The sequence below is a fragment of the Heteronotia binoei genome, chromosome 9 (genome assembly GCF_032191835.1).
Source record: "Heteronotia binoei isolate CCM8104 ecotype False Entrance Well chromosome 9, APGP_CSIRO_Hbin_v1, whole genome shotgun sequence".
Taxonomy (NCBI): domain Eukaryota; kingdom Metazoa; phylum Chordata; class Lepidosauria; order Squamata; family Gekkonidae; genus Heteronotia; species Heteronotia binoei.
This window is the reverse complement of record NC_083231.1, coordinates 9,302,685-9,374,187: the sequence shown is the minus strand read 5'-3', so window position 1 is coordinate 9,374,187 and position 71,503 is coordinate 9,302,685. Positions and strand designations below refer to the sequence as shown.

Sequence of the window (71,503 nt, the reverse complement as noted above, 5' to 3'; positions counted from 1 at the left end):
TGTGCAACAGGAACATACAAGCAAGGAAAATTAGAATGGGGGAAAGCCCTTGGACATGATGCTTATTGGGTGACTGTGGGCCAGTCACTTTGCCTCAGCCCAGCCTACTTAACAAGAGAGCCAGTTTGGTGTAACGGTTAAGTGTGCAGACTCATATCTGGGAGAACTGGGTTTGATTCCCCACTCCTCCACTTGCAGCTGCTGGAATGACCTTGGGTCAGCCATAGCTCTCACAGAGTTGTCCTTAAAAGGGCAGCTGCTGTGAGAGCTCTCTCAGTCTTACCTACCTAACAGGCAGTGTTCCCTCTAAACTGAGTTAGTGTGAGCTACCTCACAGGGTTTTTTTAGCCTCCAGCTCACACATTGTTGCCTTAGTTCAGGAAAAATGGCCCCAGAAGAGAAGCTCACAGCTTTAATGCCAATAACTCATGACACTTCACAGCTTAGAGGAAGTATTGTTCACAGGGTGTCTGTTGTGGGGGAAGACGACAAACGAGATTGTAAACTGCTCTGAGACTCTACTTCAGAGAGAAGGGCAGGGTATAAATATACAGTCGTCTGCTTCTGCTTCTTCTTCTTCTTCAGAAAATAAGAACATAAGACCATGTTGGATCAGGCCAGTGGCCCATCCAGTTCCACACTCTGTGTCACACAGTGACCAAAAAACCCAGGTGCCATCAGGAGGCCCAGCAGTGGGGCTAGAAGCCTTCCCACTGTGCCCCTCCAAGCACCAAGAATACAGAGCATCACTGCCCCAGACAGAGAGTTCCAACAATACGCTGTGGCTAATAGTCACTGATGGACCTCTGCTCCATATTCTTATCCAATCCCCTCTTGAAGCTGTCTATGCTTGTAGCTGCCACTACTACTGCTACTTCTTCATCATCATCATCATCATCATGATACATTTTAACTTAACTTAGATATTTAACCCTGCTTTTCTCCCCAGTGCAGCTTACCACATGATTATCTCCTCCATCTTATCCTCACCACAACTCTGGTTTGCCTTTAGATCTAGTAAATGTGATGAGCATCTACACAGAAATATCACTGTGTGGTGGCAACCAGTGTTCCCTCTAAGCAGTTAGTGGGAGCTAGCTCACAGATTTTTAGCCTCCAGCTCACATATTTTTGTCTTTGCTCTGGAAGGATGACCCCAGACAGTGCCAGATTAAACCCTGTGGAGGCCCCTAGACAGTCAAAATCTTGGGGGGCCGCTTGCAAATTAACTCAGTCAGAGTACCCAAACTGCCACCCCCACTGCGGCTGCAAGCACTTTCCCAAAAGCCCCTTTGACAAAGCTATGGAGGAGAGGCAGAGAGAGGCAAACTTGGCAACAACACCACCAGCAGCTGCACTGGGCAAGTCGGGCAAACAGCGGCTCAGTTGCTGGCTGCGCATATAGGCTAGGAGGACTGCAAGCAGGGGGGAAATGGGGAGAGCCAGCTTGGGGCCCCTAAAGGTGTGGGGGCCCATAGGCCGGTGCCTACTTGGCCTAATTGTTAATCCAGCTAGGCTTCCCAACCCTCCCGCCCTGGCAGGGGACCCCTGAATTTTCAGCCTCCTCCCCCACTCTTAAAAAATCTGGGGGCGGGGGGAGAGAGAACATAACTGTAGGCATCATGTTGTTTTACAGCTTGGGATCTGTTTTTAAAATGTGTCCCTTTAAGGCTGCACAGGAAACAGGAACAGCCCCTCCCTTTCTTTTCCTGTGCAGCCTTGCTTTCGTTTTCACAGCGAGCAAATTCTGCTGGAAGACCAAATACGGTAAGTATTTGTGTGTGTGAGAGAGAGGGAGGGAGGGGGCAGGGAGGGGGGATTCCCTGGTATGGAGGCCCTCCCCCCCTTTAGAAAGCGTGTGTGTGTGGGGGGGAAATGTCTACTAGGCACTCTATTATTCCCTATGGAGAACGATTCCCATAGAGAATAATAGGGAATTGATCCATGGGTATTGGGGGCTCGGGGGGGCTATTTTTTGAGGTAGAGGCACCAGATTTTTAGTATAGCAGCTAGTGCCTCTCCCCAAAATACCCCCCAAGTTTCAAAAATATTGGACCAGAGGGTCCAATTCTATGAGCCCCCAAAGATGGTGCCCCTATCCTTAATTATTTCCTATGGAAGAAAGGCATTTAAAAAGGCGTGCTGTCCCTTTAAATGTGATGGCCAGAACTCCCTTGGAGTTCAATTATGCTTGTCACATCCTTGTTCCTGGCTCCACCCCCAATGTCTCCTGGCTCCACCCCCAAAGTCCCCAGATTTTTCTTTAATTGGACTTGGCAACCCTAAATCCAGCCCTGACCCCAGAGCACACTAATTTATGCAGCAGCTCACAACTGTAATACCAGTAGCTCACAAAGTAGAATTTTTCCTCGCAAGACTCTACAGCTTAGAGGGAACACCCACTAGGAGAAGCCAGGAACGAGGCAAGCGTAACACCCGCTTTCTGATTCTCTTCCGCGGGCCCCGAGAAGAATGAGGGAAGGCCAGGGCTGAGACAGAGCTATAAATGATTACCACAAAGTTGCTCACAGAGAAAAGTGTTTGTTCACAGAGTCAGAGTGTTTCAATATAAAGGGAGAAATAATTAGGGGTACCAGGTGTGGGAAGGAAAATACCTGGTGACTTTGGGGGTGGATCCAGAAGAGGGTGGGGTTTGGAGAGGGGAGGGGCCTAGAACCCACCCCTCTAAAGCCGCCATTTTCTCCAGGGGAATTCATCTTGGTCAGCTGGAGATCCGCTGTAATTCCAGGAGATCTCCAGGTGCTACCTGTAGGCTGTCAACCCTATCTTTGAAGGACACTGGGGGGGGCCCTTGTTTTAAAACCATATATCTCTGTTGACCCCTTTTCTGGGCTTTGCACTCCTCCTAGCTATTTCAGGATTTCTTAATTCTTTCTTCCAGACAGTAAATGATTGAAAGCAGGTACATGGAGACCAGCCAGCGAGTCGGTCGAGCGATGCCAGAAAACCCTGGAAGTCCTGTTCTTTCAATGAACAGGGACAGACACAACGGCGTTTTTCAGTGTGGCGTCCCTGCTTGGAATTCTGATGGGGCCATTGCAAGGGAGAAGCTTTTAAGATGTTCCCAAAATATTTTAATAGAACCACTCGGGGGGTGAGACTGGAAGTTTCGCCACACAAAACCAATCAGGAACATCTACAGCCCAACAGTAAATCGGATACAATTAAGCATGCTCTGCAAAAGAAAAAGCCTGCAAAATTTAGCATTGTTAATAGAAATTCTGCAAATTCGTTTTTGTCCAGTTCCCTCCTGAAATCCAACAAACCAATTTTTTTTGTCTCTGTTTAGTGATTTAGAGTCAGTTTCTATCCAATTCCCTTTTGATCAAATGAAACAGACACACCTCTTTTAAGAGAGAGGGAAGGGAGCACCAATCTGAATTATTCAAGAAGACTTTTCTGAGCAGGTAATAGGGTTACACGATTCACAGACTTCCTTGGATAAATTATTAGGGACTGTTATGTATAGCTTTTTGCAAATAGGTTCCTACTGATGTAATTTCTGCACCGCTTAATGTGTCACATAGGTACTTATAGTAGGCTTCAGTTCTTTCTGATGATTCCAGACTTCTAAAATCTGTATAGTCAAAGTGATGGTACTCCCAGTAGTAATGTATGGCTGTGAGAGTTGGACCATAAGGAAGGCCGAGCGCAGAAGAAGAGATGCTTTTCGAGCTGTGGTGCTGGAGAAGAATCTTGAGAGTCCCTAGGACTGCAAGATCCAATCAGTCAGTCCTAAGGGAAATCAACCCAGACTGTTCCCTGGAAGGTCAGATGCTGAAGCTGAAGCTCAAAGACTTTGGCCACCCAAAATGAGAAGGGAGTGCTCACTGGAGAAGACCCTGATGCTGGGAAAGGCAGAAGGCAAAAGAAGAAGGGGACGGCAAAAGATGTAACTAACATAAATTTGAGCAGACTTTGGATGATGTTGGAAGACAGGAGGGCCTGGTGTGACTTGGTCCATGGGGTCGCAGGGTCAGAATCGACTATGCGACTGAACAACAACAAAAAAATTCCTAATGCCTTGGTTATCAAAAGTCCCATTTTTGTGATTCTGCTGGCTCGCTCTGTGTAATCCACCTTGCGTCCCCATGAGAAAGGCAGACTTGAGTGGTGTCAAAGAAAAAAGCCATCGATTGGAAAAGGCGTTTCTTTTCTTGGGTGGGCAAAAATGGGCTTAGAAAAGGGAAAATCTTCTCACTGGAGTCCTTGAACGATCTTGAGTTGTCTTTGAGGTGTGAGCTGAGGAAGTGTGCATGCACCATGAAAGCTCGCACCTTGAAAACACGTTGGTTGTAAACGTGCCACTGGACTCAAAAATTGATTTCAACACAAATAGATTTTGGATCTCCTTCCTCATGCATAACAGCAACCTGTGTTTTAAACACGGTGTCCCATAAAGAGGGCAACTTAAGTATTCTCATTCCAACAAAATTGATCGTTTAAGCCACTCACTGTGCTCTTCATTTCAACAGGACTTAGACATCCCATTTTGCCTGGATTATGCACAGAGTCTCTCCTTATTGAAGCAGGAAGGAGAGTAATTTCATTTTTGTTCCTCTTTGCTACATCACATTTTGGGTCGCATGACTGGCATTTTAACCGCATTTTAATTTTATAGTTACCTCTTATTGCTTTCCCCAAGTGACTGGTAGTTTTGCGTGATACAGTAAAGTTTATCTTAAGATTGATGGAGCAGATGTAAAACTAGGGTTGTCAATCCCCAGATGGGGGCAGGGGATACCCCGGTTTGGAGGCCCTCCCCCTGCTTCAGGGTCATCCGAAAGCGGGGGGGTGGGAGGAAATGTCTGCTGGACACTCCATTATTCCCTATGAAGATGTGTGTGTGGTGGCAACCAGGTGAGGAGTACATCTTGCCTAGTGTATCTTGCCTACAGTCAAGCATGGTGGTGGGAATGTCATGGTCTGGTGCTGCATGAGTGCTGCCGGCACTGGGGAGCTACAGTTCATTGAGGGAACCATGAATGCCAACATGTACTGCGACATACTGAAGCAGAGCATGATCCCCTCCCTTTGGTGACTGGGCTGCAGGACAGCATTCCAACATGATGACGACCCCAAACACACCTCCAAAACGACCACTGCCTTGCTAAAGAAGTTGAAGGTAAAGTTGATGGACTGGCCAAGCATGTCTCCAGACCTAAACCCTATTGAGCATCTGTGGGGCATCCTGAAACGGAAGGTGGAGGTGCGCAAGGTCTCTAACATCCATCAGCTACGTGACGTCGTCATGGAGGAGTGGAAGAGGACTCCAGTGGCAACCTGTGAAGCTCTGGTGAACTCTTTGCCCAAGAGGGTTAAGGCTGTGCTGGAAAGTAATGGTGGCCACACAAAATATTGGCACTAATATGGACATTATCACTTAGGGGTGTACTCACTTTTGTTGCCAGCAGTTTAGACATTAATGGCTGTGTGTTGCATAATTCTGAGGGGACAGCACATTTACACTGTTGTACAAGCTGTAGACTCGCTACTTTACATTGTAGCCGAGTGTCATTTCTTAAGTGTTGTCACATGAAAAAATATATTTCAATATTTACAAAATGTGAGGGGGTGTACTCACTTCTGTGACATACTCTGAACTACATTTTTAAAACCAGCCAACTGAGACCTAGCCCAACTTTGTGAAGGGCCCAAGTCTATAAGCTGATTGGGATACACGGAAATCTATTGGAATAAGGAGCACCTTCTCAGACTGTCCTCAGGATTCTTCTGAAATAAATCTTGCAAACTCGGAGCATGACAGTTAAATAAAGATGCTTTTAAAGTCTGCTTTATTTCAAAGACTGCTTCTGATTGGATCATGCCCTAGATCGGGGTGGCCAAACTCTGGCTCGGGAGCTAAGTGTGGCTCTTTCAGACATATTGTGTGGCCCTTGAAGAAGACTGCAGATTTATACCCTGCCCTTCTCAGAATCAGAGCAGCTTACAATCTCCTATATCTTCTCCCCCCACAACAGACACCCAGTGAGGTGGGTGGGGCTGAGAGGGCTCTCACAGTAGCTGCCCTTTCAAGGACAACTCCTGCAATAGCTATGGCTAACCCAAGGCCATTCCAGCAGCTGTAAGTGGAGGAGTGGGGAATCAAACCCGGTTCTCCCAGTTAAGAGTCTGCACACGTAACCACACCAAACTGGCTCTCAGCCTCCACTGCCCCATCTGCCAGCTTGGAGAAGGCATTTGTCTCTTGAAATAACTTCTCCGAGTCAAGCCAGCCAGCAGATTGGAGAATGCATTTAAAGTTGCTTTCTTTCCACCTTTCTCTCCCTCCCCATTTATCTTCCTTCCTTGCAGCTCTCAGGCATCTGACATTCATATCTTGAAGCTCTCAAACATCTGTTTATTCTATGTGGCTCTTAAATCGAGCAGCTTTGCCCACCCCCTGCCCTAGAGCATTGTTCTTCTGTGTATTGGTAGACAGCATTTAAGAAAATAAAAGGACTCGGGCTCCATTTGGTTTCTTTCAAAAGATTCTGTTTTTTTATATTATTACCTAATGCAGTCATATCATAGGAACTATTTTCTTCACATATGACATTTCGTAACATAAGACATCGACAAATCATGCTTTTATTGCTGGGCATGCTACTCAGTTTCCATGATCAGGAAAAATGGAGTTAACCAGAGCGAAATGGAGTCGCGTCTTCTCTATGAGGGGGCTTTCCACGTTGCTTGTTGGAATCCTGCAGAAACGAAAGCTGCCTCAACCCATTAACTCATAACGGAGGGTGAAGAGAAGCTGGACGCAATCCAGAGATCGTGATGTAGACTAAATCCACTGAAATCAGCAATGGAGCGTGCTGCTCGTCTTGGATTTCAGTGGAATGTAACTTTCCCTGCAGAAATTGCAGTCTTCTTACGGCTCCATGGAAGCTAACTAAAGAGCAATAGCTTTTGCGGCTGCATCTAAGTGGACTCTGACCCACAACAGCTCATGCCAAATAAGTATGGCAGTCTTTATCGGTGGGATTCTTCATTGTTTTCTCTAGACCGCATGGCCATATTTACTGCATTGCTGTGCCATGTAATCTTTAAACCCAAACCCTTAGTGTGGTTGAGGACCTAAAGCTATTTAGATGGGAGAAAGGAGAAATTTCCCAATCGTCTGGTCAACTCTGTTTCTGGCCATGATTTTTTTCCCATTGAGACAGAGCAACAGATATTATTTCATAACTTGCATGGAAGAAGTGAATCCTGTTTGTCTGGGTGAGCACTCATCCATAAGACCATCAGAAGAGCCCCGGTAGATCAGACCAGTGGTCCATCTAGACCAGCAACCTGTCTCACACACAGGCCCGGCGCTCGGGATTCTGCTGCTCCTGACAGAGCCCCACGCCGTCCCCCCTCCCAAGCTCCCTTTTGAAAAAAGTTCCGCGCATACTGCACGCATGGCACATTGATGTCACTAAGTGATGTCATCGTGCAGAGTGTGGGGGGAGAGCGAAGGGTGGCACACAAGAGTGCTGCCACGCTGCCACTTTCCCCTGCACCGCTTGGCTGCTTTCAAGCCAAAAGCGGCCGCCACGCTCTTTGGAGGCTTCCTGGGTGTTTTAGCGGCGCCCAGCCACTTTTGGGTTGAAAGCGGCCGAGCGGCGCCTTCATAGGAAGGTGCTGTTTGGCTGCTTTCAACCCGAAAACGGCCGGGCACCACTACAACACCACGCTATTTGGGGGTTTCCAAAAAAACCTCCCAAGAGCACGGTGGCCGAGCAGCGGGAGTAAGGGGGTGCCTGGTGGTGCTCCCAGGTGGAATAGCGCCCTAGGCAGCCACCTACCCCGCCTACTCTCACATGCTGGCCCTGCACACACATTGGCTGGAAGGTCCAACAACTGGACATTGAGGCTGAAACCTTTCCCTGATGTGGCCTCTGGGCACTGGGATTCAAACATTGCCTCTGATTGGGGAGGTTCCCCTTAGTCTTCATGGCTAGTAGCCACTGATAGACCTCTCCTCCACTGAAAGACCTAGGGCACGGGTGTCAATCTCATTTGTTATGAGGGCCGGATCGGACATAAATGTGACCTTGTCAGAATGGGCCACGTGTGTCATAAAATGTCATGCCAGGTAGCGGAGATAAACTTTATAAAGGGCACAAACACAATTAAAGATTTCAAAAAAACTTAAAACATGCTTAGAACATTAGCACTCGTTGGTCTTAAAAGTGTTTTTTTTTTAGATCTCTCCCATGAGATCTGGGGAACTGGGCAAAGGAAGCTCCGGCTCTTTCCTTCCTTCCCCAGGGGATCGGCAGTGGGGGGACCTCAGCCAATAGAAGGAAGAGAGGCTTGGCTTAGTGGCTCTGCTGTGCGATCGAGAGAGCCTGGCAAAGCAAGCTCTCCCTCCTCGCCTTCCTCCCCAAGGGAGGGGCCTCGGCCAATGGAGAAGATAAGAGGCTTTGCTCTGTAGCTCCTGTGCAGTTGAGCAAGCCTGGCAAAGCAAGCTGAGATGCAGAAGGAAACGAGAGAGAGAGAAGGAAGCCGACAACAGCTTGGGGGCCTGATAGGGCCACATGTTTGACACTCCTGACCTAGGGGTCCAGGTGCTGCAGGTTTACTCTAGTTATGATGAATGACAGCCCTAACCTACAGTCCCTCCTTTGTAACATTTTTTTTTTAAGGCTGGTTGAGCAAACAGTTTTGATTCTTACAGCATCCACGGATGCTTTCCCATCTGCAGGGCTTAACGGCTGGATCACTGGGAGCGACCTGCCATTTAACACCACTGTAGAGAGCCCCTTGCTTCACTTGGCTAGAATTGAAGGGAGTCAGGGCGCAAATAGAATCTGGTTCCCACACGCCGCTGAAACTTCACACAAAGGGGAGGGCCTGGGAAGAATTTGAGTGGGAGGGGCAGGGCTTTTTTTATAGCAGGAACTCATTTGCAAATTAGGCCACTCCCCCCTGACGCAGCCAATCCTCCGAGAGCTTGCAGGGCTCTTCGTGCAGGGCCTACTGTAAGCTCTTGGAGGATTGTCTATATCGGGGTGTGTGTGTGACCTAATATGCAAAGGAGTTCCTGCTACATGAAAAGCCCCAGTTGGGGGTCATCTGCTGACAAGAACTCCCTCCCCTGCAGACAGCTGCTCAATCTCATGTTAATAAAACTTCACGTTTAAAATAGCAATTTGATTCCTATACAGATGCCGGACATCGTTGTTGTTGGGGTTGTAGAGAAGGAAGATTTGCAGGGGTCAAACTTTGCCATTAAGAATGCCTACACAGACTTTGCTTGCTACCATTGTGCTACGACCACCTTCTGCTCCTTCGCACATCTTAATTCCCATCCTATCCTCCTTTTCCGCTTGCTGCCTTACAACACGAGCAACCCACTCGCTTCGGTAGACGGGAGCAGGGACAAGAAAAAGACTGACGCCCTGTCCTCGCTGGAAAACAGAAAGCTGGAAGAACTTATCATTGAGGCTTTCCGATTTTTGAAAACGGACAAGGCTGCACTGCAAACTCAACCGAACGAGCTCTGCGCGGATGAATGCCCAGGATTCTCGCTCAAGATTTGCAAAAGAAAAACAAAACGCTGTGGAAGCTGAGCTTCCATTCCGAATTTTGAAGACATTGACAAGCAAGAATGGTCTTAACCGGAGAAGTGCAGAAGTACATTATATTATCGAGAACTAAGAAGATGATGATGATATTGGATTTATATCCCGCCCTCCACTCCAAAGAGTCTCAGAGCGGCTCACAATCTCCTTTCCCTTCCTCCCCCATAACAGACACCCTGTGAGGTGGGTGGCGCTGGAGAGGGCTCTCACAGCAGCTGCCCTTTCAAGGACAACTCCTGCAAGAACTATGGCTAACCCAAGGCCATGCCAGCAGGTGCAAGTGGAGGAGTGGGGAATCAAACCCGGTTCTCCCTGATAAGAGTCCACACACTTAAACCACTACACCAAACTGGATCTCCTGTTTAAGACATTTATTGTGGTAGAAGAAGATAGAAGAAGAAGATATTGGATTTATATCCCGCCCTCTACTCCGAAGAGTCTCAGAGCGGCTCACAATCTCCTTTACCTTCCTCCCCCACAACAAACACCCTGTGAGGTGGGTGGGGCTGGAGAGGGCTCTCAAAGCAGCTGCCCTTTCAAGGACAACCTCTGCCAGAGCTATGGCTGTCCCAAGGCCATGCTAGCAGGTGCAAGTGGAGGAGTGGGGAATCCAACCCGGTTCCCCCAGATAAGAGTCCGCACACTTAACCACTACACCAAACTGGCTCTCTCTCGTAATGCAGAAATGGAATCTTTCATATTTATAATGGGGGGGGGGGATGTTATTGCTTGTAAGCACAGCTTTTCTTGGAGGGGGGGGAATAAAAATCACGTTAAAAAAAATTCTGATTTTCCAATCGTGATGGGCCAATACAGCCGGCTACCTTTGCATTTCACTGCATTGCATCCTCTGCATTAAAGCCGACGGTGTCTTTTTTTGGAATTCAGGATTTCTAATCATTTGGACTGACTGCATGCAGTGATCTTTACCGCTCTTGCCTTCTTGCTGATGGAAATGGACACAGCTGACTGAGAAGCTCTGATCTTATGAGGACACTGTGAACAATACAGATGAACATGTTTAAATATGTTGTGAACAACACACACCGACAAAAGTTGAATATGCAAATAGCCCGTTCCATGACACAGGCTGAAACATGAGTTCTAAAGGCCAGCTATTGGGAAAAGGGTAAAGGTAGTCACCTGTGCAAACGCCAGTCGTTTCCAACTCTGGGGTGACGTCACATCATGTTTTCATGGCATACTTTCTACAGGGTAGTTTGCTATTGCCTTCCCCAGTCATCCACGCCCCCACCCCACCCCCTAGCAAGCTGGGTACTCATTTGACCGACCTCGGAAAGACGGAAGGCTGAGTCAGCCTTGAGCCTGCCACCTGAACCCAGCTTCTGCCGGGATTGTGAGCAGAGAGTTTGGACTGCAGTACTGCAGCTTTACCCACTCTGCGCCACGGGACTATTGGAAGGCCAGGTTAAAATGAACCAGGAAGCAAGTGAAAGAAACATGGCAGAATTAAAACACCATCCAGCCCTGCTTCTTTCAATGGGAGAATCTGTAAAATACAATGGTACTTCGAAGTCCTTCGATGTGCTTAACATTGGTTGGATCTTGGGTTGGTGGTTCGGGCAATCGACGAATTGCATGGGATCTCATCACCCCCTTTTACTAGCTGTGGTCCAAAAGATATATTTGGTGAGCCCTGGGCTGGAGTTTTCCGAACGGTTCTCTGTATTATCACTGTAGGTCAGAGCCAAGTGGACTGATGAATGCAGGGATACTGTTAGTTGGCCTTTGGGGGAAAAATATTTAGGGAATAGAGTGCACCTAAGTTACTTCCCTAAAGCAGACAAAACATTCCAAACCCACCTACCAAACCACTCACCCCAGTCTCCCTCTGCTTTTTCTAAATCAGGATTTAGCAGCGCGAGTCTGCCGTGAAAACGTTGTGAAAGCAACATCACCCCAGTCGCAAACAACTGGTGCTCGCACAGGGGACCTTTCCTTTTTCTTCCTAGGGATGCAGCCTCTACTCGCTCCTCCAAAGGACCAATAAGCAGAACTGTTTCCCCTTCCTGTTGGCAGGGCTTTATTTTGTAGCTGGAACTCCTCTGCATATTAGGCCACACACCCTGGATGTAGCCAATCCTCCAGGAGCCTACAGGGCTCTTAGTACAGGGCCTACTGTAAGCTCCAGGAGGATTGGCTACATCAGGGGTGTGTGGCCAAATATGCAAAGGAGCTCTTGGCTACAAAAAACCTCCCTGCTTGTTGGTATCTCTGGGCCGCTGATGAAAAGCAAAGATGATAGAACAAGCATTTCCTGCCCCATCTTGGTGTCGACTTTAACAAAGTTGTGGGATTGCTCTTTAAAGAGCTGAAGTGGCTGGTGGGAGTCTGCGGCCGGCGAGAGGAGCTTCTCGGTTGCCCTTCCTTGAAAGGGGGCAAAAAACCCTCCGTTATCTCGGCCGGGTCCGTCTGCAGCCATGGCGCAGTACAAAGGGGCTGCCAGCGAGGCTGGCCGGGCCCCCCAGCTGACAAAGAAGCGGGAGAGGCAGCGGAAGCAGACGCGGCAGCGCATTGCAGAGGAGAACATCACGAAGTCGAACATCAACAAGAAGTTCTCGGCGCACTACGACGCCGTGGAAGCGGAGCTGAAATCCAGCACTGTGGGTCTGGTAACCCTCAATGACATGAAGGCCAAGCAAGAGGCCCCGGGGAAGGAACGGGAGAAGCAGTTGGCCAAGAAGGAACAGTCGAAAGAACTGCAAGTGAAACTGGAGCGGATGCGCGAGCGAGAACGCAAACAGGAGCAGAAGCGCAAGATCTCCAGCTTGTCCTTCACCTTGGACGAGGAAGAGGAGGAGGACAGAGGAGGAGAGGAAGAGGAGGAGGAAGTGGAACTTGAGCGGGAAGAGGTGCCCACCAAGAAGAGGAAATTGGAGAAGAATCCAGATGTGGACACCAGCTTCCTGCCCGATCGGGACCGTGAGGAGGAAGAGAATCGCTTTCGAGAAGAGCTCCGCCAAGAGTGGGAAGCAAAGCAGGAGAAAATCAAGAGCGAAGAAATCGAAGTCACCTTCAGCTACTGGGATGGCTCCGGACACCGGCGGACAGTCAAGATGAAGAAGGGGAACACCATTCAGCAGTTCCTGCAGAAGGCCCTGGAGATCTTGCGCAAGGACTTCAGCGAACTCCGGTCTGCTGGTGTGGAGCAGCTGATGTACATCAAGGAGGACCTGATCATCCCATACCATCACAGCTTCTACGACTTCATCGTCACCAAAGCCCGGGGGAAAAGCGGGCCGCTCTTCAATTTTGACGTCCACGATGACGTTCGACTTCTGAGCGACGCGACGGTGGAGAAGGACGAGTCCCACGCCGGGAAGATGGTGCTGCGCAGCTGGTACGAGAAGAACAAGCACATTTTCCCCGCAAGCCGATGGGAGCCCTACGACCCCGAGAAGAAGTGGGACAAGTATACGATCCTCTGAGCAGCTATGGGCAGGGTGTTCCGTGTCGTTCCTGGCCACCTGATGCCCCCTCCAACCTCCCCCTGCCGCATCTTTTTAGTTGAATCCCACCCTACAACCTTCGCAGTTGAACCCCCCTCCCCGAAAGAAATGTATCAACCTTTGGTGAAATAAACTCCGCTTCACCCAAATGGTGGAACCAGCTGCCGGAAGAGGTGCGGGCCCTACGGGACCTTAGCCAATTCCGTAGGGCGTGTAAAACCGCCCGCTTCCGGCTAGCCTTTTAAGATGAAGCTTGAAATAAACATCACGCCATCATTAATATAAACAACTGAGATAGCAGTGAGTCGAGATTATTTTAGATTGTTTTAGATTATGTAAATTGTAAGTTATATTGTATAATTGTTTTATTGTTTAACATGGCTTTGCCATATTTTGTAAGCCGCCCTGAGCCTGCCTCGGCGGGGTATAAATAAAATTTTATTATTATTATTATTATAAATACTGGCACTGAAAAGGTCAGCTACATGGCCGTGTTTCCCCTCTCCTTTTGTTCAAGTGCAGTGACCCCTCCAGCCCTTTCTGCTTTCCCCGTCTCCTCCTTCAGTTCTTGCACTGATGTTTTAGATGCGTTAGAATTAATTCCGAAGCGCCGCATGCTTTCTGAGAGTAATTATAGCCTGCAAAGATGGGCGCCGGCATGCAGTTAACCAAGTTAATGCAATCAATCCCTGATTAAATAGGCAAACATCTAAAAAGTTCAGAAAACTCCTGACTAATGCTGCAAGGCGCGTCCTACCTTCCGGGAGTGAGCCATCGGTCCTTTCTCTGTCTCTGTGTGTTCTAAGTGAGAACTTGGTCGTACGTGAGTTTCCCCCGCCCCGCCCCACCCCTCCCTCCTCCCTCCCACGGCGCCTTCATAAACTCAGGTCCACAATGATGTGTTCAAATATTTGCGTGTGGCCTTTAAAACTGGAGGCAAATAAAAAATCTCTTCTGTCCGTGGACACGGCCGTGAAGGAGCGGGGGGCCTGCACGTAGATCTCCTTAAATATTTTAAAGAGCTTCTTTCCGTTGTCCCACTGGAAGATTTGGGAGAAGGTGTAGTCACTGCCTAAGGCCAGGTAGTGGTTATCCTTAAAGGAGAACGGCTGCAGGGTCATGGCGCCCCGAGACGGGAGAGCCTGGATCTCCGCAAACTGCTTGCCGTTCCACTTCATGACTCTCGAGTCGCCGATGAACCTGGTGAGCGAAAGGTAGAGGTCGTCTTGGATGCGGAAACTCTTCGCGGCCAGAACGTCCTCCATGTTGGGGATCTCGCTGTGCGGGAGGAACTTTTTGGAGTTTTTGTTCCACTGAAGGATGATGGGGATCTGCGAGCGGCTCGACAGGATCAGGTGAGATTTCCCATCGATGTCGACAAACTCGGCGTCCGTGTCCCGGAACCACTCGTGCAGGGACTGATAAGAGTAGAACCCTTTGTTGTTCCACTTGTAGATGGTGGTCAAACCAGCTTTCGAGCTGTCGGCGATGACGAAGAATGTCTCACTCTCTATCTGAAAGAGCTCAATGTCGTTGGGCTTTGAAATGCGGGAGACCTCGATGTCCTGGAATTTGACAAACCTGGTCCAGCTGTCGTCGTACTTATAAATGTGCGAGCCGCCGAAGAGCTGGGCCACCACCACGAAGACCTGGTCGTCGATCAAGATCGCTTTGCATCCCACTATGGACTGACCTGTTGGTTCAAGCAGAGCAGCGAGGTTAGAAGGCGACAATTTAGCTTTTAAAATATCAAAGAGGCTATCAATGTCTAATTGTCCTGAGTGTCTTGGTCTTATCCCCGTGGGGCTGTTTGCAGTAGAGAAAGGAGGTAATGATTCCACTGAGAATAAAGTAAAAAGTACAACTTTGGGAACGTTCCAATAGTTGTTACTGATGATCTAAATCAGGGGTGTCAAACTCATTCGTTACGAGGGCCGGATCTGACATAAATGAGACTTTGTCAAGCTGGACCAGGCCGTGTTGGGCCAGGCCATATGTGTACCTATTTAAGATTAGGCAAAAAAAGATACGTAGAAAAAGAGTGGAAAATAAAAGGACACTGGACAATTTTTGATAATGATTAAGTTTTAAAAGAAGAATATAACTTTTGGGTTTTTTAATAGTTAAGGGTACCTTTAATATTTGGTTTTTTTAAGTAAATAAAACTGGCGAGGGTCAAATAACGGGGGGAGGGGTGGGAGAAAAGTAAGATATGGGGTAGATAAATTTTTCTTTTTAAGTTATAAGATATTGATATAGATTTGCTACCATATGTTACTAATAAAATTGATTATATCTAAAAAAGATTAGGAAAAAAAAAGGTAAAGGTAGTCCCCTGTGCAAGCACCAGTCGTTTCCAACTCTGGGTTGACGTTGCTTTCACAATGTTTTCATGGCAGACTTTTTACGGGGTGGTTTGCCACGGCCTTCCCCAGTCATCTAAACTTTCCCCCCCAGCAAGCTGGGGACTCATTTTACCGACCCCAGAAGGATGGAAGGCTGAGTCAACCTGGAGCCGGCTACCTGAACCAGAGATATAAACATTTTAAAGAACAGAAACACAACTAAAGATTTTTTTTTTAAAAAAAAAACAACAACCTTAAAACATTAGCACTTGGTGGTCTTAAAGGTGCTTTCTTTGTATTTCTCCAATGGGATTCAGGGAACTGGGCAAAGGAAGCTCTGGCTCTTTCCCTCCCTCCCCAGGGGACCAAGAGGGGGAGGAGTCTCAACCAATGAAGAAATGCTCTGTTTCTCCTGTGCAATTGAGCAAGCCTCCTCAACCAATGCTCTGTTGCTCCTGTGCAATTGAGCAAGCCTGGCAAAGCAAGCTGAGATGCAGAAGGAAGCAAGAGAGAGGGAGAAAGAAGCAGACGACAGCCAGTTGCTTGGGGGCCTGATAGGAGCCCTCTGGGGGCCTGATTTGGCCCCTGGGCCACATGTGTGACACCCCTGGTCTAAATTGAACTACTATCATTGTTGAGAACTGCATGGATGTTGTTGTTAGAGCTGCCCTGAATCTGCAGGATGACATGGGACTTTTCCAGAATGTGATGGCTCCCCATATTCCAGGGGAAAACTGAGTTCTGTCATAAAGGACCAGGTCAGTTCAGACTATCAAGTCTGGTTTCAGAGTCCTGATTAAATTTTGTAAGTTTGTTCCCAGGACCAGCATATGGGAGTCGGTGAGGTAGGCGGTAGGGGTGTGCATTCCATAAACATTAGTTTGGAAAAAAAAAACCCCCAAAATATGCCCTTTTCGGCATTTTTAGGCTTTTAAAAAGTTGAATCAGATTCTCTGATCTGATTCAGCAACCGAATTAGAGAAATGTGGGGAAAAGCCTAAAAAGTTTGGCTTTTTTTCCCCAGGAATCAGAAGGATGGCAGTGGGAAGGGGAGAACATTACAATCTTAACAACAAACATCCTCTTCCTTTCATACTTCAGGGGAATCTTTTGTGTCTACAATTAGAATCCATTAAGAGGTCTGAATTTACTCTGAATGTGTTCCTTTTTCCTCAAGGCTTGAACAAAGACCAGTCTTCACTCAGCCATCACGTTAACAACTGTTTTATCAGTGTAGCAAAAGAAAGATTAACTCAATCAGGAGCGGGAGGGGTGAGGAATTGCGTTTGCAAGATTGATGCAAAAAATTTATTATTTGGCTGCAAATAAGAATAAATGCTCTAGATTGGTTAATATTTATAATTTCACACGTACTCAGGAATGGATAGGAAAGGAATGGACTTCTGGAATAAAGCAATAGCTAAAAACAAGACATGTATTGTATCATGCCTAACCTTCTTTGTGTTTTCTTAATTACATAGTATAGCTAAATCTGCTTTCCTTGTAAGGCTGTTGTAGCAGGTTGGGCTGCTAGTGGCCAGCAGATTGGGAGGGGGGCGGGGATGGGCAATCTGGCCAATGAGGCAACAGAAGTTCATGTCAGTCACAGGATTTTTCACATTTTGAAAATCTGTGTATGGACAGAGAGCATAAAAGCAATCTGAGTCAGATTCCATGCTGGTTTGCTCCGCTGCCTGCTGCCTGAGATTGTGTGGCAATGGAGCTTTCCCAGCCATTGGTTTCAATGGGGGGCGGGGGGAGGATGGGGCCCAAATCCACTCCAATCTTCTTTGGAACTTGGGGGTTCTTTTGGGAAAAAATGTGGTGCCTGTCCTTCATAATAATAATAATAAATTTATTCTTATATCCCGCCCTCCCCCGCCAAAGGCGGGCTCAGGGCGGCTCACAGGCATGGAATTCCATGGTTCAATAAAACAATACAGTACAAACAACAATTTCAAACCCCCTTTCCCCCAGCCCATGGGTTGCTCTCTGTGGTTTTGCCTTTTTTACACGTGAGAGTCAGATTCTCTGATTTGACATTTTCCCCATCATTGAAATTAATGGATTTCCCCCAGTCATTGATTTCAATGGGGAATAGGGGCACCCTCTTTGGGTGCCCATAGGATTGGACTCTCTGGTCCAATCTTTTTTAAACTTGGGGGATCTTTTGGGGAGAGGCTCCCGCAGGTACACAGCAAATTTGGTGCCTCTACCTCAAACCCCCTCCCCCCCTATGGGATTTTGCCACTGACTACAATGGCCCATAGAGTATAGCAGAGCCTAAAAAATTTGGGAATACCGATTTTTTTTGGTTTCTTTTCCTTTACCTAATATGAGATTCGGCTTTCCAAGGGAATAACGATTTTTTGTTTTGTTTAATCCACCCAAAACCGAAACTTAACGAATTTTTTTCCTCTGCACACCCCTAGTAGGCAGCCAACTGGGGTGCAACCGCATCGTGGGAGTGGGCACCCCCTCCCTGTCCCCTCTGACCCCTGCGGTGCCTGCCCAATTCCCTCTGAAGATTTTAAATTCGCTAATTTTTATCGATCCAGTGACTCCAAGTAAATTTTAGCAAGGATCATCGGGAGCAATCTATTCAACGCGAAGCCATTTTCCTTATATCCGCATTCAAATATGCTAAAGTGAAGGAAGAAGCAAAGGAACAAGAAGATGATGATTTATACCCCGCTCTTCTCTCTGAATCAGAGTCTCAGAGCGGCTCACAATCTCCTTTACCTTCCTCCTCCACAACAGACATTCTGTGAGGTGGGTGGGACTGAGAGAGCTCACACAGGAGCTGCCCTTTCAAGGACAGAGGCTCAGAACGGCCTACAATCTCCTTTATCTCCTTCCCGCACAAAAGACACCCTATGAGGTGGGTGGAGCTGAGAGAGCTCTCAAAGGAGCTGCCCTTTCAAGGACAGAGTCTCAGAGGGGCCTACAATCTCCTTTATCTCCTTCCCCCACAACAGACACCCTGTGAGGTAGGTGGGGCTGAGAGAGCTCTCACAGGAGCTGCCCTTTCAAGGACAGAGTCTCAGAGGGGCCTACTATCTCCTTTATCTCCTTCTCCCACAAAAGAAACCCTCTGAGGTGGGTGGGGCTGAGAGAGCTCTCACAGCAGCTGCCCTTTCAAGGACAGAGTCTCAGAGGAGCCTACTATCTCCTTTATCTTCTTCTCCCACAACAAACACCCTCTGAGGTGGGTGGGGCTGAGTGAGCTCTCACAGTAGCTGCCCTTTTAAGAACAGAGTCTCAGAGGGGACTGCTATCTCCTTTATCTCCTTCTCCCAGAACAGACACCCTCTGAGGTGGGTGGGGCTGAGAGAGCTCTCACAGGAGCTGCCCTTTCAAGAACAGTGTCTTAGAACGGCCTACAATCTCCTTTCCCCACAACAGACACCCTGTGAGATGGGTGGGGCTGAGAGAGTCTCACAGCAGCTGCCCTTTCAAGGACAACTCTGTGAGAGCTACGGCTGACCCAAGGCCATTCCAACAGCTGCAAGTGGAGGAGTGGGGAATCAAACCCGGTTCTCCCAGATAAGAGCCCGCAGACTTAACATAAGAGTTGACTTTTTCTTACCAGTAATGTTATCGTAGCTCCTGAAGTTCTTCTCAATGTGATCCCATTCTAGCACCATACAATTTTCCATGCTGGGCTGAGCGATGGCTACATAGACATCATTCTTTGAATGGAAGGCGTCCACTGAGACTGACTGGTAGGGTAAAACCTGATGAACTACAAAATCTGAAAACATACATTTAAGATTTCTTTTACAAACAATTCTGCGTTGAAAACATAAAAAAAACTCAAGAGGAGATATTGATATTGCAGGAAAACATGCTGATGTTTCTGAAAAGGCTCACTCAGACATGAAAGCTGTATTTAGTCAACCTGCTAAGCCATGATTTACTGTGATGGGTCGCAATGCAGTTTCTTTCTCACAAGAACATCAGAAGAACCCTGCAGGATCAGACCAGTGGCTCACCAAGTCCAGCCTCCTGTCTCACACAGTGGCCAGCCGGTTGCTCTGGAGGGCCAGCAACAGGTCAGAGAGGCCGAGGCCTTCCCCTGAGAAGAACCTCAGAAGAGCCCTGCTGGATCAGACCAGTGAGGGTCCATCTAGTCCAGCCTCCTGTCTCACACAGTGGCCAACCAGTTCCTCTGGAGGGCCAGCAACAAAGCAGAGAGATCGAGGCCTTCATAAGAATCTCAGAAGAGCCTGCTGGATCAGACCAAGGAGGGTCCATCCAGTCCAGCCTCCTGTCTCACACAGTGGCCAGCCAGTTCCTCTGGATGGTCAACAAGAGAGCATAGAAGCTGAGGCCTTCCCCTGATGTTGCCTCCTGGCTCTGGGATTCAGACAATTCGTGCCTCTAGTCACCATGACTAGTAGCCATTGATAAGACTTATCCTCCATGAATCTATCGAATCCCCTTTTTTAAAGCTGTTCATTCCTATCGCCATCACTAGCAGTGAATTCCACATTTTAATTGCTCCCTGGGCAAAGAAGTATTTCCTCTTCTCGATCCTCAACCTACTGTCCATCATCTTGACTGGATGCCCTTGGGTTCTATTCTTTTGGGGGAGAGAGAAAAAGGTCTTTCAGTCAGCTCTCTCCACCCTGGGCATCGCTTTATAAACTTCTATCCTGTACCCTCTTAGTACATAAGCAAAAAGTCCCCGATTCTTCAGCCTTTCACGATAGTGTGCTCAAACCTCCTAACCATGTTGGTTGCCCTCCCCGGTACTTTTTGCAGCTCAGCAATGTCCTTTGTTTATTTGTCTGTCTCCTTCTGTTGCTACCTTCCATCATCTGATAAAGACTGTTTTGCTTGGAAATTCCCAGAGTGATCCACTGTCCCTCCCGACCAATGTTTCAATTGATGTTTTTTATGCCTTTGTACGTATGTTGTTTTTGTTTTAATGATGTCTTGGGGGGGGGTAATTTTAATGGTTTTAAAGTCCGCAAGATTAAGAAATGGTAATGTACAAAAATGTCAAGAGGTTTGGGATCCTGTTTATAAATGGGTTAAAAGTAGAGGCTTTACATTGGAGTAATCATGTTTTTGCTTTTTCTTTGATATCTAAACCTCTCCACCTCCCAGTGGTATGGCTGGGTTTAGGTGTAAATGTTAGTTGTTTGTATGTAGATGTCTTGATGTGATCTGTTAGGAATGTATGATTCTCTTTTTTTCTTTTCTTTTCTTTTTGTTTTGTATGTTATGTCTTTTTATTTTCTTTTCTATGTATGCTTATTTTTCTTAATAAAAAATTCTTTCTCAAAAGAAAAATTTAATGGTTTTAAAATGTGATTTTTTAAATAAGATATGTTTAAATTGCCAGCTGCCTTAGTGGCCCTTGTGGAGACAGAAAGGTATACATTTTGTGAATATATAAAATAAACAAACTTCGCTTCATTTGTTCATGAAGCCTGAACTCAGCCTAAGACAAACAAGCAATATGTACTGCAAACAAAACGGTGTTCAAAAAATGGGCCGCAGATCTGAAAAGGCTAGGGTTGCCAAGTCTGTGCTGGAAAATACCTGGAGACTTTGGGGGTGGGTACAGGAAAGGGCGGGGTTTGAGGAAGGGAGGGGCCTCAGCAGGGTACGATGCCCTAGAGTCCCCCCCTTCCAAGCAGCCATTTTCTCCAGGGGAGCTGATCTCTGCCAGCCGGAGATCAGTTTTAAAAGCGGGAGATCTCCAGGCCCCACCTGGAGGCTGGCAACCCCAGAAAATGTTGATTTTGTTTCTCACACAGGAACAAGAAAAGCAGCCCAGAAGAATTTCCTTAACTCCCAGGAAACATGCAAAGCGACAAATGATTCCACTGTAACGTTAAGGGAGCGGCGTTTCCAACTTGTCCTCTTTCCCTCTCCTGCTAGCCTTCCTAAGGACAACATGCTTTAGAGTGACAAATTCTGAACAAAACATTGGTGTGAGAATATCGTCTACCCGGTACTTAGCGAAAGCCAAAGGGCAGAAGGTTAAACGATACACCCAGCTTGTTTCAACGCAACAGGAGTCAGTAGAAGGTGAAGGAACCTGAGCAATTTGCCTCACAGCATGGAGTCTCAAGAATTTCACCTCACGCCACTGTAATGCTTTTTTCAGAAGCATTTTATCTCCATCCTAGAGGCTGGCCACAAGACCGTTCCTTCCCTAACGGCATTGCGCTTGCTTCCCTCAGCATTTTTCTTCTCCTGCTGCTGTTTTGAAAGCGAGAGCATGTTTTGATGAATGTACCTATTGTGAATCGCCAACTTCTCGCTTTTTCTTTCCGCCTCACGGTTGTTCCACTCCAGCAGCTCTCTGGATAGCAGGGCCAGGAGGGAAAGGCGTTGGCCGCTATGCCCTTTTTGTTTGACTCTCCAGAACAACTGGTTGGCCACTGTGTGGGACAGGATGCTGGACTAGATGGACCACTGGCCTGATTCACCAAAAGAGGTGTAACGGGGGCAAGGCAAGTGAGGCGCTTGTCTTGGGCGCACAAAGCAGAGGGGCACAGAAAAAGTATACGGTGATGGCTACCGGGCTTTTTTTTGTAGCAGAAGCTCCTTTGCATATAAGGCCACACACCCCTGATGTAGCTAATCCTCCTGGAGCTTCCAGTAGGCCCTGTACGAAGAGCCTTGTAAGGAATTCTAGCAGGACCTCCTTTGCCTATTAGGCCACACCCCCTTGATGTAGCCAATCCTCCTGGAGTTCTCAGTAGGCCCTGTACGAAGAGCCCTGTAAGGAATTCTAGCAGGACCTCCTTTGCATATTAGGCCACACACCCCTGATGTAGCCAATCCTCCTGGAGCTTACAGCAGGCCCTGTACGAAGAACCCTGTAAGGAATTCTAGCAGGACCTCCTTTGCATATTAGGCCACACACCCCTGATGTAGCCAATCCTCCTGGAGCTTACAGCAGGCCCTGTACGAAGAACCCTGTAAGGAATTCTAGCAGGACCTCCTTTGCATATTAGGCCACATACCCCTGATGTAGCTAATCCTCCTGGAGCTTACAGCAGGCCCTGTACGAAGAGCCCTGTAAGGAATTCTAGCAGGACCTCCTTTGCATATTAGGCCACACACCCCTGATGTAGCTAATCCTCCTGGAGCTTACAGTAGGCCCTGTACGAAGAGCCCTGTAAGGAATTCTAGCAGGACCTCCTTTGCATATTAGGCCACACACCCCTGATGTAGCTAATCCTCCTGGAGCTTACAGTAGGCCCTGTACGGAAATCTAGCAGGACCTCCTTTGCATATTAGGCCACACACCCCTGATGTAGCTAATCCTCCTGGAGCTTACAGTAGGCCCCGTAAGGACAGCCCTCTAAGCCGGAGGTGTGAAACGCATATAGGGCTGGATCTGACATAAATGAGACCTTGTCAGGCCGCGCTTTGTCAGGCCAGGCCATGTGTGTTCCTATTTAAGATTAGGTAGCAGAGATATAAACTGACAGAGTGTGCTGAAGTTCGTTGTGTAGAGCACTCTGGTCAGCCCAGCCCCAGCGATAGTTCTATTGAAGACCAACTCAACAACAGCCAGTTCAATAAGCATATTAGGGTTCAGGCAATAAGCATAAGTCAAAGTCAGTCCAACGGTCAGGTCACTCACGTTCAGTCCAGTCAGTTCAGTGGTACAAATATCACAGTCCAGAAGAATAGTCATTTACCAGTCCATCAATCCAATACATTCAATCAGTCCAACAGAATAACACGCCACTCTCCAACTCCTCTCCAGGTCCCTCCTCCAATATTCACCCACAAGAGTTAGAAGTGTGGCCACTGTTGTTATACATCCATTACCCAATCCCTTTGCTCATTTAGCTAATGAGTTTCACATGTTGCTCACATGCTTCTGGTTACAGCTGTATAGTGGGAGTTACATAATCTTTACACAGCATTATGAAGCCTTAAAGCTACATATGCTGTCATAAACTTTATAAAGGACACAGACAAACATAACGAAAGATTTTTTTTAAAAAAAAGCAACCCTTAATACATGCTTAAAACATTAGCACTCGCCCCCAGGTACTTAAAGGTGCTTCCTTTGTATTTCTCCCATGGGATGCAGGGAACTGGGCAAAGGGGGCTCTGGCTCTTTCCTTCTTTCCCCAAGGGACCAGGAGAGGGAGGAGCCTCAGCCAACAGAAGGAAGAGAGGCTTGGCTCAGTAGCTCTGCTGTGCAATTGAGAGAGCCTAGCAAAGCAAGCTATTCCTCGCCCTCCTCCTCAAGGGAGGAGCCTCACCCAATGGAGAAAATAGTGGTTTTGCTCGGCAGCTCCTGTGCAGTTGAGCAAGCCTGGCAAAGCAAGCTGTGATGTAGAAGGAAGCAAGAGAGAGGGAGAAGGAAGCAGATGACAGCCAGTTGCTTGGGGGCCTGATAGGAGCCCTCCTGGGGCCTGATTTGGCCCCCGGACTGCATGCTTGACACCCCTGCCCTAAGCTCTTGGAGGATTGGCTACATCAGGGGTGTGTGGCCTAATATGCAAAGCAGTTCCTGCTACAAAAAAAGCCCTGATGATTACAATGAATGTTGTGTTATTATTGCTCTTTTTATTCATGTATTTGCTTTTTAACCAAAATAACTACTATGAAACTATAAGAGGCACAATTGTATTTTTCTAGCCTTGGGTGCAAAATGAGCTAGTTATGGCTGTGGTCATCAGAGCTCATCTTATGTTCTTCAAACAATGACTTTGTCTTCTTGCCATAACTTAAGAACAGAGCAAGGGTCGAAACTTTAAAAAACTATGACTGGGATCCAAAGCACAGACATTGAGGATTATGCCCAAAGGGGGTGTTCTCCCAATTTTTCTGCAGCAGTCTCTGCTGCCAGAGAGAAAAGCCATAGTTCAGTTCTAGACACGGCTTGTCTCTTCAGCAGCAGGAAAGCAAAATTTGGGCTTCCTTTACAGTGTGCTTATGCCCCTTTTCTCTGCATCCTGGCACGTGTGTTAAAACAGAGGACTTAGGGTAGGGATAAATGTTGCAAGAGACAACTGGCTGACCAAACTGGCATCTAAGTAGTTCTTCCCTGATCCCTCCAAGTGAAACTCATCACATAAACCTGATGTCATCACACACTTTCTCCATCTCCTCTCCACTCGTTGGCCACTCATAGCAAAGAGGCATGAAAATGTGCAATGTGGGGACATAGTGAAACAAGGCACGTGCTATTAGGGAACACAGGGAAGGAAGCATCTTGCATGTAACATTTAATTCTTTCCTTAGCCCTGGTTAAACATGATTTTGCTTTGTTCATGAGGTTCCAAGAGGATTGTTAAAGAAGCATAAGTGAAACAGAAGCTCAGAAAAGGAAACCGTATATATATTCTATTAGACAGACAGACAGACAGAGATAAAATCAGCCTTCCTAGCTAACTAGCTGCATAATGGCTTTTTGACCAGTGCCCTTGTAAAGAATAGTTTTAAAAGAGAAGCTTGCTGAAGTGTTAACACACCGAAGCCTGGAGAAAGACAGTATTAGATATTCCCCATCAATGAAATACCTGTAGTGGTACACTCATCATCAAAACTGGAGACATCATTTAACTTCTTGTCCTGAAATTCTGCCGGACCAACACACATGACATCGGAAACAGTGGAATTCGTCATCTTTAACCATAAAAACAACCATTTGGCCTTGCAGTCACATTCAAATTTATTTCCCCTTAAATCTCTAAAAAACAAACAAACACAGACACACAAAAAACAAACAGATTTGAAAAGGTTGATGTTGAATCAAAGTGAAAAGTTCATTAAACTTCCGTGTCATATTTAACTTTTTAAAAATTGTGCAGTTCAAAACGGATTCTGGTTAACCTGCGGAAAGACCTTGGCCCTACATGCAGTGCAATGAAATGAATAAAGGCTGTCTGGGCGTAGTACATGCTAACCCCCCCATGTCTGTTCACTTGGTTAAAGTAAATCCAAGTCTTCATGTGGCAAGGTAGCTGTGAAGGCTTGCTCTCAGACAACAAGAGGACCTTGTGAATAAAGGAGATGCACAATAGTTGCTGGAACAAGCCAACAGAAGATGAAGATGATGATATTGGATTTATACCCCACCCTTCACTCTGATTCTCAGAACAAAATAGGAGTCGATTGCACCTTTAAGACCAATTTAGTTTTATTCAGAATGTAAGCTTTCGTGTGCTCTCTAAGCACACTTCATCAGATGAGGAATCTGGCACCAGATTCCTCATCTGATGAAGTGTGCTTAGAGAGCACACGAAAGCTTACATTCTGAATAAAACTAAGTTGGTCTTAAAGGTGCAATCGACTCCTATTTTGTTCTACTACTTCAGACCAACACGCCTGCCTACTTGGATCTATCGGAATCTCAGAGCAGCCTTCAATCTCCTTTATTTTCTCCCCCCACAACAGACACCCTGTGAGGTGGGTGGGGCTGAAAGAGCTCTCCCAGAGGCTGCCCTTTCAAGGACAACTCCTGCGAGAGCTATGACTGACCCAAGGCCATCCCAGCAGCTGCAAGTGGAAGAGTGGGGAATCAAACCCGGTTCTCCCAGATAAGAGTCCATGCACTTAACCACTACACCAAACTGGCTCTCTTGGCAGTGGCCTGTTTGCCAGAAGTTATTTATGAAATCCAATAAAAACGACAGATTTCCATGCTTCATTAGACTGGGATCTGTAAGCAACTGGTGACAATTAACACGATACCAGAAGAACTCCAGATAGCTCATATGGACCCGCCCCCAATTTATCTGCGTAACAACCCTATGGTTTTGGGCTATGCTGAGAAGGGGATCCTCTTGACGGAGCAAGGATTTAAATCAGGTCTCTGTGAGTTGCCAGGCCCCAGGTGCCGTGGCAACCAGAGCGAGACTCACGGAAAGAAGTAGCAAGGAGAAAAAAAGCTGCGCTTCCATGTAACTTGTCTTTAACGCACTTTTAAAGCTATAGATATTCACAACAGACTATAAGCTTGGCAACATATTTCCTTTAACACATACTAGTATATATTTTTCGTACAAAACAGAGCAAATAAACATGAGGAGGACTAATCTCCTACAAAACTGTTCCAATCACCACCTTCAAGTCCATATAAGGATGGTGTGGAATTGTTTTCTGTGGTCCCAGAAGGTAGGACCAGAACCAACGGGTTGAAATTAAATCAAAAGGGTTTCCGACTCAACATTAGGAAGAACTTCCTGACCGTTAGAGCGGTTCCTCAGGGGAATAGGCTTCCTCGGGAGGCGCTGGGCTCTCCTTCCTTGGAGGTTTTTAAACAGAGGCTGGATGGCCATCTGACAGCGATGAAGATCCTGTGAATTTAGGGGGAGGTGTTTGTGAGTTTCCTGCATTGTGCAGGGGGTTGGACTAGATGACCCTGGAGGTCTCTTCCAACTCTATGATGCTATTATTCTAATCCTTAATGAACAGGTAAGTCCACTATATTTTCTTTTTTTATTTTTCTAGGAGAATGTTCAGAAGTCCCAAAATAGAAGAGTAGTAGAGACGGACTTTAGAACGCAGAGCTATTAGCACAGACTTCCATGCTAATGACAGAGGGGAGAGAAATGCCAGTTGGCAGTTGGGTGGGAAGGAGCCAAGGAAGCAGGAAAAGGGGAGAGGTTCTGGGGGCTTTCAGGAAAGGGAAAGAGGAAATAGTGTGGGAGCGGGAAGCGAGATGCCTCCTGGAAGTCTTGGAGGGTCCCTTCTTGTTCTGTTTATGTTCTTTAAAAAAGCAGCATTGCTCAATGTACGAATCTAGTCAAGTTGCTTTTGGTACAAGAGCTGCTCTTTGGCACGCCTTGCCAAGTCAAAAACTTAAACTAGGGCACTGCAGCTGCTGCACCAGCACAGAGTCAGAAAAAGCAGAGATTACTCAGCACCACATGCACACTTTGCAAGCTGCCTTCCAAACCAGAGCAGAAGGCTGCTCTGCACTTTACTTCAACAGTCAGGGGAGGAAGAGGAGGAGAAGAAGATGAAGAAGAAAGAGAGAGAGAGAAAGAAGAAGAAGAAAGAAGAACTGCAGATTTATATCCTGCCCTTCTCTCAGAAGCACAGTCTCAGAGCGGCTCACAATCTCCTTTACCTTCCTCCCCCACAACAAACACCCAGGGTGTTTTCGCACTTACGTTTTACTGGCGCGAAGACCCTCCTCACGCCGGCGGATCTGCAGTGATTTCGCACTAGAAGCGCCGGCGCAGCCCATTGCGCCGGCTACTTCCGTCGCTAAGCCAGCGCAAACGTTTTCCTGCTTCTTGGCGGTTTCCGTTTGCGCTGGCTTAGCGACGGAAGTAGCCGGCGCAATGGGCTGTGCCGGCGCTTCTAGTGCGAAATCACTGCAGATCCGCCGGCGTGAGGAGGGTCTTCGCGCCAGTAAAACGTAAGTGCGAAAACACCCCCAGTGAAGTAGAGGGGCTGAGAGAGCACTCACAGAACCTGTCCTTTTAAGGACAACTCTGCGAGAACTACAGCTGATTCAAGGCCATTCCAGCAGCTGCAAGTGGAGGAGTGGGGAATCAAACCTAGTTCTCGCAGATAAGAGTCCGCACACTTAACCACTACACAAAACTGGCTCTTGCCTCCGTCCCTCAATTTACATTGAGGAAATTATTTTGGCTTATTCTGAAAAGTTTTTTTTAAAAAAAAGATTGAATTTCTCTGTTCCTATCTGGATTTTCATTTCTTTCAAAAAGACCCTTATGTCTTGGGAGAGTGGAGTGATTTCGGATTCCAAATGATAATAGCACACATTGGTAATGAGACAGGAAAACTAGTTCTCAGTTCAGCCCTGGAGGATGCATTGTCTCGAGCTTCATTTTTCAGCAGTCTCACTTTCTAATCGCCCTTTGAAATTCCTTTATAAGAGCACTGCTACTCTGACCCTGCTTGGGGGAAGGGCATAGGCTTCCCAATCCCCAGGTCCCAGCGGGGGATCCCCCGGTTTTACAGGCTTCCCCCCTCCCCCAGCCAGCTGGCCGGCAGGGGAAGCCCCTCCCCCACAGCCATTATGCACCTCCATGAACAATTCCCATAGGGAATGATGGGGAATTGATCTGCGGGTATCAGGGGCTCGGGGCGGGGGGGATGGTGTTTTTTGAGGTAGAGGTGCCAAATTTTCAGTATAGCATCTAGTGCCTCTCCCCAAAATACCCCCCAAGTTTCAAAAGGATTGGACCAGGGGGTCCAATTCTACGAGCCCCAAAAGAAGGTGCCCCTATCCTTCATTATTTTCTTTGGAAGGAAGGCATTTTAAAAAGTGTGCTGTCCCTTTAAATGTGATGGCCAGAACTCCCTTGGAGTTCAATTCTGCTTATCACATCCTTGCTCCTAGCTCCGCCTCAATGTCTCCTGGCTCCACCCCCAAAGTCCCCAGATATTTCTTGAATTGGACTTGGCAACCCTAGAAGGGCGGGATATAAGCCAAATCAAATCAATCAATCAATCAATCAATAAATAGGCCAGCAACTGAATGTTGTGGTTTCTAAGTTCAGACCTATGTCCATTTATTCTTTGCACCCTCCTGGTCTGAATCCTCTTGGACCGAATTGAGACGGAGGTTTCCTATCTCATGACCAATGCTGGTATCTTCACACCTGCTACCCCTCTCCCTATCACACCTAATCCAATCAAGTTTGCGACTGTCATTCACCTATTGCCATTCGGCATCTGCAATCACCTTTCTAATCTCCATTTCCTCGTGATACATTTTACGGTCCGGCTTGACAAAGTGACATTTATGTCAGATTCAGCCCACGTAACGAATGAATTTCACACCTCTGCATGACAGGTTGATGGAGATGTTTGTCCCATCCCTTAATCTGCCCTGCCTTCAGAGCTACACTGCCTCTAAAGAAAATCCAGCTCTCCACAACTCAGGCCAGGGCTTTTTCTATCCTGGCCCCAACCTGGTGGAACTCTCCGCCAATTTCCATCCGGGCCCTGCAGAAATTGCTACTAGTCCCCAGGGCCTGTAAGGCAGTGACATTCCACCAGGTATTCGGTTGAGGACAGCTACGGTTTACATCTGGCACTCCCAATCTCACTTTAGGAACTGCGATGTTGTCTAATCCGATTTTATCTGTTTCTGAAATGTAAATCGCTGTGAACCACCCTGAGCCCCGCTATTGGGAAGGGCAGTCAAAAATTTAATAAAACAAACAAATAAATTCAATAAAACAATTCAATAAAACAAACAAACAAAATGGATGTTCCATATCAGAGAATCCAGGGGCGTTTTTTTTGTAGCCGGAACTCCTTTGCATATTAGGCCACACTCCGATAGCCAATCCTCCTGGAGCTTACAGTAGGCCCCGTACTAAGAGCCCTTGGAGGACTGACTACATCATGGGGGTGTGGCCTAATATGCAAAGGAGTTCCTGCTACAAAAAAAAAAAGCATTCACAGAGAACAATAAATATTGGTTGTGGGTAAGATCTTTATAGTTTAGTTTAGTTTATTCGATTTATATCCCACCCTCCCAGCCGAAGCAGGCTCAGGACGGCTCACAATACACAATAAAGTCCCAGGAAAGCAATTAAATTAAACAGTTAATTAAAACAGTTAAAACAATTTGGTGCCGATTTCCAATTAGTTACAGTCGGCATTCAGCGTTCTCAGACATCCGTTTAGATCTAATATCTCGACGGTTTCGGTTAAAAGCTAGCTAAAATAACATCGTCTTGCAGGTCTTGCGGAACTGGGCAAGGCCCCACAAGGCTCTGACTTCCTTAGGTCGTTGGTTCCAGTGACTGAGAAGGCTCTTTCTCTGGTTGTTTTCAGTCTTGCCTCCCTAGGCCCGGGGATCGATAGTAAGTTGTGCGTTCCAGATCTAAGTACCCTCTGGGGAACATGTGGCGAGAGACGGTCGCTAAAGTCGGCAGGCCCTCAGCCACATAGAACCACAAGGTGTTAAAACATTACAATAGGAATTTATTAGGCAAGAGAACAGAAGGCATGCCACAATCTTCGGTGCCCCTAAACCCACAGATTTCAGTAGGTGTTACTGAATGCTTAACACTGCTTAGATTCAGGCTGCAAGACAGTAAACACTGGCCAGTATGCTGACTTCTAGCACCAGTTCCAGGAACAATAATCTCATACACAAAATTCTGAATTCCAGGCTCTGGCTTTAAAACCCGCCGGGAAAAAAAAAATAGGCTTGCAGGGTTGGTTTGTTTTTTAAGGAAAGACAAAGCAGGCCTCTGTTTGGCTCTACTCACAGTTCAATCAGGGAATCTAAATCACCAAAGACGTCCCTTGGCAGCGCTTTAATCTGATTGTTGGCCAAAGAACTGGAAAAGGAAAGTTAGGTGTTAAAACGGCAGAAGGGATGATAATAACTAAACGCAGCAACACTTAAGCTAATGTTTACAATTGGATGCTGTCCAATTGCCAGCGCTGACAAGCAGTAATAGGATCACGAATGAAATTAATAAAACCTTTTTCAGTTTAAAGAAACCCAGAATACCCTGGCTGGCTTCATAAGAACACAGAGTCAGTCTGTTTTCGGTATTGAGGCAAGGGGAGGGGAAATGCACAAGTTAAGAAGATGATATTGGATTTATATCCCACCCTATACTCTGAATCTCAGAGCGGTCACAATCTCCTTTACCTTCCCCGCCCCCACAACAGACACCCTGTCTGAGGTAGGTGGGGCTGAGAGAGCTCTCACAGAAGTTGCCCTTTCAAGGACAACTCCTACGAGAGCTATGGCTTACCCAAGGCCATTCCAGCAGCTGCAAGTGGAGGAGTGGGGAATCAAACCCGGTTCTCCCAGATAAGAGTCCGTACACTTAACCACTACACCAAACTGGCTCTCTTAAGTCGCCAATGGATGGTATATATGGGCACATTTGTTACCTGGGTTTTGACACAGAGTATTAGACTGGACAGGCCATTGGCCTGATCCAATGTGGCTTCTCGCATGTTCTTATATGGAAGTATTGGAAAAGCAAATTTAATGCAAGACGCACAAACAAAAAATTCAAGTTAGCATTAAAGACTTACAGGTGGGTCAAATCTCGAAGGCCACGAAATGCATTTCTTGAAATGGTTTCTATTTTGTTTCCTTCAATAAATCTATACAGAAAGATTTGTTTTGAAAGGAAAATATACATTAGCATTGGGAAAAGTCCAGAAAATGGCAACTAGAATGATTAAAGGGTTGGAACACTTTCCCTGATGAAGAAAGGTTAAAGCGCTTGGGGCTCTTTAGCTTGGAGAAACGTAAACCGAGAAGTGACATGATAGAGGTTTACAAGATTATGCACAGGATAGAGAAGGTAGAGAAAGAAGGACTTTTCTCCCTTTCTCACAATATGAGAACTCATGGGCACTCGATTAAATTGATGAGCAGTCAGGTTAGAATGGATAAAAGGAAGTACTTCTTCACCCAAAGGGTGTTAACACATGGAATTCACTACCATAGGAGGTGGTGGTGGCTACAAGCATAGCCACCTTCAAGAGGGGATTGGATAACCATATGGAGCAGAGGTCCATCAGTGGCTATTAGCCATAGCGTATTGTTGGGACTCTCTGTCTGGGGCAAGTGAAGCTCTGTATTCTTGGTGCTTGGCAGGGGCCACAATGGGAGGGCTTCTGGTGTCCTGGCTTCACTGATGGACCTCCTGATGGCACCTGGGTTTTTTGGCCACTGTGTGACACAGAGTGTTGGACCGGATGGGCCATTGGCCTGATCCAACATGGCTTTTCTTATGTTCTTACGTCTGGGGCAGAGGTACTCTGTATTCTTGGTGCTTGAGGAGGGGCACAGTGGGAGGGCTTCTAGTGTCCTGGCCCCACTGGTGGACCTCCTGATGGCACCTGGGTTTTTTGGCCACTGTGTGACACAGAATGTTGGACTGGATGGGCCATTGGCCTGATCCAACATGGCTTCTCTTATGTTCCTACGTACATTAAGGACAGGCTTTTGTTGGGAACAGAGAGGTACGGGGGTTGTACAAAACTGTCTGACTCACTTTTATTATTTTAATTTCCATAGACAACATATCAGAACTTGAAAGTATCAGAACTACAGAAGCAGGGAACTGAAAAAAGTTAGGAGAGAGGAGCAACGCAAAACTGACACCAAATGTGGTATGGGGTTGCCAACTCCCACTTGGGAAATACCTGGAGATTTGGGGGCGGAGTCTAGGGAGGGCAGGGTTTAGGGGGAGGAGGGACCTCAGCAGGGTAGAATGCCACAGAGTCCACCCTCCAAAGCAGCCATTTTCCCCAGGGGAACTGATCTCTGTTGTCTGGAGATCGGTTGTAACCCCAGGAGACCTCTAGCCCCCACCCCCTGGAAGGCAGCAACTCCAGGGGAAATGGTCTCTGTAGTCTGGAGATAAGCAGATAAGAGTTACCACAGATAGTTTTATTTATTTATTTATTTGAGATTTATATCCCGCCCTTCCCACCAGGTGGCTCAGGGCGGCTTACGACATAAAAACTGACATAAAAATATAAAATTATGCATAAAAATTAGACATTCCATAATTTACATAATTAAAATCTAAACATTCACATAGTTATGTACTTAAAACATTCAAGACATACGGCGGTCTTGCAACTACACTCAGTTTCAAGTTTCAGTGTTTCAGTGCTGGTTAGTTGTAAGCCAGCCGGAAGAGGACTGTCTTACAGGCCCTGCGGAATTGAACAAGGTCCCGCAGGGCCCTTACCTCTTCCGGCAGCTGGTTCCACCAGGAAGGGGCCATTACTGAGAAGGCCCTATCCCTTGTAGTTTTCAAACGGGCTTCCTTTGGCCCGGGGACAATCAGGAGATTTTGAGTTCCCGATCTCAGTACTCTCCGGGGAACGTGTGGGGAGAGACAGTCCTTCAAGTAGGCAGGTCCTAGGCCATATAGGGTTTGAAAGGTGATGACCAGCACCTTGTACCGAACTCGGTAAAGTAGTTACCACCGAACTTATTCATAACCCTTGTGAAGGAACCGGCCCGATTCTGCCTTCAGACCCGGTCCCGTCAGCTCCCTATTGAGTCGCCAACTCCTGGAGGGAGCTATTTCTCCTCCTGCCCCTTGGGCTCGCTGCCACCACCTGCTCAGTCTAGGGGTTCAGATTGAGAGGAACAGGACTCCCAATCCCCCTCTCCAGCTACGAGGCCAGGCCTCAAGGTCCTCTGCCACCCTGTACTTGGGAATCACAGAGACCTCAGCACTTCTTTGGGGCACCCCTGGAGGATTGGCACCTTATCCAACTGCATGCCTTCCCCCTTCCTCGGGGCCCCCTTTATAAAGCACAGCACAGCACCCGCACAGCAAACAGCATGACAAAGAAAAGGTGTTATAAACGCATCCTACTGTCCCTGGTCTAAACTTGCCCCGCCTTGGGGATGACTTACTTGGTCTGACTGCCTGGGGACCTCATTTTCCTGAGCAGGCCTACCTCACCAGCAGGAGCCCACAGGCAGGCAACCTCTCTTCCTGAGCGCCAGCTGCAAACTGCCTTCTCTTCCTGCTAACGCCAATACCCAGAACAAAAGAACTTCCTGCCTCTCTAGGAGACTTTCCCCCTAGCGTTGTTGGTTTGGCTCTGGAAGGGAGGGGGGGGTTTGGAGGGAGGCTAGGCCAAAGCCTGCTTAGGAGTTTCATGTTTTCCCTCCCACCTAAGATGGCGTTTCTCCACAACCCTGAATATAAGTCAACTAGATTTCCTAGATTTCCAGCTTAGACTCTGTAAGCTGGTCCCCTGAAAGCCACAGGTCAGTCATGTACTGTATATCCTTATTTGTGCACTAACCCTAGGCAACATGAACTAATACACGTGAAGCCCTCAGACTTGAGGAGGCCTGGGGCTATTCGCTTCCCCTGGATCCCTACTCTCTCCTCCCTTTGCACGCACAGTTTCTAGAAGTTTTCCAGCTAGAGTTCCCAAGGCGCAGCCTGACAACCAGCAGGAAGTCTGGGAAGGAGAAGGGATGGCAGCCTCCAGGTGGGACCTGCGGATCTCCTGGAATTATAGCTTATCTCCAGACTACAGAGACCAGTTCCCCTGGAGAAAACCAATGCCTTAACAGATGGACTCTCTGGCACTGTACCTCACTGAGGTCCCTGTCTTCCCTAGGCTCTTTCCCCAAATCTCCAAGGGTTTCTCAACCAGGATCCGGCAACCCTACCCCCTGCCTCATCCCCTGCTGGTGGCTGAGGGCACCTGGCAAATCTAGATGGAGGTGACTGCCGGTGTGGCATCCCCAGAAGTAAGTGGTGACAGGACTCTAGGGCTCACTGGGAACTCTATGGTGCTTCCTAGAGAGGACTGACGTCCCGTCTAGGCTTTCTCCAGAAGTGGCATCATGCCGTCTTGGCAGCCATTTTTGAAAATTCTCCCACTGCCACTCTGAGCAGCGGTGAGAAAGAGAAGTTGGAGTCTGGGGGATCCCCTGCCCCAAGAGGGGGCTGGCAACCTTATTTCTGGCTTCCAGACAAACTCCAGTTGTCCATGACACGTGGCTGTTTGCTCACACCCCAAACTGGGAGTGAATCCAGCTAAAGCAGGGGAGGCCAAACTGCGGCTCGGGAGCCACATGTGGCTCTTTCACACATATTGTGTGGCTCTCGAAGCCCTCAACACCCCATCAGCTGGCTTGGAAAAGGCATCTCTCTCTTTAAATCACTTCTCCAAGTCAAGCCAGCTGGTGGCTTGGAAAATGCATGCAAAGTTAAAAGTTGCTTTCTTTCAATCTCTCCCATCTATTTCCTTCCTTCCTTCCTCCCTGTTCTCAAACATCTGACTTTCATGTCTCGCGGCTCTCAAACATCTGACATTTATTCTATGTGGCTCTTACTTTAAGCAAGTTTGGCCACCCTTGAGCTAGAGTTTCATTGCAACTTGGCACAACAGTTGAACGCAATCACTTAGGATTTACTGGCTTGATTTACTATATTAATTTGTCTGCATTTATATCCACGTTGTTCAGCATTCAGAGTAACCACAAGTTTTACAACGGTAGAATCCAACAATCCTACGTATTTCAATGGGAAAGCCAAAGTCCAATAATCCTACATATTTCAATGGGAGAGGTTTAAGCATGTGCTGAAATTCCTTATTGAACTCAGTTGGGGCATAAAAGTGCTGAATTTTGGCTGGACCGTGTGTTTTGTGCGGCTTTATGGAGTGCTAAGAACTGGGGCCAAGGGCGGCTTGCCTACTTTTTTCATTAATCACATTGTATGGAAGGAAAATGCATCTGTTGGAAGTCAACATAAGACATGGAAAAAAATTACTACAGTCAATTACTACAGTGAAGCTCCTTCACTTAACTGATTCTAATTCAGTTTTTCAAGATGATCAAGAGCCTGTTTCTATTGAATTCAGACGTCTTACGTCAGATCTGGAATGAGATCATTGATTGAAGCCCAACTTCTGATCATCAGCCCTTTGGCTTGGATCCAGGGAGCTACTTAAGTTCCCAGAAGGCTCACGCATGTCCAGCGAGATAGTCTTCTATTCTTGGCACCGCAGACTCACCCATTGTGTCACCATCTGCTTTTAAATATGCCTCCGTTTCAAAGCCAGCGTGAGGTATGGCAAAGGCGGCATTGGAGGAAATTGAGAAAGACAATTCAATACCGTCTTGGGATAGTGTGGACCATCTGGAAAGGCCTCTGGATCCCAGCCACTGTTTGTCAACATACGATAATCACAGAATGTCTAATAAGTTTGAGAAGTTTCAAGATTGTGCATGGGATAGAGAAGGTAGAGAAAGAAGTCCTTTTCTCCCTTTCTCACAATACGAGAACTCGTGGACATTCAATGAAATTGCTGAGCAGTTGGGTTAGAATGGATAAAAGGAAGTATTTCTTCACCCAAAGGGTGATTAACAAGTGGAAGTCACTGCCACAGGAGGTGGCTACAGGCATAGCCAGCTTCAAGAGGGGATTGGATCAACATATGGAGCAGAGGTCCATAAGTGGCTATTAGCCACAGCGTATTGTTGGAACTCTCTGTCTGGGGCAAGTGACGCTCTGTATCCTTGGTGCTTGGAGGGGGCAACAGTGTAAGGACTTCTAGTGTCTTGGCCCCACTGATGGACCTCCAGATGGCACCTGGGTTTTTTGGCCACTGTGTGACAGAGTGTTGGACTGGATGGGCCATTGTCCTGATCCAACATGCCTTCTCTTATGTTCTTAAGTTGCCATTTCTGCAATCTTGCAAGCAGGGCATTTTTTTGTAGCAGGAACTTCTTTGCATATTAGGCCACACACCACTGATGTAGCCAGCCCTCCAAGAGCTTACAGGGCTCTTAGTACAGGGCCTACTGTAAGCTCCAGGAGGACTGGCTACATCAGGGGTGTGTGATATCACTGCTTTCCAGTGCAAACAGTAGCCTGCAAACCAGGAAAGGAGTTCCTGCTACAAAAAAAGCCCTGCTTGGAAGAATCCATATGGCACATTGGGTACTGAAGGACACTTTGCAAGTTATACCCTGGAGAACGAAGCAGGAACGTGAGTGGACTTGGGCTTCAGATTCCCCTCGGACATTCCATCAACAGGGGAAAGCATGACGTTATACCAGGAGCCCTGGGACCTCCGTTTCACTGAATTGCACTGCTTCTTGGTTTGCAAGCTACTGTTTGCACGGGAAAGCAGCGATATCAGTCGCTCACGCATCTGCTTGCCCCTATAAATTATGATGTACAGTGACATCCAGATAAAGCGTCATGAACTGCTGAAAAGCAATCAGAGCCCCAAAGAGCACTGAGGTCAGCAGGGAAGAACAAGCTGACTGTCCCTGGGCCAAGGGAGGCAAAATTACAGAGCACACGGGCACGGGCTTTCTCCGTGGCAGCCCCCAGCCTGTGGAATCAACTCCCGGAGGAGGTGCGGGCCCTGCGGAACTTAGATCAGTTCCGCAGGGCCTGCAAGACCATCCTCTTTAGGCAGGCTTTCTCAGAATGCTGACAGAGGATGACTGAACGGAGGATCCAACAAAGTGATTCTTCAATGATTCTTGCCACTATTTAAATATGTAACAGCGCCCGGAACACCTCTGCTGTTGTTAAACTATAGATTATATATGTTATAGACTATATATGCTGGATTAGTGTTGTTTTAAAAAAAATTTATGCTGTTTTATAATTTGAATGTGCTTTATGTGTTTAATGTGTTTTAATTATTGTATTTATATTATGTCTTATTGAATGTTGTTAGCCGCCCTGAGCCTGCCCAGACGGGGAGGGTGGGATACAAATAAAAATTAATAATAATAATAATAATAATAGGACTGAGATAAATTTCTCACAGGAGGTGGCTACAGGCATAGCCAGCTTCAAGAGGGGATTGGATCAACATATGGAGCAGAGGTCCATCAGTGGCTATTGGCCCCTATAAATTACCATTAAAGCCATTCATTTAAAAGTCTTTGTTTAATACATTAAAACCATGGACTTACAAGTACTCTAGATGAAAAAGGCCTCCAAAGGCATCATCCCGGATTATGGCGAATGAGTTTGAATTCAGCAGTCTAAGAAAAAAAGGAATACAAACATTAAGGGGTGGGGAGCTATTAAAAGAACACGACACTCTACCATTTATAGTATTTTCTGTGCAGAATTAACCCTCAGGAAGTTCACTGAGATCGCAGAAGAATCAGGGCTGCTAAGCTCCTGGGTGGGGCGGGGGTTCTCCCACTTTGGGGGTCCCCAACCTGCCAGTCCACAGTGGGCTGGCAGGGGGGAGCCCCTTCCGACATTGCTGGTGCGATGACATCACTCGTAAGTGATATCGTCATGCCAGCAATGTCGCATGCCAGCCACTCTAGGAGCTTCCGGGGAAACTCTATGATTTTCCCGGACAGTCTAGCAATTTGGGAGGAAGCGGCCGCAGGGGTCTTGGCAACCCTAAGAAGAACCAAGCAAGGCTCATCTCGTGGGCGGGATATAAAACTAATGTAAATAATAATAGTAATAAATTGTTCTCCATTCAAGTGCATTAAGTGATATATGGCCCCTGTTTTCCTTTCCACCCCCACCTCCATTGATACTGCTACTGGAAAGAAGATATTGTATTTATATATTGGATTTATATCCCGCCCTCCACTGTGAATCTCAGTCTCAGAGTGGCTCACAATCTCCTTTATCTTCCTCCCCCACAACAAACACCCTGTAAGGTGGCTGGGGCTGAGAGGGCTCTCACAGCAGCTGCCCTTTAAAGGACAACTCTTGTGAGAGCTACGGCTGACCCAAGCTGCAAGTGGAGGAGTGGGGAATCAAACCCGGTTCTCCCAGATAAGAGAGCTGTGACTGACCCCAGGCCATTCCAGCAGCTGCAAGTGGAGGAGTGGGGAATCAAACCCGGTTCTCCCAGATAAGAGAGCTCTGGCTGACAAAAGGCCATTCCAGCAGCTGCAAGTGGAGGAGTGGGGAATCAAACCCGGTTCTCCCAGATAAGAGAGCTGTGGCTGACCAAAGGCCATTCCAGCAGCTGCAAGTGGAGGAGTGGGGAATCAAACCCGGTTCTCCCAGATAAGAGAGCTGTGGCTGACCTGAGGCCATTCCAGCAGCTGCAAGGGGAGGAGGGGGGAATCAAACCCGGTTCTCCCAGATAAGAGAGCTGTGGCTGACCCGAGGCCATTCCAGCAGCTGCAAGGGGAGGAGGGGGGAATCAAACCCGGTTCTCCCAGATAAGAGAGCTCTGGCTGACCCGAGGCCATTCCAGCAGCTGCAAGTGGAGGAGTGGGGAATCAAACCCGGCTCTCCCAGATAAGAGAGCTGTGGCTGACCCAAGGCCATTCCAGCAGCTGCAAGTGGAGGAGTGGGGAATCAAACCCGGTTCTCCCAGATAAGAGAGCTCTGGCTGACCCAAGGCCATTCCAGCAGGTGCAAGTGGAGGGGTGGGGAATCAAACCTGGTTCTCCCAGAGAAGAGAGCTGTGGCTGACCCGAGGCCATTCCAGCAGCTGCAAGGGGAGGAGGGGGGAATCAAACCCGGTTCTCCCAGATAAGAGAGCTGTGGCTGACCCAAGGCCATTCCAGCAGCTGCAAGTGGAGGAGTGGGGAATCAAACCCGGTTCTCCCAGATAAGAGAGCTGTGGCTGACCCGAGGCCATTCCAGCAGCTGCAAGGGGAGGAGGGGGGAATCAAACCCGGTTCTCCCAGATAAGAGAGCTGTGGCTGACCCGAGGCCATTCCAGCAGCTGCAAGTGGAGGAGTGGGGAATCAAACCCGGTTCTCCCAGATAAGAGAGCTGTGGCTGACCCAAGGCCATTCCAGCAGCTGCAAGTGGAGGAGTGGGGAATCAAACCCAGTTCTCCCAGATAAGAGAGCTCTGGGTGACCCAAGGGCATTCCAGCAGCTGCAAGTGGAGGGGTGGGGAATCAAACCTGGTTCTCCCAGAGAAGAGAGCTGTGGCTGACCCGAGGCCATTCCAGCAGCTGCAAGGGGAGGAGGGGGGAATCAAACCCGGTTCTCCCAGATAAGAGAGCTATGGCTGACCCAAGGCCATTCCAGCAGCTGCAAGTGGAGGAGTGGGGAATCAAACCCGGTTCTCCCAGATAATAGTCCGCACACTTAACCACTACACCAAACTGGCTCTCATGCGAGGATACCCCCTTTCCTGCTTGCAAATCCACCGTCCATGCTCAGTTGCCTGCACTACCTGGCATGGTCACCAGGAGCGCCACCACTGTGTGTCACCCACATGCCCTTCCTCAACGATTCTGGGCACCTGTGAGCAGGGGGACGGACAGGTGGCAGGAGAGGTGGGTGGGGGTCAGTGTCAGACAATGTTTCATTGCAGTTAGTTATGCTTTTTGATTGTGTTTAATCCATGCCTACTAACCCTATTGTTTAATAAAATGCTGAGTACTAATACCTGTGCCCTGCAAAAGAACCAGGAGGGGTGGGAAAGGAGGTTGCCAGAACTGCCTTTGAAGTGCAGAATACCAGGCTAGCCGCCTCAGCGCCTCCCGGGCGAGAGCAAGGACACCACCAGGAGGGAGGATGTAACTATCCCCGGTGTAAGATAAGCGGCGTGTGAAAGTAGCAATTGCAGGGACAAATGTAGATTTATTATGAGAAGCAATTTAAAGCCCTAGTCTTTGAAGTATATTCATAAATACCAATGGTTCAGGCTATCTGTTATCAGTTTCAATGAATCCATGTAGAGAGTAACATTGTTGTAATCAATAAAATGAAACTTAGTTTCTAAATCAAGACGACTTTGATCATTTTGGGGACTTCAATGAACCCTTTGCTGACTGTCAGTATCAATGGGCCTCATCAGAAGTCCTGGGCCCTGGTACCTGAGCATATGCTCATGCTGGCCCTGTACACACTTTATACCTTAATAAGAGCTGACTGAAAAAAAACAGAGGGGGGGGGGGAAACCAGTGTCAAATAGATAGACATCATTTAATAACTTGTCAAAAATATTAACACGAACAAGAGACTTTTAGGCCTGGCTGGGGCAGACCAATCAACCTGATGGAAAGATGTTATGTTATTGGATGGAGGAAGGCAGAGCTTTTATTGTAGCAGGAACTCCTTTGCATATTAAGCCACACACCCGATGTAGCTAATCCTCCTGGAGCTTACAGTAGGCCCTGACCTAAGAGCCCTGTAAGCTCTTGGAGGACTGGCTACATCAGAGGTGTGTGGCCTAATATGCAAAGGAGTTCCTGCTACAAAAAGAGTCTTGGAGGAAGGTCACTGTCAGAGTCTACCCGCACTGAGCTACTGAAGGCCCAACAATTGGGCTAGAAAGGCATTGCCAAAGAACAGAGCCTGTCACAAAACGTCCAATTTATGTGCTGTCCAGTTGCAACTGGCTGATGGCGAACCCCAGCACGGAGCTTTCAAGGCAAGTGAGAAGCAGATGTAGTTTGCCGCTGCCTTCCGAGTCTGGAGAGCCTTCCTTGGTCGGCCTTCCAAGAACTGACCCTGCTCAGCTTCTGAGATCTGATCAGATCAGGCTCTACCGTACCATTCCACGTCCCTAGTCCAATTTAGCAAAAGATTATTTTTGTCCCACAAGATTCTTGAGGGAGGGACAATTGACCTGTGTCACCGAAGGTATACTACAAATGTACAAGAACAGCTCCAACCTTCAAGCCGGTAGTTAGGGTCTTCTCCTCAGCTCAGAGTAAAGACATTTTACTCAGTGGCAAAACCCTGAGGCAAGTTAGGATGGAATTTGTTTAACAGTGTTCTGGATAATTATTTGCAGTTGTCACCCTCACCTTTCCTCAGTTAATGTTAAACTTTCCTGAATGGTCAAATGCATTTGGTTGTGTGGGGTTTTTTTTAGGGGGGGTTGATTCTTAAAGTGTGAAAGCTGTCACTTGTGAGGTAAAAGCTTGTTCTGTGCTTCCCCCCAGCCTAACTCAAACATAACGGTGTTTTTAGGCTTCCTATACCCTTCTCCTACCTCGGGTCTCCTATCTGCTCTACAACCACACAGCAGAACCTAAAATAAAATAAAAACAACCAATTTCTGTTTTTATTTCTCCAGAAAGGGTTAAAGGCTCCAAACCCTGAAAGTATGTGCAAGCATAACCTTCCGCTTCACCTGGGCACAAAACATGAGACACACTTAAAGATAAGGAGTTCAACAACGTATTCTGAGGAGACAGATTCACATGGGTAGCTGTATGTTGGACTGAAGCAACAGAACAAAATATGGGCATTCGATGAAATTGCTGAGCAGCCAGGTTAAAACGGATAAAAGGAAGTACTTCTTCACCCAAAGGGTGATTGGCATGTGGAATTCACTGCCACAGGAGGTGGTGGCGGCCACAAGCATAGCCACCTTCAAGAGGGGTTTAGATAAATATATGGAGCAGAGGTCCATCAGTGGCTATTAGCCACAGTGTGTGTGTATATATAAAATTTTTTGCCACTGTGTGACACAGAGTGTTGGACTGGATGGGCCATTGGCCTGATCCAACATGGCTTCTCTTATGTGACACAGAGTGTTGGACTGGAGGGGCCATTGGCCTGATCCAGCATGGCTTCTCTTATGTTCTTATGTGACACAGAGTGTTGGACTGGATGGGCCATTGGCCTGATCCAACATGGCTTCTCTTATGTTCTTATGTGACACAGAGTGTTGGGCTGGATGGGCCATTGGCCTGATCCAACATGGCTTCTCTTACGTTCTTATGTGACACAGAGTGCTGGACTGGATGGGCCATTGGCCTGATCCAACATGGCTTCTCTTATGTTCTTATGTGACACAGAGTGTTGGGCTGGATGGGCCATTGGCCTGATCCAACAGGGCTTCTCTTACGTTCTTATGTGACACAGAGTGCTGGACTGGATGGGCCATTGGCCTGATCCAACATGGCTTCTCTTATGTTCTTATGTGACACAGAGTGTTGGACTGGATGGGCCATTGGCCTAATCCAACATGGCTTCTCTTATGTTCTTATGAGTCCAGTGGCATCTTTAAGACCAACCAAGTTTAATTCTGGCACATTTCTTCAGATACATTAGAAATGTGCATGCACGTGAAATCTTATTTCCAGAATTAAACTTGGTTGGTCTTAAAGGTGCCCCTGAACTCAAACTTTGTTCTGTTCTGAGGAGAGTGAGGGAATATCGGCCAATGAATCCCAGACCAGAGGTACCAGAGGGCCTTTAAATGAAAGCTCAGCCTGTCCCTCAACCCTAAATGACTAAAGAATAAGAACAAATTGTTTGCTTATTTATTTATTTCCGTAGATTTATAGGCCGCCCTTTCCCATAGCGGGCTCAGGGCGGCTTCCAACACAATAAATCAATTTAAAACAGTTAAAACAGTTTAAAATTAAGACAATTAAGTCACAGCTCACATTAGGTGGGGCGGCAAAGATGGTATTAACAGATCGATTCGGCTTGCTTGTCCCACCCTAGGTGTTCAAATCCCGGCTATATTGGTTTCAAAGAAACAGTCCAGTCCAGTTGAGTGTCAGTCTGTTCTGTACACCACACACTGCAAGTCCTTCTTTCCCTGAAGACGCTGAGACTAATGCTATATCCTGAAACCAAGGATTCCCTAACCTGCCCCACTGGCATAGGGTTGCCAGGTGTCCTCCAGCCACTGGTGGAGGGTAGAGTTGCTAGCTCCAGGGTAGGAGACACCAAGAGATTTGGGGGTGGAGAGGACAGGAACCTCAGTGGGATACAAGGCCAGAGTCCACCCTCCAAAGCAGCCATTTTCTCCAAGGGAACTGGTCTCATGTAGTCTGAGTTGTAATTCCAAGGGATCCCCAGCTCCCACCTGGAGGCTGGCGACTCCACAACTGGCAGCTAAGCCCTATCTGAAGAACAATGGCTCCTTAACTCCTTTTTGCTCCAATGAACTCCTTCTCACCTGCTCTGTCAAGGTTCCAAGAACTCAAAAATTTTCAGGAAAAGTCTAGGGCTTTTGTTGCCAAAACCTCCTCCTGCTTCCCTGAATTACAGTGCTTAAAACATTAGCGCTCATTAGTCTTAAATGTGCTTTCTTTGTATTTCTTCCATGGGATCTGGGGAATGGGGCAAAGGAAGCTCTGGCTCTTTCCTTCCTACCCCAGGGGACCAGGAGGGGGAGGAGCCTCAGCCAATAGAAAGAAGAGAGGCTTGGCTCAGTAGCTCTGCTGTGCAACTGGGATAGCCTGGCAAAGCAAGCTCTTCCTTTCTCCCCATCCTCCCAAGGAAGGAGCCTCAGCCAATGGAGAAAATAAAGGTTTTGCTCTGTAGCTCCTGTGCAATTGAGCAAGCCTTGCAAAGCAAGCTGTGATGCAGAAGAAAGCAAGAGAGATGGAGATGGAAGCAGATGACAGCCAGTCGGAGGCCTGATAGGAGCCCTCTGGGGGCCTGATTCGACCCCTGGGCCAGATGTTTGGCACGCCTGAATTACAGGCTTTTAGTGTTATTCCTTAGTCCAGGGGTGTCAAACATGCAGCCCGAGGGCCCAATCAGGCTCCCGGAGGACTCCTATCAGACCCATGAGCATCTCACTGTCATCTGCTTTCTTCTCTCTCTCTTACTTCCTTCTGCATCACAGCTTGCTTTGCCAGGCTTGCTCAAGTGCACAGGAGCTACAGAGCAAAGCCTGTTTTCTCCATTGGCTGACCAGCACATGAAGCAACACGTACCAAAGCTTGCAATGCCCAGTCATTTCATGTTTCCCCCCTTAGGCTCAAAGCATTGACCATGAGATTTCTGTAATCAAAAGTAGGCTTGTAACTTGCACACACACCTGAACGTTATACTCAAGACTGCTACAGCACAGACACTGTCTCCAGATTTTGATGCAATAATTCAGAGTGTCAGGTGCCAGTTACCAAAAACTTAAATAAACAAAATATTGCAAGAGTGCTAATCTTTCAAGCATATTTCAATTTTTTAAAAACTATATTGAGTTGGGTTTGTCTGTGTCCTTTATAAAGTTTATACGTCAGCGACCTGGCATTACGTTTTATGATACACACGCCCTGGCCCAACAAGGTCTCGCTTATGTCAGATCCGGCCCTCATAACAAATGTGTTTGACACCCCTGCCTTAGCCCCCCACCCCCGCAAAGGTTGTCACAAATGAAAGTGTAAACATTTAGAACAAGTACAAATAATAAAAACTGAGCATTACGTACAACTGATTTAATATTTAATCCCATTTAATTTATTGCAGGCAATTAATTTAGTTCCACTTAAAAGTGCAAGCCTGAGCAAAATTACAAGTAAAAGGTAAAGGTAGTCCCCTGTGCAAGCACCAGTAATTTCTGACTCTGGGGTGATGTCGCATCGCAACGTTTTCACGGCAGACTTTTTACGGGGTGGCTTGCCATTGCCTTCCCCAGTCATCTACACTTTCTCCCCAGCAAGCTGGGTACTCCTTTGACCAACCTCGGAAGGATGGAAGGCTGAGTCAACCTTGAGCCGGCTACCTGAACCCAGCTTCTGCCGGGATCGAATTCAGGTCATGAGCAGAAGCTCTGGACTGCAGTACTGCAGCCTTACCACTCTGCGCCATGCGGCTGCTTAAAATTAGAAGACTGTGCTGCATATTCAAGGGTGGGTCTTGAAAAAAAGTCACGCCTCCAAATGTCACGCATCCCTGGGCTGTGCTGCTCCCATTGAGTTGACATCCGTGGTCTCAGACTGGATTACGTCTACACAGGACTGTACCGTATGAACACTAGTACATCAAAGTCAGACAGAATTACTCAATAGCCTGAGGGAAGATGTTCAGTTTAGTGTGCCAGGGGCCAGTCGCTAAATCTCCACACTCCTTTCCAGTTCATTTCTTTCACTTTGGTGAATTCTGTCTTCAACAACTGCAGTTCTGGAAACTTGACCCAACTGTCTTCAAGCGTTTGTGTAGGGGGAGCTGCGTGCATAGAGGGTGAAAGAAGTAGAGCTGGCCTCGTTTTCAGTTTCATGGCTCAGGGGAACTTTGGGCCAAATCATCAAATCGGGTTGTTGTTGGGTCCACCACCCTCCAGTCAATGGGTGTGGGGGTAGCGTTGCAGGATCCAAGACGGGGAAATTCCTCGGGTTTGGGGGTGGAAATTGGTAAGGCAGGGACCTCTGTGGGGTAGAGTGTCCAGAACTCACCCTCCAGAGCAGCCATTTTCTCCAAAAGGGGAACTGATCTCTGTAGTCTGGAGATAAGTTGTAATTCTGGGGGATCCCCAGGTCCCACCTGGAGGCTGGCATCCCTATAACCAATGTTCCCTCTAAGCTGCAGAGTCTTGTGAGCAACAATTCTACTTTGTGAGCGACTGGCATTAAAGTTGTGAGCTGCTGCATGACTTAAGCGTACTCTGGGGTCATCTTTCCTGAGCTAAGACAAAAATGTGTGAGCTGGAGGCTAAAAATCTGTGAGCTCGCTCACGCTAACTCAGATTAGAGGGAACACTGCCTATAGTCTGTATTAGTTGTTACGGAGAAGGGAAAGTTCCTATGTTCGGTTAAAGTTATCAAAATTCAGTAGAAATTCTAGCACTGGGCCTCATTCTTTCTACATACAGGTTACACCCTGGCCTGTATGTAGAAAGAATTAGGGTGATCAAGGCCAGGAGATGAAGGAGGAGGAGACTGGATTTATACCCCACCCTTCACCTGGAGTCTCAGAGGAGCTTAGAATTGCCTTTCCCTTCCCCTCCCCACAACCAACACCCTGTGGGGTAGGTGGGGCTGAGAGAGCTCTGAGAGAGCTGCTCTTGAGAGAACAGCTCTGAGAGAACAACTCTGAGAGAACCCAAGGTCAGCTGCATGTAGAGAAGTGGAGAATCAAACCCAGTACTCCAGATTAGAGTCTACCACTTCTAACCATTACACCAAACTAGCTGTCCCCAAACAAGAACAACGTGGAGATGGAGAACTTTTTGAGAGCTGTGAAGTGGTTCTGTTGGGCCAAGGCTGTGATGGAGAGATTGCTCCACTGTGCTAGAGAAACACAGGATAGTAACGTGGTAGACTAGACTAGAAGGACCAGTTTCTTGGAACAACAACGCAACATCCATTCCCCAAACCCATTTTAAATCAGTTTCTGTACATTCCAATCAGGAGACCCTTCTACATTGTCATGTGTCACTGGGACAACAGTGTGAGGGCTTCTAGTGTCCTGGCCCCAATGGTGGACCTCCTGATGGCACCTGGGGTTTTTTGGCCACTGTGTGACACAGAGTGTTGGACTGGATGGTCCACTGGCCTGATCCAACATGGCTTCTCTTATGTTCTTATGTGACACAGAGTGTTGGACTGGATGGTCCATTGGCCTGATCCAACATGGCTTCTCTTATGTTCTTATGTGACAGAATGTTGGACTGGATGGTCCATTGGCCTGATCCAACAGGGCTTCTCTTATGTTCTTATGTGACACAGAGTGTTGGACTGGATGGTCCATTGGCCTGATCCAACATGGCTTCTCTTATGTTCTTATGTGACACAGAGTGTTGGACTGGATGGGCCATTGGCCTGATCCAACATGGCTTCTCTTATGTTCTTAAGAGCAGAGGTCCATGAGTGGCTATAAGCCACAGCGTATCTTTTTAAAATCTGTCTGGGACAGTGATAATCTGTATTCTTAGTGCTTGGGAGGGGAGCAACAGTGGGAGGGCTTCTAGCCCCACTGGTGGACCTCCTGATGGGCACCTGGGTTTTTTTGGCCGCTGTGTGACACAGGGTGTTGGACTGGATGGGCCATTGGCATGATCCAACATGACTTCTCTTATGTTCTTATTATTCTAATAAAACGTAATGTGTTCTTGGTGTTTTGCATTTGATTTCTGGACTTAGCACTTAACAGCTTCATCATAATCCATATTGCCATAAACTTGGACAGAACATCTGAGCAAAAAAAAAAAAAACTTGGGAAAAAAATGTCAAATAACTAGGGATCCCTATGATGTGTTGCTCCTGCTGCCCCTACAATCCAATGGGCATTACAGACATCATTTTATAATTTCTTGCCAAAAAACCAGGTTGTTCTCAAGGGAATTCCAACAGAGGAAACACAAACAGATCCCTTCCTTCTCAGCTTTTCAATTTGACCCACTAAGAAGAATTGCAGAGTTATACCCTGCCCTTCTCACAGAATCAGAGACTCAGAGCGGCTTACAATCTCCTTTATCGTCTTCCCCCACAACAGACACCCTGCGAGGTGGGTGGGGCTGAGAGAGCTTTCACAGAAGCTGCCCTTTCAAGGACAACTCCTACGAGAGCTATGGCTGACCCAAGGCTATTCCAGCAGCTGCAAGTGGAGGACTGGGGAATCAAACCTGGTTCTTCCAGATAAGAGAGCTATGGCTGACCCAAGGCCATTCCAGCAGCTGCAAGTGGAGGACTGGGGAATCAAACCTGGTTCTTCCAGATAAGAGAGCTATGGCTGACCCAAGGCCATTCCAGCAGCTGCAAGTGGAGGACTGGGGAATCAAACCTGGTTCTCCCAGATAAGAGAGCTATGGCTGACTCAAGGCCATTCCAGCAGCTGCAAGTGGAGGACTGGGGAATCAAACCTGGTTCTCCCAGATAAGAGTCCACGCACTTAACCATTACACCAAACTGGCTAATCTGGTCTTTGGTTGGGGCTACCCTCTCAGGTTTTCTCTGGATATAGAACTTAACCCACTTATCACACCCTTTTGTGCTAGCGAGCAAGGGACTGAAAGGGGACATTCCGTTCACCAGTGTGCGATTTGAAAAGAGCTGTTCTGAAATCCAATCATGCTTCCCCTCTGGGGATGAACTTGAATCCAATCCCTTAAGTTAGAAGAATGCCATACTTACAGCAACTGGAGGGAAGGCAGATGAGAAAACATTCTTTCTCTGATTTCGGAAAAGGTTCCATTTACCAAGCTCCTGATTGGGGGAGAAAAAGGGAACAGGGCAGGGAAAAAATCCAGAGGAACTTATCAGCACATTGCTGTCTGCACCATCATCACCCGTGGTGAAGAGCGTTGGAGTCTCCTCTCCCAATAAAGATCCATTCCTCACCTTTTTCTGCACACTACAGATGCCATCCCTCCACCACCACCCAGAGGCACACCTGTCCCTCTATGTAGTTGTTGTTTTTCTGTCAAATCAGGAAGACTGACGACAACCTCCATAAGGCAAGAGCCATTCAGAGGTGGTGTGCCCTTGCCTACAGCCGTGTGACCGCCCCATTCCACCCGACCCCACCCCCCGCATTCCTTGGAGGTCTCCCATCCAAATATTGACCAGGACGGCCCTGCTTAGTTTCCGAGATCTGAGAAGAGCAAGCTTCCCTGGGCCATCCAAGTCATCGATCCTTTCCCAGGTATTTCAACCTCCTTTTTCCCCAACAGCAAAAAAAGATTTCCTTTGTTCGACCCTTTGTTTTGGATGGATGGATGGATGGATGGATGGATGGATGGATGGATGGATGGATGAATGGATGGATGGGAGGAAGGAAGGAAGGGAGGAAGGAAGGAAGGAAGGAAGGAAGGAAGGAAGGAAGGAAGGAAGGAAGGAAGGAAGGAAGGAAGGGAGGGAGGGAGGGAGGGAGGGAGGGAGGGAGGGAGGAAGGAAGGAAGGAAGGAAGGAAGGAAGGAAGGAAGGAAGGAAGGAAGGAAGGAAGGAAGGAAGGAAGGAAGGAAGGAAGGAAGGAAGGAAGGATTTGGGAACAGGAAAGGGGGCATGCAGGTGGGGGTGGAAGGGAAAAGATGAGTGGCTATATATTGCTTAATGAACTTGAATGGGAAGGAAGGAAGAAAGGGAGGGAGGAAGGGAGAAAGAGAAAGAGAGAGAGAGAGAGAGAAAAGAAAGAAAGAAAGAAAGAAAGAAAGAAAGAAAGAAAGAGAGAAAGAAAGAAAGAAAGAAAGAAAGAAAGAAAGAAAGAAAGAAAGAAAGAAAGAAAGAAAAGAAAGAAAGAAAGAAAGAAAGAAAGGAAAGAAAGAAAGAAAGAAAGAAAGAAAGAAAGGATTTAGGAACAGGAAAGGGGGCATGCAGGTGTGGGTGGAAGGGGAAAACATGAGTGGCTATATATTGCTTAATGAACTTGAATGGGAAGGAAGGGAGGGAGGGAGAAAGAGAAAGAAAGAAAGAAAGAAAGAAAGAAAGAAAGAAAGAAAGAAAGAAAGAAAGGATGGATTTTAAAGCTTAGTCGATTAGTTGGTGTTTTTTTTAAAAATCCTTCCTTTGCAAATCCAGCCAAGCCACTCTGGAGTTGCAGCCCACCGGGGGAGGGGGGGGGGGGTGCCAAGGCGGTTCGCGCCAGCTCATGAACCATCCCGACGCAAACGATCCTTTTGACACCCAAAAGGACTTGACCGTGGTCATTTCGCCACAATCTCGCAAACCGGCTGAGATTTGTGTTGTTGGGGGGGGGGGGGGGTTGCCCCATTCCCTCCCCCCGCCGCCCTTCTTTCCCGGCGGCCCCTCTCCTCCTTCCCAAAGCCCCCCCGCAGCCAGCCCCCCCCCCGGGGCAGCAAGTGCCCTCCCTCCCTCCCTCCCGTCCCGGGGCCCGGAGCCCGGAGCCTTACAGGGAGCTGATGTCGCCGGGGGACGAGGCGGGGCACGCTGGCCGAGCCCACGCAGATGATGGAGTCCTTGGTGCAGCTGCATGTGGCCGGGCAGCGGAGCGCCTTCCGCCCCTGGGCGCCGCCGGCAAGCAGGCAGGCGGCCGCCAGCAAGAGCCCCCAGGAGCCCCGCGGGCCGCCCATGCCGCCGCCGCCTCCTCGTCTGCCCCCCTGGGCCCGGCGCGCTGGGCCTGGGCGCGGCGGCGGCTGCAGCTGCTGCTGTTGCTCCCGAGGAGGCTGGACGTGGAAGGGGCGCCAGGCTGCTGCATGCTGCTCCCGCCGCCGCCGCTGCACCCGCTGCCTCCTCGCTCTGGCGGCCTGCGCGGGAGAGGCAGCGAGCAGCAGTCTTGCTGCGGCAGGAGGGAGCCCGGCGGGCGCGCTCCTCCGCCGCCGGCCTTTGGCCCTCCGGCGCTGGCAGCGGCGCTTCCCTGCGCACCCCCAACACACACACACACACACACACCCCGCCTCCTGCACAAGGAAGACTAGAGCCCGAGCTCCAGAGCAAGTAAAGAAGTTAAACACACACACACAGCACTCTGTTTTACTGCAAAGGAACTTCAGGAACAGAATGCACAGGGAAATGGCTGAAAGGCAAATTATTATGGAACTTGGGACGCGCCTCCCCAGGACTGAACAGGGATATTGGGTTTGTTTTTTTTCTCCCCAGGACTGAACAGGGATATTGGGTTTGTTTTTTCTCCCCAGGACTGAACAGGGATATTGGGTTTGTTTTTTTCTCCCCAGGACTGAACAGGGATATTGGGTTTGTTTTTTTCTCCCCAGGACTGAACAGGGATATTGGGTTTGTTTTTTTCTCCCCAGGACTGAACAGGGATATTGGGTTTGTTTTTTTCTCCCCAGGACTGAACAGGGATATTGGGTTTGTTTTTTTCTCCCCAGGACTGAACAGGGATATTGGGTTTGTTTTTTTCTCCCCAGGACTGAACAGGGATATTGGGTTTGTTTTTTCTCCCCAGGACTGAACAGGGATATTGGGGGTTTTTTTTTCTCCCCAGGACTGAACAGGGATATTGGGTTTGTTTTTTCTCCCCAGGACTGAACAGGGATATTGGGTTTGTTTTTTTCTCCCCAGGACTGAACAGGGATATTGGGTTTGTTTTTTTCTCCCCAGGACTGAACAGGGATATTGGGTTTGTTTTTTTCTCCCCAGGACTGAACAGGGATATTGGGTTTGTTTTTTCTCCCCAGGACTGAACAGGGATATTGGGTTTGTTTTTTCTCCCCAGGACTGAACAGGGATATTGGGTTTGTTTTTTTCTCCCCAGGACTGAACAGGGATATTGGGTTTGTTTTTTCTCCCCAGGACTGAACAGGGATATTGGGTTTGTTTTTTTTATATCTCGTTACAGATGCTAAACCCACTCTCACGGAATATAGCTATGCAGCCGCAGTATTCCAATGTATTTCTCTTTTACCACAGTGGATCTGAAGAATTTTTTTGTACCGACAGACTCAAAATAGGGAGAGCCAGTTTGGTGTAGTGGTTAAGTGTGCGGACTCTTGTTTGGGAGAACCGGGTTTGATTCCCCACTCCTCCACTTGCACCTGCTAGTATGGCCTTGGGTGAGCCATTGCTCTGGCAGAGGTTGTCCATGAAAAGGCAGCTGCTGTGAGAGCCCTCTCCAGCCCCACCCACCTCACAGGGTGTCTGTTGTGGGGGAGGAAGGTAAAGGAGATTGTGAGCTGCTCTGAGACTTTTCAGAGTGGAGGGCGGAATATAAATCCAATATCTTCTTCTTCTTCTATTCTTTTTTTTTAATGGCAAACTAGAATGATGCTTACATGTTAAATAGTAAATTAGGTGGACCAGAATATCGCTGCCCAATGTATTTCTCTTTTAGCTGTATTGATATACAAGGAAGAATGGATCCCAAGCTCCAGAGCCAGAAAAGAAGTTAAACACACACACAAACACGCACACTGTTTTACTGCAAAGGAACTTCAAGAACAGAATGGAGAGGAAAATAGCTGAATGACAAGTTGTTATGGAACTTGGGACACACGCCTCCCCAGGACTGAACAGGGATATTGGTTTTTTTTATCTTATTACAGATGCTAAACCCACTGTCACGGAGTAGAGCTATATAGCCACAGTAATCCAACGTATTTCTCTTTTAGGATAGTGGATCAGAATAATTTTTTGTATTGACAGACTCAAAATAGGGATATTGGCTGTTTATCTCATTGCATATACTTAACCTATTTTCAATATATTTTATTGTATTCTTTTTTTCTAATGGCAAACTAGAATGATGCTTACATGTTAAATAGTAAATTAGGTGGACAAGAATATCGCTACCCACACACACGGCCCAGGCCGACATGGCTCGGCCCGACAATGTCTCATTTATGTCAGATAGATCCAAGTATTCCAGTGTATTTCTCTTTTAGAGTAGTGTATCAGAATGATTTTTTGTATTGATATACTCAAAATAGGAATATTGGCTGTTTGTCTGATTGCATATACTTAACCCATTTTCATTATATTTTATTGTATTCTTTTTTTTCTATGGCAAACTAGAATGATGCTTACATGCTAAATAGTAAATTAGGTGGACAAGAATATCACTATCCAATGTATTTCTCTTTTAGCTGTATTGACATACTCAGATAGGGATATTGGCTGTTTATCTCATTACGTATACTAAACCCATCTTCCACTATATTTTAATGTATTTTTCTTCTAATTGCAAACTATATGTATGTTACATGTTAAAAGGTCAATTAGTTGCATGGGAAGAACATCTGACAAAGAAATGTCCTCTTTTTGGCCCAGGCTTATACAATAGAGCAGGGATGGCGAACCTTTTAGAGACCCGAGTGTCCAAACTGCAGCCCAAAACCCATTTATTTATCGCAAAGTGCCAACACGGCAATTTAACCTGAATACTGAGGTTTTTGTTTAGAAAACGGGCAGCGGGAAGAGCAGGGGAAACAAAAATGTAAGGCGGGGAAAGCGGGAGAGGCAAAAACAGGTGGTGGGGAGAGCAGGAGAGGTGAAAACGGGTGGCGGGGAGAGCGGGAGAGGTGAAAACGGGCGGCGGGGAGAGCGGGAGAGGTGAAAACAGGCGGTGGGGAGAGTGGGAGAGGTGAAAACGGACGGCGGGGAGAGCGGGAGAGGCGAAAACAGGCGGTGGGGAGAGTGGGAGAGGTGAAAACGGGCGGCGGGGAGGGCGGGAGAGGTGAAAACGGGCGGCGGGGAGAGCGGGAGAGGCGAAAACAGGCGGTGGGGAGAGTGGGAGAGGTGAAAACGGGTGGTGGGGAGAGCGGGAGAGGTGAAAACGGGCGGCGGGGAGAGCGGGAGAGGCGAAAACAGGTGGTGGGGAGAGTGGGAGAGGTGAAAACGGACGGCGGGGAGAGCGGGAGAGGCGAAAACAGGCGGTGGGGAGAGTGGGAGAGACGAAAACAGGTGACTGGGAGAGCAGGGGAAGTGAAAACAGGTGACTGGGAGAGCAGGGGAAGTGAAAACGGGTGACTGGGAGAGCAGGGGAAGTGAAAATGGGCAGCGGAGAGAGTGGGAGAGGCGAAAACGGGCAACGGCGCGTGTGCCTACTCTGGCACCCATGCCATAGGTTTGCCACCACTGCAGTAGAGTGATTGACAGACATTCTCACATTTTGACATATACTGTTTTATTGCTTTCTCATACTCACGCTACCCAGATCAAAGGTTTGCTCAATTTGTCAATTTTACTATTCTGTTATTGGATCTTAAATTTGTACCATTTTGCATTCTAAACCACTGCCTACCAGCTCTATGTAGCTCTGCTCACTGTACCTGATTCCTTGTCTGATGAAATGTGCTTGGAGCATACAAAAACTTACGTTCTGAATAAAACTTTGTTGGTCCTAAAGGTGCACTTCACTCTTTGTTCTACTGCTTCAGACCAACACGCCTGCCCACTTGGATCTACACACAAACACACACACTGTTTTACTGCAAAGGAACTTCAAGTACAGAATGGAGAAGGAAATGGTTGAATGACAAATTATTATGAAACTTGGAACAAACACCTCCCCGGGACTGAACAGGGATATTGTTTTTTTTTATCTTATTACAGATGCTAAACCCACTCTCACGGAGTATAGTTATGTAGCCACAGTATTCCAGTGCATTTCTCTTTTAGGCTGGTGGATCAGAATAATTTTTTGTATTGACAGTCAAAATAGGGATATTGGCTGTTTATCTCATGACATATACTTAACCCATCTTCCACTATATTTTAATGTATTTTCCTCCTAATGGCAAACTATATGTATGTTACGTGTAAATTAGTTGGATAGGGAAAATTAGTTGGATAGGGAAAATGTCTGAAATGTCCAGGCTTATAAACAATGGAGTGATTAGCAGACATTCTCACATTTTGACATGGTATTGTTTTATTGGTTTCTCACGCTCATGCTACCCAGATCAGAGGTTTGCTCAATTCGTTAATTTTACTATTCTGTCATAGGATCTTAAATTTGTACCATTTTGCACTCTAAACCACTGCCTACCAGCGATATGTAGCTCTGCTCACTATACCTGATTCCTCGTCTGATGAACGAAAGCTGACATTCTGAATAAAACTTTGTTGGTCTTAAAGGTGAAACTTGACTTCTACTCTTGCACACAGGCCCTAGATCAAGGATGTCAAACATGCGGCCTGAGGGCCAGATCATGCCCCCAGAGGGTTCCTATGAGGTCCGTGAGCAAGTCTGCTTTCTTCTCCTTCTCTCTTGCTTCTTTCTATATCACAGTTTGCTTTGCCAGGCTTGCTCACTTGCACAGGAGTTACAGATCAAAGCCCCCTTTCCTTCCATTGGCTGTGGCTCCGCCCCCTCACCGCCTGGAGAAGGAGGGAAAGAGCTAGAGTTTCCTTTGCCCAGTTCCCTCGATCGCACAGGAGAGATACACATTTTTAAATTGTGTTTGTCAGTGTCTCTTATAAAGTTTATATCACAGCTACTTTTTTGACACACATGGCCCGGCCCGACAGAATTTATGGGGGGGGGCGGCGGAGGGAAATGTCTGCTGGGCACTCCATTATACCTTAAGGAGACTGATTCCCATAGGGTATAATAGAGAATTGATCCATGGGTTTTTTGAGATAGAGGCACCAAATTTGCAGCATAGCATCCAATGCCTCTCCTCAAAAGACCCTCCAATTTCCAAAAAGATTGGACCAGGGAGTCCAATTCTATGAGCCGCAAAAGAAGGTGCCCCTATCCTTCATTATTTCCAATGGAGGGAAGGCATTTAAAAGATGTGCGGTCCCTTTAAATGTGATGGCCAGAACTCCCATTGGAGTTCAATTATGCTTGTCACAACCTTGCTCCTGGCTCCACCCCTTATGTCTCCTGGCTCCACCTCCAAAGTCTCCTGGCTCCACCCCCAATGTCCCCAGACATTTCTTGAATTGGACCTGGCACCCCTAAAATAATCAGAACCCCAAACACGACAGACGCACTCGCAAAATTCATGTTCTACAACCATTAAAACATCAGTCCAACAAAACTGGAACAATCTCAGTGCACAGCTGGGTCAGAACTCATTCAAACAGGGATAAACATATAGGTGGAGCTGGACTGCTGATACCTTGGTTCTGTTCAGGGCTATACAAGCCAAAGCCAGCGCTTTGAAATGGACCCAGAAATGAACTGGCAGTCAGCGAAGTCATGGCAGGTCTCCAGTGAGACACTTAGAGCTGCCTTCCGAGCCAACTGAAATGTCTGGATGTTCTTCAAAGACAGCCCTGCATATGGCATCTTACAGTAATCAAATATAGATGCCAGGTCTACCTTCTCCACCAGACAGTCGCTGCCAGACAAACAGAGCCAGGCCTGGCTTTTTTAGCAGCAACGATGGATCCAGAGACGTTCCCTCAACTGCAAACCTGATCCTTCGAGGGGAGTGTGACTTTGTCCAGAACTCATTATATTTCTGTCCCCATCTTAGCTTTATCGCTGATCCACCCCCATTCAGGCTTGTCTGGATTAAGCTTCAGTTTGTTCATTCACCTTTGGCCCTCTGTTGATTCCGGGCATCAGTTCAAGAATTCCACCTCCATCCTAGAATCATGCACACAGCTCCAAACGGCTTCCCCAGTAGGTTCATTCATCTGGATCCAACAGCACAGGAAACGAGGTGAAATTTTGCAGCATGTTAAGTGTCAATGAACAAGGCATAAAGCTCCTAGCTCCAACTAAGAGCTATCTCCCAAGATGGACCAGAGCCATGGCTAAATGCTGTCTTCTAACCCCATCCCAGCTGGGCAGTCTAGAAAGCAGTATTAAGTAGTGAAGTCCAGGGGATCCAACTGAGAAAAGAGTTGTCCTGTTGCCTGCCAATCATCACAAACAGCCACCAGATAAGGAAGTGAGAGCTTTCTGGCTTGGAAAACAGACTGTTTCTGTGGGGCAAATCTGTTTCCACTTGCTGTGCCTTGTGAATTCAGTTCTTGATGGCAAGTAACAGTTGTGAAATTTAGGAGTCAAGTAGCACCTTTAAGACCAGGGGTGGCCAAACTTGCTTAACGTAAGAGCTACATAGAATATCAGATGTTTGAGAGTTGAAAGACAGGAAGGAAGGAAGGAAGGAAGGAAGGAAGGAAGGAAGGAAGGAAGGAAGGAAGGAAGGAAGGAAGGAAGGAAGGAAGGAAGGAAGGAAGGAAGGAAGGAAGGAAGGAAGGAAGCTGGGTGTGGAGGTGGAAAGAAAGCAACTTTAACTCTAAATGCATTTTCCAAGCCACCAGGTGGCTTGGCTTGAACAAGTGATTTAAAGAGAGAAATGCCTTCTCCAAGCCAGCTGACTGTCAAGCATGATATTTCTGAGTATTAATTTAGTATGCATTTGGTATTCATACTTCCTCCCTCCTCCTGCCTACTATCCCTCTTTTCTGAATAAAGATCTCTCTTCAAAGCTCCCCCACCTGTGGACTCTCAAGGATGCAGGATATGCAAGTAATCTTCCTACTGAAAAGTAGAAGTACCTCCCCCGAGTTCCCATACATATCAGCAAGTCAGGAATGTGTAGAAACCGAGAGATGTTATAGTATCCAAATGGTTAGTTGACAGTATGCTTTGAACCTTTTATGCCATTTACATCTGTATGTTATGTTTTGAAGCTATCTGAACTTTGTCTTTGAAGTAGCCTTTAGGATGCCATGCTCTGTAACATTCTGTATCACTTCCAAGGTATCGTTCCTTGGGCAAGTATTGGATTATCAATAAAATGAGTCTTTGATTTAAAACAATAGCTCAATTATTCGAAATACCGATGCTTGACATTTTGGAAGTGATCCTTTTTGGGATTCTAACCGACCTGGCAACTTTCTAACCGTATGGCGGAGAGAACACCAGATAACGGCAGACTCCCTACATCCCCTGAGAGGAGACGAAGAGGACGCAGAGAGGAGGAAACCGGAGTAAGGACCCCTCCGTGGCATATCCTAGATGCCCGTAAAGCAGCAGGGAAAGGGTCCCCCCTGCATATCCAACAACTCCTCATCACACCCCAGGACTGGGCGCCCAGAACCTCCACCACACTCATGGATGAGGCACCGGCACGAAGAGGCAATCTTGGCGCGGCCATCACAGAGGGTGAGAGTGACGAGCGAGAGTAGCCAAGACGGCGTATGAGCTGGGGGCGGTGGAGATCGCAATGAATCCCGATCGGACAAGGGAGAAGAGTACGACGACCCTAACCCTCCATGCCCAGACAATGATGACAACGGCCCCGAGCCTGAGGGTAGTGGGTTTGTTCAAATGTTGAGGAGCAAGATGGCCAAAATGGCAAAGTGCTTACGGGAGGAGATGCAAGCTAACACCACCTTCATGGCGCAAGAGATGAGATGGCAGCTGGAGAAGGTACTACCTCTAGTACACCCGAGAGGGACTCAACCACCCCCTCCCGGGAGACAGCCAGCAGCACCATAGCCTCCGTTGTCCCCATTGAAAGTGGCATCCGGCTCCGAATCTCAGAGTCTCAAAGTGGTCACAGTCTTCTTCACCTTCTTCCCCAACAACAGACACCCTGTGAAGTGGGTGGGGCTGAGAGAGCTCTCCCAGAAGCTGCCCTTTCGAGGACAACTCTGCAAGAGTTATGGCTGACCCAGGGCCATTCCAGCAGCTGCAAGTGGAGGAGTGAGGAATCAAACCCGATTCTTCCAGATAAGAGTCCACGCATTGAGTGGAGACTGTCTGGAAATGTATCCGCTCATGAACCACCACGAACAGCTTGAAAATTCATGGGAAGTTTGTAGGGTTGCCAGGTCCAATTCAAGAAATATCTAGGGACTTTGGGGGTGGAGCCAGGAGACTTTGGTGTGGAGCCAGTAAGCACTGGGGTGTAGCCAGGAGCAAGATTGTGACAGGCACAATTGAATTCCAATGGGAGTTCTGTCCATCACATTTAAAGGGACCGCACACCTTTTAAAATGCCTTCCCTCCATTAGAAATAATGAAGGATAGTTGCACCTTCTTTGGTGACTCATAGAATTGGACCCCTTGGTCCAATCCTTTTGAAACTTGGAGGGTATTTTGGGGAGAGGTACTACATGCTATGCTGCAAATTTGGTACCTCTATCTCAAAAAAACAGCCCCCCCCGAGCCCCAGATATCCATGGATCAATTCTTCATTATACCCTATGGGAATCGGCCTCCTTAGCCTAGGGAATAATTGAGTGCCCAGCAGACATTTCCCTCTTCCCCTTCCCTGCTTTCTGATGACCCTGAATGGAGGAAGGCCCTCCAAACTAGGGGATCCCCTGTCCCCAACTGGGGATTGGCAACCCTAGAAGTTTGTGCAGGTCACCCTGCCACGAACTTGACTTCGCAAAGCACAAACTGCCCAAAATTCTTTGCAAACTTTAGTTCATGAGCTGGCTCATGCCTCTCTCTATTGGGGACCAAATACCAGAATGAGCACCTGATGTGCCCTGTGGGTTAGGCAGATACGGGCTGTGAAAATTAGAAGATTTAACTCATTTGTTATGAGGGCCGGATCTGACATAAATGAGACCTTGTCGGGCCGGGCCATGTTGGGTTGGGCCGAGCCATGTCCGGCCAGGCCATGTGTGTACCTAATTAAGATTAGGTAGCAGAGAGATAAATTTTATAAATTTATATAAAGAACACAGTGATCAGGCAGGCAAAAAGGGACTATGAGGAGCATATTGCAAAAAAAAAAAAATAAATAAAGACCAACAATAAAAATTTCTTCAACTATATTAGAAGCAGGAAACCAGCCAGGGAGGCAGTGGGGCCCTTGGATGACCAAGGGGTAAAAGGATTAGTGAAGGAGGATAGGGAAATGGCTGAGAAGCTGAATGCATTTTTTGCCTCTGTCTTCATTGTGGAAGATGAGAAGTGTTTGCCCACTCCAGAACCACTAATTTTGGAAGGGGTGTTGAAAGACCTGAGTCAGATTGAGGTGACAAGAGAGGAGGTCCTACAACTGATTGACGAATTAAAAACTAATGTCATCAGGTCTGGATGGCATACATCCAAGGGTTCTGAAAGAACTCAAAGGTGAACTGCTGGATCTCCTGACAAAAATATGTAATCTTTCATTGAAATCTGCCTCCGTTCCTGAGGACTGGAAGGTAGCAAATGTCACCCCCATCTTTAAAAAGGGTTCCAGAGGAGATCCAGGAAACTACAGGACAGTCAGTCTGACTTAAATACCGGGAAAGTTGATAGCAACCATGATCAAGGACAGAATGAGTAGGCACATTGATGAACACAAGTTATTGAGGAAGACTCAGCATGGGTTCTGTAAGGGAAGATCTTGCCTCACTAACCTGTTACAGTTCTTTGAGGGGGTGAACAAACATGTGGACAAAGGGGACACAATAGATGTTTTTTACCTTGACTTCCAGAAAGCTTTCGATAAAGTTCCTCATCAAAGGCTCCTTAGTAAGCTCGAGAGTCATGGAGTAAAAGGACAGATCCTCTTGCTAATTAATAGGAAGCAGAGAGTGAGTATAAATGGGCAGTCTTTGCAGTAGAGGACAGTAAGCAGTGGGGTGCCGCAGGGCTCAGTACTGGGTCCCATGCTCTTTAACTTGTTCATTAATGATTTGCAGTTGGGAGTAAGCAATGAAGTGGCCAAGTTTGTAGATGACACTAAATTGTTCAGGGTGGTGAGAACCAGAGAGGATTGTGAGGCACTCCAAAGGGATCTGTTGAGGCTGGGTGAGTGGGCGTCAACATGGCAGATGAGGTTCAATGTGGCCAAGTGCAAAGTAATGCACCAAAAATCCCAGCTACAAATACAAGCTGATGGAGTGTGAAATGGCAGAGACTGACCAAGACAGAGATCTTGAGGTTGCGGTAGATAACTCACTGAAAATGTCAAGACAGTGTGCGATTGCAATAAAAAAGGCCAACGCCATGCTGGGAATTATTAGGAAGGGAATTGAAAACAGATCAGCCAGTATCACAATGCCCCTGTATAAATCGATGGCGCGATCTCATTTGGAATACTGTGTACAATTCTGGTCACCACACCTCAAAAAGGATATTATAGCATTGTCCAGAAAATGGCAACTTGAATGATTAAAAGTTTGGAACACTTTCCCTATGAAGACGCTTGGGGCTCTTTAGCTTGGAGAAACGTCGACTGCGGGGTGACATGATAGAAGTTTACAAGATTATGCATGGGATGGAGAAAGCAGAGAAAGAAGTACTTTTCTCCCTTTCTCACAATACAAGAACTTGTGGGCATTCAATGAAATTGCTGAGCAGTCGGGTTAGAACGGATAAAAGGAAGTACTTCTTCACCCAAAGGGTGATTAACATGTGGAATTCACTGCCACAGGAGGTGGTGGCGGCTACAAGCATAGCCAGCTTTAAGAGGGGATTGGATAAAAATATGGAGCAGAGGTCCATCAGTTTCTATTAGCCACAGTATATTATTGGAACTGTCTGGGGCAGTGATGCTCTGTATTCTTGAGAGTGGCGGGGGGGCGCAAAGTGGAATGGCTTCTAGACCCACTTGTGAACCTTCTGATGGCACTTGGGTTGTGTTTTTTTTTTTTGCCACTGTGTGACACAGAGTGTTGGACTGGATGGACCATTGGTCTGATCCAACATGGCTTCTCTTATGTTCTTAACACAATTTTTTTTTAAACTTAAAACATGATTAAAACGTTAGCACTCATTGGTCTTAAAGATGCTTTCTTTGTATTTCTCCCATGGGAACCAGGGAACTGGGTAAAGGAATCATAGAGTTGGAAGGGACCTCTAGGGTTATCTAGTCCAACCCCCTGCACAATGCAGGAAACCCACGAATACCTACCCCAAACTCACAGGATCCTCATTGCTGTCAGATGGCCATCTAGCCTCTGCTTAAAAACCTCCAAGGAAGGAGAGCCCACTACCTCTTGAGGAAGCCTGTTCCACTGAGGAATCGCTCTAATGGTCAGGAAGTTCTTCCTAATGTTGAGCCAGAAACTCTTTTTATTTAATTTCAACCCATTGGTTCTGGTCCTACCTTCTGCGGCCACAGAAAACAATTCCACACCATCCTCTATATGACAGCCCTTCAAGTACTTGAAGATGGTGATCCTATCACCTCTCAGCCGCCTCCTCTCCCCTCCTCTCCTCTGGCTCTTTCCTTCTTTTCCCAGGGGACTGGAGGGGGGAGCCTCAGCCAATAGAAGGAAGAGGGGCTTGGTTCAGTAGCTCTGCTGTGCAATTGAAAGAGCCTGGCAAAGCAAGCTCATCCTCCCCCCCTTCCTCCCCAAGGGAGGAGCCTCAGCCAATGGAGAAAACAGAGGGTTTGCTCTGTAGCATCTGTGCGATTGAGCAAGCCTTGCAAAGCAAGCTGTGATGCAGAAGGAAGCAAGAGGGAGGGAGAAGGAAGCGGATGACAGCCAGTTGCTCACGGGTCTGATAGGAACCCTCCAGGGGCCTGATTCGGCCCCCGAACTGCATGTTTGACACCCCCGGTTTAAGGTGATATCATATTTTCCTTTGCATCATCCAGACATTTCAACATTCTGAAAAAAACACTGATATAAATGATATTTATGCTGCAATGAAGTTCAGTCTAGCAGGCTAAACAGCAAAAGAAAGCTACAAAGCCTACTTTTTAAAAAAAAGGCATTTATTCTTGCAAATAGAGAAAAGGAAGGTTTTAATGTTGTTTTCGTCCTTTGGCCACTACTGGCCATGTAAGGAGATGCACGCTGGGGCCCAACAGGAAGCCTCCCTATTATTTTTTAGCAATCTATGCAGCACCTCTGCAGCTCCATCTCCAAAGGGCATTTTCCTTGCAGTCAGCTGTTTTTCAGCTATAACAGCCTTGAAAGGCGAATGGAAAAGGCTCCATCCCCGTGCGCAGTTCAGTCCTCCCAGGCTGGCAGCTTTGTGGTCTGGAAATCACAATTCATGTTGTGGTCGGAAGGCAAAAGACATCCTCCCCAAATACTGGCCCGATCTCATCAGGTCTTGGGAGCTATGCAGGGGTGGCTGCAGTTAGTACTTAAATGGGAGACCACCACCCAAGTCGAAGGCTGTCACGCAGAGGCAGGCAACGGCAAACCATCTATTTGTCTCTTGCCTCGAAAACCCGATGGGGTTTGCCAAAATTCACTGCAACTTAGGGTTGCCAATCCCCAGGTGGGTAGCAAGGGAGCCCCTAAGGGTTCTGTGATTAAACCAGCCTCCAATATAATCAACAAATTTTCATTGAAATTTATAAAGGAAACATAAACAACCACTTAAAGCAGTGAATTGTACATAAGGTGAAGTCATACAGTATGCTCAGTCCTTTATAAGGACAAAATTAGGTGAAGTATTATAATATTTTCAATGAAAATTTGTTGATTATATTGGAGGCTGGTTTAATCACAGAACCCTTAGGGGCTCCTCTGCTAGTCATTTATCTGTGATTCTCTATTCATATTGGGTTATTTAATCCCCAGGTGGGGACAGGGGATCCCCCGGTTTGCAGGCCCTCCCTCCTCTTCAGGGTCATCAGAAAGCGGGAGGTGAGAGGAAATGTCTGCTGGGCACTCCATTATTCCCTGTGGAGATTGATTCCTATCGGGTACAATGGAGAACTGATCTGCGGGTATCTGGGGCTCTGGAGGAGCTGTTTTTTGAGGTAGATGCACCAGATTTGCAGCATAGGATCCAACACCTCTCCTCCAAGTTTCAGAAAGATTGGACTGAGGGGTCCAGTTCTATGAGTCCCAAAAGAAGGTGCCCCTATCCTTCATTATTTCCAGTGGAGAGAAGGCATGTAAAAGGCGTGCGGTTCCTTTAAATGTGATGGCTGGAACTCCCTTTGGAGTTCAATTATGCTCGTCACAACTTTGTTCCTGGCTCCACCCCCAAAGTCTCCTGGCTCCACCCCAAAGTCTCCTGGCCCCACCCCCAAAGTCTCCTGGCTCCACCCCCAAAGTCTCCTGGCTCCACCCCCAAAGTCCCCAGGTATTTATTGAATTGGACTTGGCAACCCTACTGCAACTTGACCGCATTTCTCATCCCCAGGTGGAAACAGAAACTATCAAAGCCAATAATGATCACACATGAAGATAGGAAGTGCCCTTATTCTGAGTCAAAAAACAGCTGGTCTAACTGTGGCTGACAGCAGCTTTCTAGAGCAGGAGTGGCCAAACTGTGGCTCAGGAGCCACATGTGGCTCTTTCACACATATTGTGTGGCTCACGAAGCCCCCACTGCCCTGTCAGCCAGCTTGGAAAAGGCATTTCTCTCTTTAAATCCAAGTCAGTTAGCAGCTTGGAGAATGCACGTAAAGTTGCTTTATTTCCACCTCTCCCTCCCCATCTATTTCCTTCCTGCCTGCCTGCCTGCCTGCTCTCAAGCATCTGAAATTCATGTCTTGTGGCTCTCAAGCATCTCACATTTATTACATGCGGCTCTCACCTTAAGCAAGTTTTTCCGCTCCTGCTCTAGAATCTTGAGAGGAGGTCTTTCATATTATCCCCTACCTGTTCCTTCTAAAAGAAGAAGTCAGGAATTGAACCTGGGACCTTCCGCAAAGCAGATGCTCTCCTGCTGAGTCACAGCTCCCTCCATCAAATTGTTGTGCTATAGCCTCAGTTTGACGCAAAGAGGTTGGTTTGAAGAATATCTTTAATATTTGTAGCTTTAATGCTTGCTTGGAACCCATTTGCTGAGGCAGAGAACAGTTGAATCTTTGCCGTGCAAAACTGAGCAATGGCAGTGGAACCTGCTAAACAACATAAAGAAACTGAGCAGATTTATCGATGGAGAACAAACAATGCTTGCTCAAGCTACCAAAGCAGGTGAGCAGCTTCTTTTTATTCACACACACCCGTACAAAGTATCAGCAGGTTTGTCTCTGAGGTGGGGGGAAAAAAATCTTGGATGGATGTAAGTTAGACCCCAGCATGGCTCCCGAGGGAGCCGTGACATTAGAAATTCCTGCCAGCCTTAGAACAAGGACAAATGGTCTGTCGCTGTGGGACAAGCCAAACAAAGTAGGCCTACACACAACATATAATAATTGGATTTGCCTCTACAAGGTGTTGTGTTGACAACTAGACTGCTGGTCTGAAAAATAGTAACGCACAATTTTTTAGAGGACTTGCTTTAGACCAGGGCGTTACCACCCTTGATAGTTCTGTGCGCACTTTTGGGATTCTGACGCGTCACCATAAAGTGGTAAGTCTGATCACAAAATGGCTTCCCTGGGAGAAATTATAAAACTGGAAGAGGTTCCAAACATTCTTCTAAGATTGAAGCAAATGGATCTGTGATGACTTTTCTCACTCGCAGAGAGTGCCCACCACCCTTCACAACCTCTCTCCCACAGGTTCAAAATTACAGGTAGGTCAGGCAGTCATCTGGAAGAACCAGGTTTGATTCCCCACTCCTTCGCTTGCAGCTGCTGGAATGGCCTTGGGTCAGCCATAGCTCTCGCAGAGCTGTCCTTGAAAGGGCAGCTGCTGTGAGAGCCCTCTCAGCCCCACCCACCTCACAGGTTATCTGTTGTGGGAAGAAAGATAAAAGAGATTGTGAGCAGCTCTGAGACTCTGAGATTCGGAGTGGAGGGTGGGATATAAATTGAATATCGTTATCATATATCCCTACCTTTTGTGGCTTTTTTAAAATATAGGGAAAGCTATGACCATTTCACATCCCAGGTCTTCTACTCAGAGACTTCACTAGGCAGGATAGTCCAGCCCCCTTTAATAATTGCCCCCCAGTCAGACACTGTATGTACACAGCTGTTTGAGTTGGAGACTCAAACACTGTTTCATTCACATGCTGCCACCATTCATTCGTATCCTAAAATATGTATAGACCAAGATCTTTGCTCATGTGTGCGTGTTTCTTTCTCTGGGACAACCAGCTCACAGGGTTAAACAAAGAGCTAACTTTTATTTATGGTTTCAACATAAGATAAAACTGAAGAAAATAAGGAGGAGGTTACAAAGTATATTTTCAATTGAACGTTTGAACTGTTTCCCTGTTCCAGCATTTGAGGTCCTTTGTTACAAAGTGATGCTATTCAGTCAGTTTTAAGCTGCTCTTCTCCACTCCACAGCTTCACTCTGCCAGACTCTCTCCCAACTCCCTAACCACTCTATTCAACTGGCTTAACTGCAGTTTTCAACAGCCCCCCACACTAACATTCTGTCAGCTCCCACTGATCACTCCTAGGGGGAGGTGGAACCTAACCTGGCTTAACCTGGCAGATAGGGCCTGGAGATCCCCCACTTTTACAACTGATCTCCAGCTGGCAATGATTAGCTCCCCCGGAGAAAATGGCTGCTTTGAAGGGTGGACTCTAGGGCACTGGACCATGCTGAGGCCCCGCCCTTCTCCAAACCCCACCCTCTCCCAGATCCACCCCCAAAGTCTCCAGATATTTTCCAACACAGACCTGGCAACCCTAGCTCTTTGCTTCAGGGAACCAATATTTTAAAGGATCGAGAAGTAGATGCCAAGAAGCACACTGGAAGACATTTTATTGGGCATACTTGCTAGGCCTCTGAAGCAGAGGGTGGATATTTAGATATCTGTCATTATCCCTCAAAGAGCTCAATCCCCAGATGGGTAATTAAACACATAGAGCCAAAATACCCCCCAAGTTTCAAAAAGATTGGACCAGGGGGTCCAATTCTATGAGCCCCAAAAGAAGGTGCCCCTATCCTTCATTATTTCCTATGGAAGGAAGGCATTGAAAAAGTGTGCCGTCCCTTTAAATGTGATGGCCAGAACTCTCTTTGGAGCTCAATGATGCTTGTCACAGCCTTGATCTTGGCTCCACCCCCAATGTCTCCTGGCTCCACCCCCAAAGTCTCCTGGCTCCACCCCAAAGTCCCCAGATGTTTCTTAATTTGGACTTGGCAACCCTAGCTGTGTGTGGTATACTTCAAATACTTATAGTACAACATTTATTCACATTCAACCCTTTACCAACATGCTTGTGTCCTCATAAGTTGTTTCAGAAACTTTCAAAGTCCATCTCATTAAAAAAAAAATCAAAAATAATCCAATCCCGGGTGCTAAGTTCGATGAGAGGTACCAACTCCTGCTGTCTTGTAAAGCTTCTATTCGCAGGAAGTACCCTTATGTTCAAATTCCTTCAGGCACCAATCCTTCAGGCAGTGGGCAGCAAACTACTGCCTGAAGGAATTTGTACATAACGGTACTTCCTGCGAATAGAAGCTTTACAGGACAGCAGGAGTTGGTACCTCTCATCGAACTTAGCACCCGGGATTGGATTATTTTTGATTTTTGTTTAATGAGATGGACTTTGAAAGATTCTGAAACAACTTATGAGGACACAAGCATGTCGGTGAAGGGTTGAATGTGAATAAAGGTTGTAATATAAGTATTTGAAGTACGCCACACATAGCTTTTGGCTTTATGTGTTTAATTATCTGTCAACTGTGGTTTCCTGTTGTATTTGTCTAATCCCCAGGTGGGGGCAGGGGATCCCGCGGTTTGGAGGCCCTCCCCCCACTTCAGGGTCATCAGAAAGCGGGGGTGGGGAGAGGGAAATGTCTGCCGGTCACTCCAATATTCCCCAATGGAGACCAGTTCCCATAGGATATAATGGAAAATTGATCCATGGGTATCTGGAGCTCTGGAAGGGGGGGGGGCTGTTTTTTGACATAGAGGTACCAAATTTTCATCATAGCATCTGGTACCTCTCCTAGGAGAGCCAGTTTGGTGTAGTGGTTAAGTGTGCGGACTCTTATCTGGGAAAGCCGGGTTTGATTCCCCACTTCTCCACTTGCAGCTGCTGGAATGGCCTTGGGTCAGCCATCGCTCTGGCAGAGGTTGTCCTTGAAAGGGCAGCTGCTGTGAGAGCCCTCTCCAGCCCCACCCACCTCACAGGGTGTCTGTTGTGGGGGAGGAAGGTAAAGGAGATTGTGAGCTGCTCTGAGACTCTTTGGAGTGGAGGATGGGATATAAATCCAATATCATTATCATTATCCTAAAAAAAAACCCTGCCAAGTTTCAAAAAGATTGGACCAGGGGGTCCAATTCTATGAGACCCCAAAGAAGGTGCCCCTATCCTTCATTATTCAGGAGACTTAGCCAGGAGACTTTGGGGGTGGAGCCAGGAACAAGGGTGTGACAAGCACAATTGATCTCCAAAGGGAGTTCTGACCATCACATCTAAAGGATATAATGGAGAATTGATCCACAGGTATCTGGTGGGCTATTGTTTGAGGTAGATGCACCAAATTTGCAGCATAGCATCCAGTCCTTCTTCCCAAAATACCCTCCAAGTTTCAAAAAGATTGGGCCAAGGGGTCCAATTCTATGAGACCCCAAAGAAGGTGCCCCTGTCCTTCATTATTCCAAATAGAGGGAAGGCATTTAAAAGGAGTGTGGTCCCTTTAACCATGATGGCCAGAACTCCCTTTGGAGTTCAATCATGCTTGTCACACCCTTGCTCCTGGCTCCACCCCCAATGACTCCTGGCTCCACCCCCAAAATCCCCAGATATTTCTTGTGTTGGATCGGGCAACCCTATCACCCAGTGAGCTTTGCAGCTGAATAGGAATTTAAACCCATGTCTCTCCCCAGTTCAAATACAGCACTCTACAGCCAGGGGTGTCAAACATACAGTTTGGGGGCCGAATCAGGCCCCCGGAGGGCTCCTATCCCCCGAGCAACTGGCAGTCATCTGCTTCCTTCTCTCTCTTCCTTGCTTCCTTCTGCATCACAGCTTGCTTTGCAAGGCTTGCTCAATTGCACAGGAGCTACAGAGCAAAACCTCTATTTTTTCCATTGGTTGAGGCTCCCCCCTTGGGAAGGAAGGTGAGGAGGCTCTGTCAATTGCACCACAGAGCTACTGAGCCAAGCCTCTCTTTCTTCTACTGGCTGACGCTCCTCTGCCCCAGTCCCCTGGGGAAGGAAGGAAAGAGTCCCAGCTTCCTTTGTGTAGTTCCCTGGATCCCATGGGAGAAATACAAAGAAAGCATCTTTAAGACTAATGAGTGCTAACGTTTTAAGGAGGGCCTTTTTTGTAGAAAAAAGCCCAGCAGGACCTCATTTGCATGTTAGGCCACACCCCCTGACACCAAGCCAACTGGAATTGCACTCTTGTGTGTTTCTGCTCTAAAAAAGCCCTGGTTTTAAGCATGTTTTACGTTTTTAAAAATATATATGTGTGTGTTTGTGTTCTTTATAAAATTTATATATGTGCTACCTAATCTTAAATAGGTACACACATGGCCTGGCTTGACATGGCCTGGCCTGGCCCAACAAGGTCTCATTTATGTCCAATCCGACCCTCGTAACAAATTAGTTTGACACCCCTGCTCTACACAGTTTGGCACACTGGTGCTCTAGTTCACCTGAAGCGTGCAGAGAGCAGTGAAGAACAAGGAGCAGTCAGTCCTGAAGCTGTACAGGCGCCAAGGGAGCGGGAGGGGAAGCAGTGTTCCCTCCACAACCAATTCTTCTTCCCCCGCTCCGGCTCACAGGTATGTCTGCCTTCACCCTCTGACTAATTCATAGAGGGCGGATCTGTTGGCTGTCATAATTAAATGGGATTTCCATGCACAGGGCCACTTGGGGAAGTCATTGTGGCATCGCTCATATTGCCTGCCGGTGCAGAGAAAGCAGCGGCCAAATAGAATCTTAACTGTTTATATCAGAACTGTCTGTTTTCTAATCTCGAGTGTTCCCAGTGAAATTTGATTCAGTCAAGAGTTCATTTCGCTCAGCGAGCACACAGCCTTCCTCGGCGTTCCAGCCCTCAGTTGCCAGGTAAACTCTTAGTGGGGAGAAGTGGCTCATTTGTATTCCGCTCTCTGAGCCCCCGTGATAAGAAGCCAAACACTCCTAGGAAACGGCACAAATGAAATATGGCATGCGGGAGGCGAGATATTTATAGAAACAAAAATATCAGTATTTTCCACACATTTACACAAAGCAATTTCAGGCTTTTCATGAGGAGAAAAGAACAACACGGGTGCTCGTTCATTCGTTTCCCCTGCAGCCCCACTTTCCAGATGGAAGCTGCCAGTTGCGGAATAGTCCTCCACAGACTGTCACTGCAGATTAAAGATCAACAGCAGCGTATTACGGAGGCATCCATATTTTCATTTCCGATATGTGTTTGCTATTAAAAATTACCCGGTTTTAGACAATTAACAGGGTTTCAGGGGTGAACTGATGAAGCACTTGCTAGGAAACAGATTTACCTCAGAGCCTCACTCGGCCCGGAAAACTTTCACAGATGCTGCCAACCCCTAATTTGCCCCTCATACAATTTCTGAGGGTCCTCTGTACCTCAGGAGCAGCATTTTGGGATATCAGTGGGCTGTAGTGAGAGGGGGTGAGGCAAAAAAGTTCTGTGCCATTGAAGGAAGTGCCTTCAATTAGTAGAAAACTTAGTCTGGGTACAATCTTCGATTTGAGGAAATGGTGGAGTTCCCTAGAAATACGGCTTTCAGTGAGAAGATCAAGAACAATGAAGATGTTTCTCCAAGATTAGCTCATTGTCCACTGCCATGTGTAATCACAGAACATATTGGACATATTCTAGGACAGCGTTTCCCAACCTGTGCGTTGGGACCAAAAATTGGTCATGAAACTTCTGAAAGTGGGTTGCAGCCAGCCAGCCCTCCCTAATGGCCACTCTGCCTATGGCATCTTACTCTTTCTTTCCTCACCAGCTTCTCACATTCTTTCTCATCTTTGCCTCCCTCTTTGTAACAATAATGAGGGGACAAAAACCCACTTGTCGACTAGTAAGCTCATGGTAGTAACTGAAAGAAAGGTAGGTGGGGTTGGAGAGGGGTGGGAGCTGTTCAGCATGCCATGGGAAAACCAGAGAAGGACAGAAAGAGGCATGTGCATGCAAGGGCTGGGTCTCAGTGTTGTTCCATCAGCATCGCAACCCCTTGCCTGGTAGTGCCTCTGCCCTTCACCTGCCGCCCTGGCCACCAGCCTCTTCACTCCTGTCTGCCATCTTCATGTATCTCCTCAACCAGCACCCTGAAAGCACCCCTCCTCAAACTTCAGCTCTTGCCCAAATGGAGGAGGAGGAAGAGATGAATTCCCACTTGCTTGGGTTCATAATGGGGGCAGCTGCCCCCCTTGTGCAACGTCTGTGGGTTTCTCCAAAACTTCTGGGGGGCACTCTAGAAAAACAGAATGCTGGAACGTCAATTGCCTTTTGTAAAGCCGAGAAAGAATAGCGGTTATGTCCAGTCTGAGCTAAGGTGACTTTGATTCACATCCTTGTTTAGCTCCTGTACTGGGTGGGAGCGGTTAAATACCTGCAGGTGAACAAGCATCTGTAGCTGGGCAGGTAGGCTTGTTACCAGAGAAAAATGGGACCAGAGGAAGGCAAATTGCTCCCATAACACATTAATTATTGGAATACAGATGGTAGGTATCAATTCGGTTAAGAACATAAGAATGTAAGAGAAGCCATGTTGGATCAGGCCAATGGCTCATCCAGTCCGACACAGTGTCACACAGTGGCCAAAAAACCCAGGTTCCATCAGGAGGCCCATCAGCGGGGCCAGGACACTAGAAGCCCTCCCACTGTGCCCCCCCCCCAGCACCAATAATAACAGAGCATCACTTGCCCCAGACAGAGAGTTCCATCTATACCTTGTGGCTAATAGCCTCTGATGGACCTCTGCTCCATATGTCTATCCAATC

The 71,503-nt window shown here is 47.4% G+C and overlaps 2 protein-coding genes across 2 annotated transcripts; one reads left to right on the top strand and one right to left on the bottom strand.

Moving 5' to 3' along the window:
• Positions 1–11,936: 11,936 nt before the first annotated feature.
• LOC132576922 (protein FAM50A-like) lies at positions 11,937–13,215 on the top strand. Its single transcript, XM_060246218.1, has one exon. It carries the CDS (start codon positions 12,041–12,043, stop codon positions 13,046–13,048), a length of 1,008 nt encoding a protein of 335 aa, XP_060102201.1. The 5' UTR covers positions 11,937–12,040; the 3' UTR covers positions 13,049–13,215.
• A 702-nt stretch (positions 13,216–13,917) lies between these two features.
• LGI2 (leucine rich repeat LGI family member 2) lies at positions 13,918–57,372 on the bottom strand. Its single transcript, XM_060247281.1, is given in 10 exon segments — positions 13,918–14,762; positions 19,004–19,168; positions 24,927–25,096; positions 30,615–30,686; positions 31,402–31,473; positions 37,808–37,879; positions 48,607–48,678; positions 50,322–50,341; positions 50,343–50,675; positions 57,352–57,372. Coding segments are annotated over 10 exon segments (1,815 nt in total). The 3' UTR covers positions 13,918–13,944.
• Between the last annotated feature and the right edge of the window lie 14,131 nt (positions 57,373–71,503).

Excerpts from the sequence above, each read along its gene's own strand:
- LOC132576922 (XM_060246218.1), top strand. The coding sequence starts at position 12,041 with ATGGCGCAGTACAAAGGGGCTGCCAGCGAGGCTGGCCGGGCCCCCCAG.